Source organism: Saccostrea cucullata, unplaced genomic scaffold, assembly GCF_032062105.1.
Source record: "Saccostrea cucullata isolate Sc308-1 unplaced genomic scaffold, CSIRO_AGI_Scuc_v1 ctg1233, whole genome shotgun sequence".
Taxonomy (NCBI): domain Eukaryota; kingdom Metazoa; phylum Mollusca; class Bivalvia; order Ostreida; family Ostreidae; genus Saccostrea; species Saccostrea cuccullata.
The window spans coordinates 1-72,089 of NW_026921611.1; the positions used below are offsets into that span (position 1 = coordinate 1).

Consider the following 72,089-nt stretch of genomic DNA (forward strand, 5'->3'; position numbering starts at 1 on the left):
TCGGAAATTAAAGCATATTTTTAAACTCAATGATGGTAGTAAATCTTAATTTTCTGAGAATAAATAGATTGTATTGAACATTTGTATATCTTTAAATTATTAAACTTATTTTTTATATAATATATTTCATATAACTTTATTTCAGATTCAACGCTTATTTTGTCATTTAAAGGATATATAAGATAAAAGGCATTTTCTTTTGAATTGAGACATCAGATATACATATATAAAGCCCATGTCTCTTATGTAAGAACGTATAAACACATTCCTAATACTAAGATATGTACAGCAAAATTAAAAGTGCATCGTTTAGATTTTTTCAACTTATACATTTTACAATTGCCAATAATATCATATTTAAATATCTATGCAGACAATACATCAACAATCACACAAAATACACTAACCTGGTCCGGATATCGAAGGTCACCTTGTTGTCTATCATATAACACCATCACAAGTCTGTTACCCTGGTCCGTAGATCGAAGGTCACCTTGTTGTCTATCATATAACACCATCACAAGTCTGTTACCCTGGTCCGTAGATCGAAGGTCACCTTGTTGTCTATCATATAACACCATCACAAGTCTGTTACCCTGGTCCGTAGATCGAAGGTCACCTTGTTGTCTATCATATAACACCATCACAAGTCTGTTACCCTGGTCCGTAGATCGAAGGTCACCTTGTTGTCTATCATATAACACCATCACAAGTCTGTTACCCTGGTCCGTAGATCGAAGGTCACCTTGTTGTCTATCATATAACACCATCACAAGTCTCTTACCCTGGTCCGTAGATCGAAGGTCACCTTGTTGTCTATCATATCATCCTCTGTTACCCTGGTCCGTATATCGAAGGTCACATTGTTGTCTATCATATAACACCATCACAAGTCTGTTACCCTGGTCCGTAGATCGAAGGTCACCTTGTTGTCTATCATATAACAGCATCACAAGTCTGTTACCCTGGTCCGTAGATCGAAGGTCACCTTGTTGTCTATCATATAACACCATCACAAGTCTGTTACCCTGGTCCGTAGATCGAAGGTCACCTTGTTGTCTATCATATAACACCATCACAAGTCTGTTACCCTGGTCCGTAGATCGAAGGTCACTTGTTGTCTATCATATAACACCATCACAAGTCTGTTACCCTGGTCCGTAGATCGAAGGTCACCTTGTTGTCTATCATATAACACCATCACAAGTCTGTTACCCTGGTCCGTAGATCGAAGGTCACCTTGTTGTCTATCATATAACACCATCACAAGTCTGTTACCCTGGTCCGTAGATCGAAGGTCACCTTGTTGTCTATCATATAACACCATCACAAGTCTGTTACCCTGGTCCGTAGATCGAAGGTCACATTGTTGTCTATCATATAACACCATCACAAGTCTCTTACCCTGGTCCGTAGATCGAAGGTCACCTTGTTGTCTATCATATAACATCATCACAAGTCTGTTACCCTGGTCCGTAGATCGAAGGTCACCTTGTTGTCTATCATATAACACCATCACAAGTCTGTTACCCTGGTCCGTAGATCGAAGGTCACCTTGTTGTCTATCATATAACAGCATCACAAGTCTGTTACCCTGGTCCGTAGATCGAAGGTCACCTTGTTGTCTATCATATAACACCATCACAAGTCTGTTACCCTGGTCCGTAGATCGAAGGTCACCTTGTTGTCTATCATATAACACCATCACAAGTCTGTTACCCTGGTCCGTAGATCGAAGGTCACCTTGTTGTCTATCATATAACAGCATCACAAGTCTGTTACCCTGGTCCGTAGATCGAAGGTCACCTTGTTGTCTATCATATAACATCATCACAAGTCTGTTACCCTGGTCCGTAGATCGAAGGTCACCTTGTTGTCTATCATATAACACCATCACAAGTCTGTTACCCTGGTCCGTAGATCGAAGGTCACCTTGTTGTCTATCATATAACACCATCACAAGTCTGTTACCCTGGTCCGTAGATCGAAGGTCACCTTGTTGTCTATCATATAACACCATCACAAGTCTGTTACCCTGGTCCGTAGATCGAAGGTCACCTTGTTGTCTATCATATAACATCATCACAAGTCTGTTACCCTGGTCCGTAGATCGAAGGTCACCTTGTTGTCTATCATATAACACCATCACAAGTCTCTTACCCTGGTCCGTAGATCGAAGGTCACCTTGTTGTCTATCATATAACACCATCACAAGTCTGTTACCCTGGTCCGTAGATCGAAGGTCACCTTGTTGTCTATCATATAACACCATCACAAGTCTGTTACCCTGGTCCGTAGATCGAAGGTCACCTTGTTGTCTATCATATAACACCATCACAAGTCTGTTACCCTGGTCCGTAGATCGAAGGTCACCTTGTTGTCTATCATATAACACCATCACAAGTCTGTTACCCTGGTCCGTAGATCGAAGGTCACATTGTTGTCTATCATATAACACATCACAATCTGTTCGAAGGTCACTTGTTGTCTATCATATAACACCATCACAAGTCTGTTACCAAGGTCCGTAGATCGAAGGTCAACATGTTGTCTATCATATAACACCATCACAAGTCTCTTACCCTTGTCCGTAGATCGTAGGTCACCTTGTTGTCTATCATATAACACCATCACAAGTCTGTTACCCTGGTCCGTAGATCGAAGGTCACCTTGTTGTCTATCATATAACACCATCACAAGTCTGTTACCCTGGTCCGTAGATCGAAGGTCACCTTGTTGTCTATCATATAACACCATCACAAGTCTGCTACCCTGGTCCGTAGATCGAAGGTCACCTTGTTGTCTGGTCCGTAGATCGAAGGTCACATTGTTGTCTATCATATAACACCATCACAAGTCTGTTACCCTGGTCCGTAGTCTCACCTTGTTGTCTATCATATCGAAGGTCACCTTGTTGTCTATCATATAACACCATCACAAGTCTGTTACCCTGGTCCGTAGATCGAAGGTCACCTTGTTGTCTATCATATAACACCATCACAAGTCTCTACACCATCACAAGTTACCCTGGTCCGTAGATCGAAGGTCACCTTGTTGTCTATCATATAACACCATCACAAGTCTGTTACCCTGGTCCGTAGATCGAAGGTCACCTTGTTGTCTATCATATAACACCATCACAAGTCTGTTACCCTGGTCCGTAGATCGAAGGTCACTTGTTGTCTATCATATAACACCATCACATATAACACCATCACAAGTCTGTTACCCTGGTCCGTAGATCGAAGGTCACCTTGTTGTCTATCATATAACACCATCACAAGTCTGTTACCCTGGTCCGTAGATCGAAGGTCACCTTGTTGTCTATCATATAACACCATCACAAGTCTGTTACCCTGGTCCGTAGACGAAGGTCACCTTGTTGTCTATCATATAACACCATCACAAGTCTGTTACCCTGGTCCGTAGATCGAAGGTCACCTTGTTGTCTATCATATAACATCATCACAAGTCTGCTACCCTGGTCCGTAGATCGAAGGTCACCTTGTTGTCTATCATATAACACCATCACAAGTCTGTTACCCTGGTCCGTAGATCGAAGGTCACCTTGTTGTCTATCATATAACACCATCACAAGTCTGTTACCCTGGTCCGTAGATCGAAGGTCACCTTGTTGTCTATCATATAACACCATCACAAGTCTGTTACCCTGGTCCGTAGATCGAAGGTCACCTTGTTGTCTATCATATAACATCATCACAAGTCTGTTACCCTGGTCCGTAGATCGAAGGTCACTGTTGGGCGGCGATAGGAACTCTTTTGTGTGCAGTGTATACGGATTCCTTAAAGCTAGACCTCTTCCATGTAATTTCCTGTCAGTAGAATTTCACTGACTTTGCCATTATTTAAATAACATATTGGCAATTAATTTAAGATTATACATAAAATTATGCGTCCTTGACATTATCTTGTACATGTAAGATTCCTCTAGGTCCCTTGCCACACCAGAGAGATAATCTGACCACGCCTCCAGGATTCGCCATTAAATCTTCGTCCTTTCCGGGAGCGAGGATGGGCGCATGGGACCTTTGTTACGAAGTTCACGATCGTCGGTGTTTATTAAGGACTTATTCACACTGTAGACAAAAAAGATGATTTTTATTCATGGCAGGTAAAATTATATAGAGAATCAAATAAAATGAAAACAAAATGAAGTTGCATATTTTAGTTACATATTTCTAGTTCCCTGTCGGTGAAACAAGATGGACTAAAGGTTTCCACTGCTTTCGTCCCTCTCTGTCCGCCCTGATTTTCTATCCGACTAGCTTTTGTATATGTTGCTTGGCCTTGATTAGTTATAGATAAATTTTTATTTTTGATCCATTTCAATAATTTCTGATAAACTTTTCAGTTCTGAAGGGAACCGGATTGCACTTGCCGGTAGGGGACTGATATTGCTAATGCAACACTCTCACAACGTTTTTTTTTTTTCAGATTCTTTTAATCCCTAAATATTCATTACCTTAAAGTAATTTTGATCGATATGGATCTAATTGTCTTCAAGAATAAAATATTTAACATATTCTGAACTAAAATTCATTCTTAACCTTATAATCATATTGTTTTTAAAGGTAAATAAACAAGGGACCGATGAAACCTACAACATAGATGCAGAAGATCCGGCCTGTAGTAACTAGTTACGATTCGTAAATTCTCCCACCAAATATCAACAGGAAAATGCCGTTCCTATCACGTGCGAGAGCATCATCCTCTATATGACGTCACGTGACGTAGAGCCTGGTTAAGAGCTTCTGGTCTAGTATGGGGATGGATATGGGAGGTTTTTAGGCGTAAACCGCATACATCCGGGTAATTATAAACAACACGTTTTATGGTTAATTGTTTACGTCCGAATATTTAAACCATCTGCTTAATCACATCTCACATAACTTGACCATATACAATGTGGTCATTAAAACATTTTTATGCCCCCTTGAACGAAGTTTTCGGGTTTATAGTTTTTGTCCTGCCCGTCCCTCTGTCTGTCTGTCTGTCTGTCTGTCTGTCTGTCTCTCTCTCTCTCTTTGTGTGTCTCGCTGTCTGTTTGTCTGTGTGTACGCAAACACTTTAATACTGCCCATAGCTTTTGATTTAGTGGAGCTAATGTGTATTCTTTGTGACAAGACCTTTCTTACACTACTGGACGAAAAAAGTGCTGAGAATCCCAAATTTTACTGATAAAGTTTGATAATTACTGATACTGTGCTGTTGTTGCTGATAAATACTGATATTTACTGTTATTATTACTGTTGTTGCTGATATTTTTTGTTGTTTCTGATAAATACTGATAATTACTGTTGACTTTTACTGTTGAGTCTGATAAATACTGATAAATACTGTTTAGGTACTGTCGTTGCTGAGAATTGCTGATAATTACTGTTGAGGTACTGTCGATGCTGAGATTTACTGATAATTACTCTGGTCATTGTTTTTAACCTGGTAATTGGTTTAAAATAAAACAGCGGACTATAAAAACCTTTAATTATTACTTTCTTTTACTTGGATTATCAGGACGAAATTTTCATATTTCTTTAAATATTCTGCTTGTGACAAAATTACATGACTGTATGTATCTATGCTGATCTCAATTTCTACTATTACCTTTGTGAAAATTTTGACAATAATCAAATGAAATATTGATAGAATGAATATATAGAAATAGAATTAATAATAAAAAATTAACTGAAGAAAAAAAATGGCATTTTACTTTTGCATAAGATATTCTTGAAAAATAAACTGTAAATAAAAAGAAAAGTATGCTATCTTAAAAAAGATCCATCACTAGGTCAACTGGTCGAGTTTGGACAACATTTTGTTTTTTAAGGCCTTTTTTTCTCGAAAACAATAATATTTATCTTGTTAAATGTTCAGTTTTCTGGTCTCTTTTTGTCGAAATATTTGAAAATTTGCTCGAAAATTAGAAATTTTATCCCTTTTAAAAAGTAACTAAGAGGTGAAATCAGGTTTGAATATGTTCAATCTGTGGGCTCTGATTTTAATTAATAATTTATTTATTTATTCATTTATTTTAATGTTATGTAGACGTTTGTAGATCGTCCAAGAATTAAACTCCTCCACATGTACATATGTACAAGCACACACTGTATGCATGTGCAACCGGCAAATGGGGCGAGCTGATTAAAAATTAGTGGTTAAGAATCCCTAGTGCAAAGGTTCATGTGTTTAGTTTGTCTCTTAAAATTTAAATACAAAATCATTTTTTATTTAATCAGTTTTGAAATCTCGTTAATTTTTTTTATTTGATTTTATGGAATGGGAAATAAGAACTGAAATGAGACTTAATTTAATATGTTACTATTGGTATATGATCAAATTGATCGATTTTAATTTTGCATGGTAAAAAGTTGAAAGGAAAACATTTTTAATTGATTTCAATTGATCAGAAATCGGTGATCGACCTGTGATTTTACTGTATTGTGTACATGTCTTCAGCCCCGGGGTAGAACGGCCGGGGGTACAACTTGTATATTCCATGCAAATTGTAGTGGTCAGCGTAACAATGGGCACTAATTACCTATTGTTCTTCGTCTGCGGCTACTGGTGTTATCAATAAACAAACTACCTACACTGTACATGTACTCGCTACTTTGGAACAATCTCAAAGTTTATGGTCGCACGAAAAAAAAATCCGTAATATTGAATTTGATGACGAATAAAATTGATAGACAAAATATTTAGAATAGAACACTTTGGTACTATAATAAAAAAAAAGATATATACATGTATATCATGTACGTTGTACAGACTTATTTTAATTATTAATTCAATTCTCAAAGATCTATCTTTCTTCATTTTTTTTCCATTACGCATATTTCTTCAATGAATCAATCAATCATTTATTTGAATCTTTTTACCATTTTACATTAGTATACATAGACCATAAAAACATATAAAATGTAGGTGATTTTATACATAACATTAGGCATGCGTGAATAAAAAACTAAACAAAATTTTTTTGTAGGATGCTATAAATGCGAAGTAAGGGAATTTAGGCTGGGGAGTAACTATACCTTGTTTATCAGATAAAAGAATATCCTGGGGGAGGTGGTCACATGTATTTTCAATTCTGAATCTCTGCTAACGATGGTTTGGGACCGGTAAATACGTAGACGAGAAATTGACTTCAATATTTAATTTTAAAAAAAGTGTGCAAAATATACAAACATATAGATATAAAGAGAAAGATTGTTTAGTGAAGCACTTTTTTGAAATAATATTAGAATTAATTGTACACAATTCAGATGCAGGGAAACTCCACTTCGCTATATCCGAGAAAAATAAAACCTTAAATGTATGGATTTTGGATGTCAGAAACATAACGTTGTGTATCGCACTCATGAAATGTTATAATTACTTCAGCTCTGAATTTTGTATGGTTCATTGCAATTGATTCTCTAAAATAATTTTATTCATGCATAATTATAAAAAATTCGATAAGTATAATATCATAACTTACATGACTTTTAAAACACACAACTAAAGAACAGACCTTGCCCTATCGGCTATCACTTAATTGCAAACAGTGTTTCACCCCCTCCTTTTTGTGCTACAATCAAGTAAAATCATATAAATAAACACCAAGTCTGTAGTGTTCGTTTATACAAAGGTCTAGGACAAAAATGGAATTAAAAAAAAAATTATAATCTCTGCACAAAATTCTAATTTTACAAAAACGCAAGCCGTAACGATATCCCTATGGCAGAATGTACTAATAATTGACCCGATTCTAAAACGAAAGTAGAACGTTTACACGTGGTTGACATGTATGTTCCAGAACAACAAGCACAAAGTGTGCATTAATGGAAAAAGTTAATTCAAGTTATGATTTATTTTATTTTGTTTTTTAACTGACTGATCGCATATAACATGTTTAAGGAGTGGCGCATAATATTAGAAGCCATATGCCCATAGTCTTAAAACTGTATACAATGAAAAAAGAATTAGCCTAAAGAAAGAGATGTATATATTTCATTGACTGAAAATCACACTGCATAAAATTTATGTCATGTAGTGTACAATACTAAAGCCTTATCAAATAATTTAAAAGAGAGAGAGAGAGAGAGAGAGAGAGAAAGCTAGAAAGCGACATAATGATATAAAATTCGCATGGAGGACATCGGAGAACTAGAGCACGCTGTCTACATAATATATATAAAAAAATAATTAAAGATGTTTCAATTTAATTATTTAACCCTGTCACATTTTTCTATAAAATAAAAAAGTGTACGCTTAAGACTAGATTTTATGACAAATATTTAATACTGTCTTGTTAAAATGAGAGCTTAATTTAAAAGTAAATGGAAAGGGGGGGGGTGTTTTCAACTTAATGTGCTCATGCAGACACGTAGCATCGTTTTTGAAAGGGGGGGGGGGGTTGTGGTCGACTTTTTTCAAGGCCAACTTCCTTTCATTTCCGATTTTTTTCCCATATTTCCTTGCTATAGATATACTGTGGTAAAAAGTGTGAGGGGACCATCTTTTCCATGGACATTTTCTATAGTGAAGGTAATGTTGGGGAAAAAAGTGGGGGGGGGGCAGCCCCCCTGCCCCCCCCCCCCCCCCGGTTGCTACCTGCCTGTCATGCATTTTCAGTTCTCCACACGGTAAAATAAATTGATATTTACAAACATTGACTGTATTGAAGTATTAAAGATACCCACAAAAAGCTTTTGATGACAGTACATATACATGTGAGAAAAAATTTGAGATGAGATTTTTTTTTAACCTTTATGAACAAATATTAAACTAAAAAAAAAATAACTTGGGAAAAAAAACCACTGCAAATACAATATGAACATTTATGAAAGCTTATGTTAACATTATGGTCTAAAAATAATTATAATGAAATTAATAGCTGAAAACTGAAAACAAATTAATAAAACGTGACTTATTTATTTAGAATAATTTGTTTTGTAATTGACTGTAATGAATTTGTTAAAATACTTAAAAAAAAAACAAGAAATAATCATTTCTCAGGCTATTTTAATCCATTCCCAGGTTAGAAACATTGACCACAGTAATTATCAGTAAATCTCAGCATCGACAGTACCTCAACAGTAATTATCAGTAATTCTCAGCAGCGACAGTACCTCAACAGTATTTATCAGCATTTATCAGACTCCACAGTAAAAGACGACAGTAATTATCAGTATTTATCAGCAACAGCTAAAATTATCAGCAACAACAGTAAAAATAACAGTAAATATCAGTAATTATCAGCTAGAACAGCACCCTATCAGTAATTATAAAACATTATCAGTAAAATTTGGGATTCTCAGCACTTTTTTCGTCCAGTAGTGTTAGGGTACTACATAACTTGACATTTTGACCTTGACCTTGGAGTTTAACCCAGTTTTACACAAAAATTCCAAACGTTTATTTTGGTCATATCATTTGAATACTGGATACTAGTGTTGTTATAATTTATATATAATTCTCATATATATATTTTGTTCAGAGACCTTTCATTGGATACTAACAACTCTGACCTTGGAGATTTTAGTACTTGTGAAAAAAACTTTAACCTTGGCCATAACTTTTGAACGATAAGGCTTGGAGCTTTCATATTTCAACTAATTAATCCTTGTGACAAGACCTTTCATTTGATTTTAAAATCCTTGACCCTTTGACCTTGACCTTGGAGTTTGACACATTATTACACAAAAAATCCAAAGTTTTACTTCGGCCCTAATTTTTAAATGGTCGATACTAGGAATATCATATTTTAGATATCAATTCTTTGTGACAATAGCATTTTATTGAATCCAACTATTTAGACCTTTTGACCTTAGACATTACGTATTTACAAGAATACTTTAACTTTGGCCATAATTTTTGAATTGTAAGGTTTAGGTCTTTTAAACTTCGCTGATGTAGTCATTGTGAGAAAACCTTTCATTGGATATCAACACTTTTAACACTTTGACTTTGACCAGGTTTTTGACCTACTTTTTACAAAGAAATCGGAGTTTGTCCAACCATTAAAAACGCTAAACTTAGTCGTAACCTTTGCAGGTGGTGCAAGGGGTTTTTTTTTTATGTCAGATTTGTATTTTATGGAAAGGCCTCGCTTTAGGTACCGACGTATTTGATCTGCATTTGAGAAAGCTTAACCTTCGCTATGTTGCCATATGGCGGCATCAGTGTTTCACAAACACATCTTGTTATTACATGCTGTCGTTTCTTAGGAGGTTTTAAGGCGTAAACCCAATACACCTGGGTATATATGTAAACAATTTACTCATAACATGCCTTCATTTTTATCACATTCATACAATACCAAAAAGGATATTTTTGTCAAATTTCTCTAATTTGTATTTGATCAAAAAATTGCTACTCTTTCATCAAAAAATTATGTACATCATATTTAAATAAACTTCAAATAAAAAAGTGCACATTAATTCTGGAAAATATATTTCTGCAGTGTATCAAAATTGTTAATTTCTAATTTCATCCATAAACATTATGTTCATTTGTTATTCAAATTAAAATAAAGTCTGGCTTAGCTTTGCTAATGCTTGTTAAAAAATATTCTATTGGTACATTTACCACGACGCAAAAACGAGAAAGCAGTCTCTTCAAATTTCTGTTCAATTTGGGTGCCTTAGATCAAATTTTATATTTTTTTTTTCGAGCATGTAGGATGAAAAGCAACAACTCGGTGGTGTTTAAAATTTGAAGATGATATGATTTTTTTATTGTCCTTTTCTGCAGAAGTTGATCTCAACGGTTCATTTGCATTTCGTGCCAATGTTTTGACATTTAACGACAATGAAAGACTCATTTTTGGTAAATGGACACCAATTACGTATCAGAACTGAAATCCTAACGACGAGGGCGAGACAGCAGTTGATCCAATCTTTGGCCTCCTTTTGACTTATCATAACGACGGCAGGTAGCGCTTTGTGACTGAGAGAAACTACACGTACTATACAGGAGAAGACGATTAAAACTTCCCTTTATTTGTGAGGATTTTCCATTTTATTTGGAGCCAGAAGAGTGTTCTGTAAATTAATCTTTTATTTTCTTTAAATTAAAATAAACATTTGCAACCTTTATCTTTTTATATATAATTTCATTAAATATGGTGTAAAGAGTTCTATGTTAAAGTTAAAGTTAAATGCAATTTTCTTAAGTTTACTTCGGGTCGATTATTCATCTCCTCGGAGGAGATCTAGATTTATCCTCGGATCGTATATTCGACTCCTCGAAAGACATCTAGATTTATCCTCGGATCGTATATTCGTCTCCTCGGAAGACATCTAGATTTATCCTTATGTCTTAAATAAACTATGAATAGCGTGTACACAAAGACAGACTGTGCATTATAGTGTTTCCTTATTTTCCCAAGGGAACTTACGCCGGTATCTCTTCACACCATACGTACAAACATTTTAGCAAAGTGTAATTTTTTTTCATTAATTTCTATCCATAATCCAAAAAATAAGGGACAAATATATTTTGCTGTGACGATCGGTCCATCTGTCTGTTTGTTTGTGATTTTTTTTTTGATTTATCTGTAATTGGGGAAATCAATTAGCCCTGACTGCAGCCTTTAATTGGTTTGAGCTATAGATTTCATACTCAACAGATGGATATAATATAAAAGAACCTATCCTTGGGTTTAATTTTTTTTCTTTATTTTGACTTTCATATGAGAATTTAAGCCTCGATCAATGAGATATGGTTTTTATATTTCACTGGTGTATTCCACGTGTAAAAACTTTTCCTAGGGTACAAGTATTTTAGATTTTGATCTTTATGTTTGACTCACTTTTAGAAAAATTTTCAAAATTTTAATCTTAGCGTAGCTATTACACGGTTAAATCAAGTGATATCATACACCTCACGCTCAGAATTTGATAAGACCTTCTCTTGAGTACAAGCAGTAATGACCTTTAACCTTGAACTTATGGATTTGACCTACTTTTAAAAAACGTTAACTTTGGACGCTTTTACTGAATATTTAGTGCTAGGGGTTAACTATTTGACCGGTTCATTTCTTGTGGTAAGAACTTCTCTTGAATACCAATATTTTCTTTTTATTCTATATCCTTTTATTTGGACATCAGACTTTGACTTCTTTTGAAAAACTTTGGTTATAACTTTTGAATGTTTGATTCCGTGACTTTTATATTTCACCTGTGTATTCTTTCTGAAATTCTTTTGGGCATCATTAATATTGACTCCTTGACCTTGTCCAGTTTGACCTACTTATGAAAATCTCTAATTTTGGTCTAAAGTATTGAACTGTTGCTGCTTTTATTGTTTTTTTAGAAGGTAGACTCAATGTGAGAAACGTTTCTTTTGGTACCAAAACTAGTTTTATATTGACCTTGGTCTTTGACCTGCAAACGACTACATTAATCATAAGCCTCTTTGTGTCACAAACTTATCTTGGTTTTTCATCATTAGCTCCGAAGACTTTTCCTATTGATTTAATAACAAATTTCAAGTTGTAGTCTTTCACAGTTTTGGATATATATAAACAATAGTCTACACACTGTATAATAGAGAAGACCTGTCACACATATTGAATCATTTTGTTTAAAAGATGTAGTCTCATAATTGCAAAGGTATTTGCAAACATACTGATTTATGTTAGCTCGCTATGTTTTATTTGCAAAGACAGTTGCAGTTACAAGATAACATCTTTCAAAAAATAATGAATCAGTGCTTATATTTTTCTAACTCCTTGTCTTGTTTTGCAAATTTGATATTTTTTTCTAACTTACTTGAATTATCTCTAACCTAAATAACAATAAATTTAAATGATATCAAATTTTGCTTTTAACGTTTGTGACGTCAGAACAAAATGCATATTACACATGTTACCTTTTGACCCCCAATCTGCGTTAGGGTGTTTTGAAATAAAAAAAATACAAATAAAAAAATTACAGTATCGATATAAGTCTGCTATTACGTATATTGTGCATTCAAGAGCAGAAATTTTTCTTCAATGATTTTCTGTAGCAATAGAAGATACCACTCTTCAGAAAATGTGATTTCGTCTTACTTTAAGCTTATGATCTAGTATCATTGAGAATCTAGTATCATTGTGCTTCTTGTCACACCTAAAATTCAAGCTATCTAAATATTTATGGTATAATTAGATTTGTGGAAAGAAATGTTCAGTATGCCTCACTTCAACATTTTAGCTTATTTTCTCCATGATATTAAAATAACGATAATTTCAATTTAAGCGGTTTCAAGTAGATTAATGGATAATTAAATGCTCATCCATTAAAAATTAAAAATACTGCATGGATGGAAAAAGATGGGGATATGTTTTTAGAGAAGTATAATCTTAGATGCATTGTACCTCAAAACATGACCATCAAATATACCTATGAATTTTTTTTAAATACGTACATCTAAACATCTTTATTACAATGAAACTTGTCTTATCCGACATGCACGGGGAACAGATATTAAATATATTTGTCGGAATAAACAAAGTAAGTATTGTCGCGTGTAAAAATCATTGAGATATGTATAAATGACAAATGAAATTAAATAGCTGGAAATCACTGAAAAGAGTATTGCATGTGTCGGATTAAACAGGTTCCACTGTAATAGGTTTAACAATAAAGTAATCGTCATCCCAATTCTCCGCCCAGTTATCTCCATTTATCAGTGTTTGGAAAAAAACAACGAATTTTTTCTATTTTCAAATTTATTACAACACATATAAAGTACATCTTTTACTGAATATATTCAGTATCGCTTTACAGAGCAGTTCAACACCCTTCTTTTACTGTTTGTTACTTGATGTTAAATATTTAAAAAAAAAGAACTCAGCAATAAAAATTGATTTAAAACCGTCTCTTGAAGGTTTCCATAATCCATGGATGATCTTTCGTCTGTTAAAAAAAATTAAATTAATACTTCACAGATAAATTTAGGATAGCATATTTTTTCTATTAAAAACAACTTTTATAGCTGAAATTTTCAGAGTAATACAAACATAAAAAAATTGACATTAAAATGTAATGATGTTTACCTAGTTCCGTCTGATCATCATGGTGGCCCCCCTCACTGATGTCCCACTCGTTACTGTGGGATTTCATGGATACATCCAAGACCCCGGGGACAATTGACCGTTGAGGAAGGCGTGGTGACAGCGGTTAAACCACCAGCCTCCTCTAATGTCACTGTGAGCAGCACAGTTAGCACTGCTCCGCCTGTCATTGTCTCTGTCTTGGGTGGAGAATGACATCCCAGACAGGTCAAAGTTAGAAGAACCCGTGTCAAACATACTGTCTCCTGTAAAGTTAAACAAAGGAATCACAGAGATAATTGATTTATATATATTCTATCTAACTGTCATTAATAATACTGAGGTAATTCTAAGATAGACAGCTTTAGGTGATGGAAAGAGTGATAATATTTATTTAGTTCAGTCATTGAATCCCGGGTGTCTTAATACTGGCACCTGCAGATTTAGAAAAACAATACATAACAGAGATAATAATTATTAATTCATATCACATTGATTTTGATATTTAAGTAAATCTGAGATACGCAGTTTAAAGTGTTGTTTCCTGGAAAGAGAGATAAAAATAATACAAAACAACAAAACACTGCGTAATTCACATAACATCCTTTCTAGTGTAACAATAAACAACAGACGTGTTACACTTGTTAGCAGATAATTCTTCAAATCTGCACATTTTTTAAATTGAATATCCTAGAACTTTAGCCTCACAACTTTTACTCGGAGATATGTTCCGTTATGATATAACTGAAATATCTAATATTAATTTGGATACATATTCTTAGAACACGTTTTACACCTTCCTTCAACAAAATTTGCCAAAAATGAAGATATGTCTAATAAGTCAAGATAAAATTTACAGCATTTTTCACCTGAAAATCACATATTTTGACTAATATTTCAAATTTAACATCACTGACCCCAACTTTCTCTTTCATTATTTTGAAGTTCTCGATTCTTGTGACTAATCAGCACAAAAGTGGAAAAAATATTCATTTAAGAAAATGTTTTATTGGCTTTTAATTATTTTCATACACCAAAAATGTTACTTTTTTGGTGCAAAAAGGTCACACAATAATTTACGCGCACTAATTTGCAAGTTTTGTTCAATGATAGATATTATTCAAACTTTTTTACGTAAAAAAAAAAAATTAAATTTATTGCCTTGGTTACATCTGGTTCAATATGATAAAAGTTAACTCAATTTTTCAAAATTTAGAGTTTGAGTGAAAAAAGGTCAACTTAATTGTATCGTAGATCAATAGGATGCACACTGACACACTATTTTTCCTGCAATTTTGAGTCACACTATATGAGAACTTATCTAAAATATACTTCTAAAAAATCCTTGATCTCACAAATTTCACGTGCGACATACCTTTAGGAATTAACGTAGATACACTTACCCAAGGTTCCCGTGGCAGGTCCTGCAAGAAAGAGTTGATATTTTCCTGCTTCGTCGGAGACAGAGAATCCGTCGTACATTTCATACAGCGTTGTACTATTCTGTAGAGTTATGGTCACATACAGGGATGAGGTACCTTCTTTGGTTAATTGATGGATAACGTCATTTCCTGAATTAAGATAATGATTTTCTTATTTTCTTTTTACTCTTTACTAGGTATATCAGTCTTACATGATATGTAAATATCGGAGAACACATATTACCAAGTATAAAGCTCAGATCTTTATTATGCTTCAATCTATTACCTGACACACGTATTTTTTTTTAAATTTTGAAGGAATAAAAGTTCCTATTTGCAAGCAATTTACACTTACCAACCCAGACATCCTGTTCTGAGGCGCCGAAACCATTTTTGTATTCCGTCCAGGTCCTGTCAAAGTCCAGGGATCCATTAATTCGCTTTTGGATTGCCTTTAAAGTTAACACGTATAGCAAATCATTGTTTTTAACATTTGAGGGATCAATATGTTATGATATAAGCTAAGAATATTTTTCAGTCCATATTCTGTTAAACAACAAAACAACAAAACATTGAGTGTGAAATAAATTGTATAATATGCCTTATATTAAAATAAACAACAAACCGTCCATCCCCCGCCCATTGTAGTCATATCGCAGTATGCCGGGACAGGACTGGTAATGGTAACATAGGGGTAGATTTCGTACACCCCTGAATTAAAGTATCCATCTGATTGAAGATCGTTACAGTCTATGGGAATGACTAGAGTAGAAAAAAATTACAATTCATAAAAGATAATTAAAAAATAATACAGAAATCATACTGTGTAAATACAATCCACAGAAATATCTCATAAAAAGTGGCCCCGGGGCCACAGCGCGCCCCTGTGCACATCGGGGTTGTATTCCCCCCCCCCCCCCCCCTTCCAGGCATTCATCATTTGAACAAATTAGAATCTACACTACCTGAGGATGATTCCATATAAATATCACTAATTATAGCTTTGACGTACTTGAAAAGAGGATTTTAAAAGGTTTCCCTATATATTTCTATGTAAAACTTAGGTCGGCCATTTTGGCCCCACCCTAGCCCCGGGGGTCATGATTTGAATTAACTTGAATCTACACTACCTGAGGATGATTCCACATGAGTTTCATCTTTCCTGGCCCAGTGGTTCTGGAGAAGAAGATTTTTAAAGATTTTTCTTATATATTCCTATGTAAAACTAGGGTCGGCCATTTTGGCCCCACCCTTGCCCCGGGAGCCATGATTTGAATAAACTTGAATCAACACTACCTGAGGATGATTCCACATGAGTTTCATTTTTCCTGGCCCAGTGGTTCTTGAGAAGAAGATTTTTAAAGATTTTTCCTATATATTCCTATGTAATACTTGGGTCGGCCATTTTGGCCCCACCCTTGCCCCGGGGGTCATGATTTGAACAAACTTGAATCTACACTACCTGAGGATGATTCCACATGAGTTTCATCTTTCCTGGCCCAGTGGTTCTGGAGGAGAAGATTTTTAAAGATTTTTCCTATATATTCCTATGTAAAACTTGGGTCGGCCATTTTGGTCCAACCCTTGCCCCGGGGGTCATGATTTGAACAAACTTGAATCTACACTACCTGAGGATGCTTCCACATGAGTTTCATCTTTCCTGGCCCAGCGGTTCTTGAGAAGAAGATTTTTTAAAAATGTCATTAATTTTTAACAAATTCATGATTATCTCCCTTTGGAAAAGGGCGTTGCCCTTCATTCGAACAAACTTGAATCCCCTTCACCAAAGGATACTCTGTGCCAAGTTTGGTTGAAAATGGCCCTGTGGTTCTTGAGAAGAAGATGAAAATGTGAAAAGTTTATGACAACAACAACAACGACGACGACGACGACGACGACGACAGACAACGGACAAATTTTGATCAGAAAAGCTCACTTGAGCCTTCGGCTCAGGTGAGCTGAAAATGGTACTGGAATCATTGAATGTATATATAATCCATAGAAAGAACTAATAGAAAAATATACCTCCTTAATGCTGGTATTCTTATTACAGAAATTGAAGTGATAAGAAATAATAAAAAAAAACTATTACTTAGTCATGCTGAGCGATAAAAATCATGATATTAATCTGATTTGTGGCAATTAAATTAAATAAAGAAAATAAACAGATATACCTACAGTTATGTGAGAAGTATCTTCAGCCACCCTCATTAGACATCCCCGACTTAAAAATCTTCGTGTGGGTACGACATTTCTTCGTCTGAGGATTAAACCCATAGAAACTACACTCTCTTTGGCAACACGCTGCACACTCTATAACTGATGTAGAGTTGTGCTCTCCTAAAAGGTCTTTATTTGAATTCTTATCATCAATTTCCAGTTGTGCGGTGTATTTCCTCGAAATAATGGTAGATTGGCTCACCGCAAAAAAAGACCAAAACTAAAATTATTACACAGAGGACGCCAATGTTGTAACTTGTACTTAGAACTACTGGCTGCGTTGTGGGGTATCTGTAGAAATTTGCTATGTAGTATACAGAACGCCAAATATAAATATCAAAATATACATCAATTACTATAGGATATGGGGCAGTTAGGTGGGCAATGCTTCTATGGGACTTGGAGTGACAATTGGAAAAAAATGTAATATTACTCTCTTGGAATTTTACCCAATAGTGTTACCTCTTAAAGTTTGGAGTCATATTTTTAATAACAAATGCATTTATTTTTACACAGACAATTATGCCCTTGTGCATATCATTAACAAGCAATCGTACAAGGATAAAAGTATAATGTATTTGGTAAGAGAGTGTCACAATTTTTATTAAATTTGCTCATGTCGGTTATGGCGTACCATAATTTCAATTCTCACCGTATACTCGTTACGGATAGTTGGTCACGGCTGTCAGACCAGTTTGTAAAATTGTCGACGTGTGAGTTCAGAGCAGGCCGTAGAAGGGAGAAGGTGTGTCCTTCCGTAGTGAAAATGTATAACCTGTGTGGTCTCCAGATAAAAAAGCTGTGTGCATTTGGCCTGAATGTTTGGTGTGTTTGAGAAGTTTTCCTGTGTGGAAAGTGTAGTATTTTTAGTACATTGGCATCGGTGAGTTTGAAATGTTTATTTTCTTAGCTAGGTTATTCTGTTTGTTTGGTTTTCTTTTTATAAAGTTATTACTTTGTTCAGTTTTATTTTTGATAGATAATATACTCGACATATCCATTTATTCCTTATTAATGCGTTATTACCGACTATGGAAACCCAGACCTTGAAATACTGTGTTATTATAGGTGACCAGCTCGACCAGCTGTGAATACAAGTAACGTAAGTGTGACGTTATAGGGTGTCGTTACTACAGCGTTGGAGGAAATCCTACGTACTAAGACGTTGACGGGTTTATGTGGACTTTGTCACAACGATAACTGGAACTTAAACCAACGACTGTGTGTTTAAAGAACGAACAATACGGTAACGTCTTGGGGTCACATTTGTAGCAAGATATCTACGGATTTGTGCACGTGTCGAGGAAACATTCGTCTGGTCGGGTTTGACAAGATTTTAGTCGGTATATAGACACTATTATTATTTTTTTTTTTTTTTTTGTTTATTATATTTTTTTTTTTTTAGGTTTTTTTGGTATTTGTGTGAGTGTTGTGTGTATGCGTGTTCGGAGTGTGTATATATTGTTTTGAGCACTATAATAAACTTTTGTTTGCACATACTCTTTGTTCTTTTTCAAAGCTTGGTTGCAGCGAGGGTTTATTTCCATGCCATTTATCACAAATTGTGACAATTGGGGGCTCGTCCGGGATGGAAATATTTTATATCAAAATATCCTTACGCTGTTTAACTGAACTTTGAAAATGGAGAAAGAGTTAGAGAAATTAGTGGAGATTGGGCAAAAGTTAGGTCTGCACGGAGATCAGTTGTTGGAATATGTTAGAGAAAAAGAAAGATCAGAAAGAAAAGTTGAAGAAGATAAATTATTGAGAGAAGAGAGAGCAAAGGAAAGAGAGGCAAAGAGAGAAGAGAAAGAACTAGATTTGCAGATAGTACAATGTGAGCAAGAGTCTAGGAGAAAAGAAAAAGAGTTGAGCATGGAGATGCAAATGAAAGAATCAAGCAATCATTTGGCATTGTTAGAAAAACAAATTCAGTTAGAGAGAGTTAAAGCAGAGGCATTGACATTAGAAGTTAGTGCTAAGCATCAGAGTGCCCCCATGTCCCCTGAGGTGTCTGTTCAAAATCGTGCCAAGATGCCCAAACTTCCTCCCTTTAATGATCAAAGAGACTGTATTGACGCTTATCTACAAAGGTTTGAAAGGTTTGCAGAAAATGCTAAGTGGTCTAAGGATACATGGTCAATAAATCTTAGTGCTTTGCTTACAGGTACTGCTCTTGAGGTTTACTCTCGTTTATCTCCAGGTGATGCATTTGATTATGATAAGCTCAAGTGTTCATTGCTTCAGAGATTTAGAATGTCCGAAGAAGGTTTCCGCGAGAAATTCAGAGGTTGTAAACCAGAAAAAGGTGAGATCCCTCCTCAGTTTTTCGCGCGTTTAGACAATTATCTGAAAAGATGAATGGAACTCGCGAAATCCCCATTAACGTTTGATGGCTTAAGAGATCTTATGCTGCGTGAACAATTTATTTCAAGTTGTAGTAAGACTTTAGCTACTTTCTTACGAGAACTTCATCCGAAAGATGTTAAAGAAATGACGCGGTTAGCAGAGCAATTTATTGAAGCGCACGGCACTTCTTCATTTTCTCACGATCGCACAAATTATCAAGTAGCGACCAATGATGTGAGGTCAAGGTCAACAACGTTTCAAAAGAAACCTTTCTCAAGTTCAGGTAAGAATGATAGAAAGTGTTACGAGTGTGGTAGATCTGGCCACATCGCTAAAGATTGTTTTGACAGGTTGAAGAAAGGAAATCGTTCTCAGACTTACAAAAGCGCAGCGATGCTAAGCTCTGGTTCTTCATCAAAGGCTACTTCCCGATCTGCAAAATCACAGCACCAGAAAGTTGATGTTGAGAGTGAGCATCAACAAGGAAACCAATCTACTGATTCAGGTAAACATGTAGGTTCTTTGTGTATTTTGGCAGATAAATTGAAAGACTGTTGCATACAAGACAATCAAGTTACGTTACGTTGTGGGCATATGTTACCGGTCATTGGTGGAGCTTGTCGTGTTTGTCATAATATGCCAGTTTCAGATGGGTATGTAGGTAATCATCCTTTGGAGGTTCTGCGAGACAGTGGATGCACAGGAGTTGTGGTAAAAACCAGTCTCGTACCTAAATACCAACTGACAGGGCGGAGTGTGGAATGTGTACTCATCGACGGGACTGTCCGGAAAGTTCCCGAGGCTTACATCAATATACATACACCGTTCATAACAGGTAAGGTCAAAGCTGTATGTATGAACAACCCAGTCTATGGTTTAATCATAGGTAACATAAAAGGTGCAAGAGATCCCTCTGACCCTGATCCAAAATGGGACACTGGAAGAAATAATGAAGTTGAGGAAAACGATACACATGACTTGGTGGAAGGCTCAGCTGTACAGACAAGAGGTCAAGTACAGAAGGAAAAGGAAAAGTACAAAACGTTAAAGGTAACTACTATCACAGACAATTTCACTTCAGTAGATGATATGATAGTTGCACAAAATGAGGACGCTACACTGGATAAATATCGGGAATACGCAAAGACAGGTGTAAGGAAGTTTACAGGACAACAGAATGTATCTTGGTTTGTCATTGAAGATGGTCTTTTGTTCCGATATTTTCAGTCTCCGAAGGTTAGTAGCAATAACATTTTCAAACAGTTTGTTGTTCCTTCACCACACCGTATTACAGTTATGAAACTCGCACATGATTGTGTACTGTCTGGTCACTTAGGAATAAGAAAGACAACAGATAGGGTATTGTTTAACTTTTATTGGCCAGGTGTACAAGGTGATGTAGGAAGATATTGTAGATCATGTGACGTTTGTCAGCGAACCGTACCCAAAGGTAAGATCTTCCCAATTCCATTAGAGTCATTCAATTCCATTGAAACTCCTTTTGAACGAGTTGCTGTAGATTTGATTGGTCCAATTTTCCCAGCAACAGATCGTGGGAACAGGTATGTACTCACTATGGTAGATTACAGTACAAGATACCCCGAAGCCGTTGCACTCAAAGGCATTGAGACGGAACGTGTTGCTGAGGCATTGTTTGAATTCTTCACTAGACTTGGAATTCCTATGGAAATTTTATCAGATATGGGAACCCAGTTTACGTCCAACCTTATGAAAGAGGTAGGTCGTTTACTTTCCATTGCACAACTTACAACTACTCCGTACCATCCTGCCTGCAATGGTTTGGTTGAAAAGTTCAATGGAACACTTAAACAAATGCTCAGACGTATGGCTGCTGAAAGACCCAAGGATTGGGACAGGTATATAGCACCTTTATTATTCGCATACCGTGAAGTTCCTCAAGAGAGCATGGGTTTTTAACCATTTGAATTATTATATGGTAGATCAGTCCGAGGACAGATGACAGTTCTACGAGAGATGTGGACGAAAGAATTAAAAGACCCAGAAGTCAAGAGTACTTATCAGTATGTCATCGACTTGAAAGAGCGTTTAGAAGAGACATGTGAATTAGCTAGGAAGTCCTTACAAAAGTCCAGTCAGCGCTACAAGAAATATTACGATCGGAAAACAAGGTCACGTTCATTCAACGTTCAGGATAAGGTATTAATCCTCCTTCCGACGGACAACAACAAGCTACTCATGCAATGGAAGGGTCCATTTACCATTATTTCCAAATGTGGAATGGCTGACTACAGGGTGAATGTACAGGGCAAAATCAAAACTTTCCATGCTAACCTTTTGAAGAAGTATGTTGAAAGAGAGGTAAGTACACCGGAAGTTCTTAGTTCTTGTTCTATCATAGAAGAAGAAATACCTCAAGATGGTGAGACTTCAGAAGGTGAGAGTGATTTCCCTCTAGAGATACCGCCTTCCGAAGCTAAGGAGACATTTCAAGATGTGAATGTTGACACAGATCTAATTGAGCAGCAACAAGATGACGTCAAAAAGATTTTGTCGGAATTCAAAGATGTTTTGTCTGATTTACCAAATTTTACTCATTTGGCTCAACATGAGATACATCTGACAACTACGGATCCTATTCACAACAAACCGTATCAAATTCCATTTGCTCTACGTGATTCCGTTAGGGAAGAAATCAAGAAAATGATTGAGATGGACATCATAGAGCCGTCCGAATCTCCTTATGCCAGCTCTATCGTTGTTGCAAAGAAAGCTGATGGTTCTAAGAGAATATGCATCGACTTAAGAAAGCTAAACAAGGTGACAGTGTTTGATGCCGAACCAATGCCCGATCCCGAGGAAATTTTTGCTAGAATTGGACAAAGTAAGTATTTTACTAAAGTAGATCTTTGCAAGGGATATTGGCAAATTCCTATGAGGGACGAGGACAAAGACCTGACATCATTCGTCACTCCTGATGGTTTGTTTAGATTCAAAGTAATTCCGTTTGGTCTATCAAACGCGGCGGCGACGTTTAATCGCATGATGCGCATTTGTTGAAAGATTTGAAAGATACCGATAGTTTCATTGACGATATCTTGATTCATTCAGAAACGTGGGAAGAACATTTGGTGTCTATTAGGTGTTTATTACAAAGACTACGGTCGGGAAAACTGAATGCAAAACCATCTAAATGTTTTGTAGGTTTTAGCTCACTTGAATTTTTAGGTCACTCAGTTGGAAATGGTATAATGCGACCTAATAATGACAAACTTGAAGCAATTAAGAAAGCCCCTCGCCCTGAAACCAAGAAACAGGTACGTTCTTTCTTGGGACTGATTGGTTATTACCACAGGTTTGTTCCCAACTTTGCGGCAGTTGCTTGTCCTTTGACAGATTTGACTAAGAAAGGTACCCCAAATAAAGTCGAGTGGTCTGATGAACACGAGAGATCATTTATGAATCTAAAGTCATTGCTTTTACACGCCCCAATACTTAGACTCCCTGACTTTAACAAAGACTTCTTTCTCAGAACCGATGCTTCCGACTACGGAATAGGTGCTGTTTTGTTGCAGAAGCATGAGAAAATGTTCCCTGTCGCATATGCCAGTAGAAAGTTGAATGAAAGAGAGAGGAATTATTCTGTGATTGAGAAAGAGTGTTTAGCTATTGTATGGGCTATGAGAAAATTTCAGGCATACTTGTATGGTAGGACATTTGTTCTGCAGACAGACCATCAACCATTGGTCTATCTGAACAGATCAAAAGTGTCAAATGGTAGGTTGATGCGTTGGGCAATCTTTTTGCAATCCTACAATTTTGTAGTTCATGCTATCAAAGGTGTTGATAACGTAGGCGCAGACTTTTTGAGTCGTCATGTTTTGTAAATATTGTTGATTTGAATTTACTTTCAAAACATGTTTCCAATTTTGAAGCTGAAAACGGGAGGTATTGTCACAATTTTTATTAAATTTGCTCATGTCGGTGATGGCGTACCATAATTTCAATTCTCACCGTATACTCGTTACGGATAGTTGGTCACGGCTGTCAGACCAGTTTGTAAAATTGTCGACGTGTGAGTTCAGAGCAGGCCGTAGAAGGGAGAAGGTGTGTCCTTCCGTAGTGAAAATGTATAACCTGTGTGGTCTCCAGATAAAAAAGCTGTGTGCATTTGGCCTGAATGTTTGGTGTGTTTGAGAAGTTTTCCTGTGTGGAAAGCGTAGTATTTTTAGTACATTGGCATCGGTGAGTTTGAAATGTTTATTTTCTTAGCTAGGTTATTTTGTTTGTTTGGTTTTCTTTTCATAAAGTTATTACTTTGTTCAGTTTTATTTGTGATAGATAATATACCCGACATATCCATTTATTCCTTATTAATGCGTTATTACCGACTATGGAAACCCAGACTTTGAAATACTGTGTTATTATAGGTGACCAGCTCGACCAGCTGTGAATACAAGTAACGTAAGTGTGACGTTATAGGGTGTCGTTACTACAGCGTTGGAGGAAATCCTACGTACTAAGACGTTGACGGGTTTATGTGGACTTTGTCACAACGATAACTGGAAATTAAACCAACGACTGTGTGTTTAAAGAACGAACAATACGGTAACGTCTTGGGGTCACATTTGTAGCAAGATATCTACGGATTTGTGCACGTGTCGAGGAAATATTCGTCTGGTCGGGTTTGACAAGATTTTAGTCGGTATATAGACACTATTATTATTTTTTTTTGTTTTTTGTTTATTATATTTTTTTTTGTTTAGGTTTTTTTGGGTATTTGTGTGAGTGTTGTGTGTGTGCGTGTTCGGAGTGTGTATATATTGTTTTGAGCACTATAATAAACTTTTGTTTGCACATACTCTTTGTTCTTTTTCAAAGCTTGGTTGCAGCGAGGGTTTATTTCCATGCCATTTATCACAAATTGTGACAGAGAGTTAGTGCTAATTTGTTTGCAGTCTTACATTTTGTTCAAAGCTAGGCATCTTAGTACTAAGGAAAATATTCTATGTGGTTGCTTATCTCGTTTGAAGGTGCAGCAGTTGCATCAACTTGCTCTTTGGGTGGACAAAGAACAAACGGTGATTCCCAATCTGCCAACATAACCTCCTTAGAAGCAGTTTTGAGGAACCTGTTGACTTCAACATTGGCACCAGCTTCCACTCCAGCATATAAACGGGCATGGTCTATTTATAGAGATTTTTGCAAACAAATTTGTTTTGAGTAATGATCTTCCGTTGCTTTGGCTTTGTTTATTTCTTATTTACTTGCTGAAGGTTATGCAGCTTCCTCTATCGTGTCATTTATTTCAGCAATAGCATATATGCATAAAAATTAACAATTTGCCTGACAATACATCATGCTTTCTCATTCAGAAACTGTTAAGTTCCCGTCGCAAATCAAGACCTTCAATGGATATTCGTTTACCAATAGCCATAGTAGTTCTGCATAAAATTTGTGATGCGTTAGAACATACAGTATCGAACATATATAAAAGGGCATTATTTCAAACATTGATTTTATTGGCTTTTCACGGCTTCCTCGGAATAGGAGATATAACATCAGTTTGCACTGCTAATAAGGTTTTACAAGTTTCACATATTACTTTTCAGAAAAGTAAAGTCTTGATTCACTTTCAAAATTATAAACATTTTGATACTAAAGTTTTTACTCTTACAATTAAATCTTTCAACGTAATTCAACTTTTTAAAATATTGTCCAATGAAGGCATTAGAACATTACATTAAGATGAGAGGGAGGACCGATGGGCCCCTTTTTTGCTACCCCCGAAATACTGCAGTCACAAGGCAAGAATTTTCAAACATATTAAAGCAAAGCCCCAAGTTTTGTAATTTGGATGTCAATAGATTCAAAGGACATTCCCTTCGAATTGGAATGGCCTCTTACTGTGCATTACAAGGGATGAGCGATAGTCCGATTAGATTCCTGGGTAGATGGAAATCTGATGCATTTAAATATTAAATAAGACACGTGACACCATGTTGATATATGCTTGAAGGGAAGTGGATCCTTGGAGCAGTTTTGTTTCGTTATTTGTTTAGGATCTTGACTTTGAAGTGATTTTCAGGAATATTAACTTATGGGGACATATGTCTATCCCTCATCCAGAACAATAGTGCCTATAAGTCATTTGTTAATACTTAGGCTGGTAGGTGACAAGATTGTGTGCATATAAACTTTTAAAACAGTAGAAGCTTACAGTGTGAGATATTTTTTCAATCTGGGGGCATATGTCTATCCCTCATCTACAACATTGCTTGAGGTAGTCCTTACGTGAAGACCACACACATGTGAACTTTTTAAAAAAAAAGGTGATGCTCTGCGAATATAAGGGCATATGTTTATCCCTTATCGAACATTCTACGGAGTCATTCGTTAATACTTAGGACCCGCAGGCAGCATACACTTGGAATAGTAACCTCATTTGGTTGTGATGGGGGCATTTGTTAATCCCCCATAAGACACTTGTGAATTCAAATATTTTATCATTATTGAATTGTAAAAGACTAATAGAAACAGTATCTTTTCAGATATATTTCATGAGAAAGTTGTTTTGTTACATCACGGGACATATGTTTATTCCCATTTTTGAAATGTACAGAACAGTAATGTACATTTTACTCACTTTTGGTATGATTTATGTTTGAGGTGTTTTGCCCTTTATTTTTCCTTTTTGGGTCTGAACTTTCCCTAGTTTGGTCAAGTCAGTGGCGTTTTCAGGCCAATTTTCATTATTTTTATGTTAAATATAAAAGGTAATTACTGTAAATTTGGATTATCTCCATTTACAAAACTGGTTTATTTTTCATCTTGATATCTTGTGTCTACTAAAAATTATATATATGTCATTGTTAATATTACTTTTGAGAATTGCAAACACATTATTAATCGTCACAAAGGTGGCAACACACGACAAACTGTTTTACAAACGTTCTACTCATTGAAGGAGGATACAATAAGGTGTTCTAGCGTTGAAATGATTGGGGAAAGAAATTAGCCAGTTGATGGGTAACCGGCGTATCAAAATACTTATTGCAATAAAAAAAAAAATAAGTTTGCTTATTTTTTTTTATTGTAATCCATAAGTGTCCGTCTTGAATGTGAAAGTCTAAAATATTATATAGCTGTGCTTTGTAATCGTAATTTAGCTTCATGGCTTACCGAGGTAGGAGAGGCAGAGATTGACCAATCAAAATCTGACCAATAAAAATCTAACAAGTGAAATTCTGACCACGCGGTGGGTTACTCTGACTCTTCTCCCATATACATCCTTGGAGGACGGACGTTTTTTTTTAAATTTTCTTATTTAACTCCTTCCGCCCCTCCTCCGCCAATTTTGTTTGTTTTCAGACCAATTTTCATGATTTCTCTGTTAAATCTAAGTGGTAATTACTGTAAATTTGGATTATCTCCATTTACAAAATTGGTTTATTTCTCATCTTGATATCTTGTGTCTGCTAAAACTTATATGTCATTGTTTATAATACTTTTGAGAATTTCAAACCTATTATTAATCATCACAAAGGTGGCAACACACGACAAACTGTTTTACAAACTTTTTACTCATTGAAGGAGAATACGATAAGGTGTTCTAGCGTTGAAAGGATGTTGGAAAGAAATTAGCCAGTTGATGGGTAAGTGGGGTATCAAAATGCTTATTGCATTAAAATAAATATATATGTGGTATAATTAGATTTGTGGAAGAAATATTCAGTATGCCTCACTTCAACTTTTTCGTGTATTTTCTCCATGATATTAAAAATAACAATAATTTCAATTTAAGCAGTTTCATGTAGATTAAAGAATAATTAAATTCTCATCTATTAAAATACTGCATGGATAGAAAAAGATGGGGATATGTTTTAGAGAAGTATAATCTCAGAAAACATGACCATCAAATATACCTATGGGTTTTTTTAAAACATTTTAACATCTTTATTACAATGATTTTTGTCTTATCAGACATGCATCGGGAACACATTAAAAATATATGTGTTGGAATAAACAAGGTGTAGTATTTCAGCGTGTAAAGATCATTGAGATAATTATAAATCGCAAATGAAATTAAATTGCTGAAATCACAGTAAAGAGTATTGCATGTGTCGGATTAAACAGGTTCCACTGTAATAGGTTAAACAATAAAGTCATCTTCATCCTAATTCTCCGTCCCATTATCTCCATTTATCAGTGTTTGGAAAAAAGAACGAAATATTTCTATTTTCAAATTTATTACAACACAAATCAAGTACATCTTTTACTGAATACATTCAGTATCGCTTTACAGAGCAGTTCAACCCCCCTTGTTTTACTGTTTGTTACTTGATGTTAAATATTTAAAAAAAGAATTCAGCGATAAAAATTATTTTATAATCGTCACTTGAGGGTTTCCATAATCCATGGATGATTTTTCATCTGTTAAAAAAAAATTAAACAAATTAAATCTTCACAGATACATGTATAATAGCATACTTTTGTATTTAAAAAAACAAAACTTTTATAACTGAAATTTTCACAATAATACAAAAACAAAAAACCCTGGTAATTAAGATTAAATGATATTTACCTAGTGACGTCTGATCATCATGGTGGTCCCCTTCACTGATGTCCCACTCTGTACTGTGGGATACCACGGGTAGGACCAGGACTGCGGGGACCAGGGACCGTTAAGGAAGGCGGAGTGACAGGAGCGGAACCACCAGCCTCCACTAGTGGTCCTGTAAACAACACAGTTTTTATCACCCCACCCGTCATTGTCTCTGTCTGGGGTACTGAAGTACATCCCAGACAGATCATTGATAGAAGAACCTGTGTCTAACATAGAGTCTCCTGTAAAATCAAAAAAGAGAAATCACAGAGATAATTGATTTATATATCTTCAATTTAATTCTCAATAATAATACTGAGATACATCTAAGAAAGACGACTTTACGTGCTGAAAAGAGCGATAACATTTATTTTGTTCAGTTTTAGAATCCCCGATGTCTAAATACTGGCACCTGCAGATTTAGAAAAACGATATAAAACAGAGATAATAATTACTAATTTACATCACATTGATTTTAATACTGAAGTACGTCTGATATACGCAGTTTAACGTGTTGTTTCCTGGAAAAAAGAGATAAAAATAATACAAGAGAACAAAACATTACACAATTCACATAGCATCCTTTCTAGTGTAACAATAAACAACAGACCTGTTACATTTTTTAAGCATGGTATTATTGGGGGTGGGGGGTGGGTAAAGGTCACTGGAAATTTTAGAAAACATCACAAAATGAAATTTTAAAATTTGTCCAGACTGTGCATTTAAACATGTATAACATGCAATACTTATTAAATCATTAATAACGAGATACGATATGGTGTATCTGTGAATGTTTTAGGATGGTATATTTCCTATTAAATAAATGGAAATGTGAAACGAGTATAGGTCTTAAAAATTTGGATTTTAAGTATTTTAATTTCAATATTTATCCGATCAAAAAATTTTTATCATCAAATTTTCGTAAACCTTTCGACATTTTAGATTAATAACGCACTGTTAACTTCCAATTCCGTAGAGTAAAAAATGTAATTCATTGAAAATCAAACTAACATGGTGTGTAAATTTTTTCCGTATCAGTTAAAATGTGAATTATCAAAAATCAGGAAACCCAAGCTGAATAACAATGTTGAACAAATGTGATTATTGATTTATTTGTTTAAAAAAATTACATAAGTTTCCTTTTACATAAAATTTTATCTGCTTAACAATAACAAATTCATTTTCTGCTGAACACGTCAATGGTACCTGCAAGTGAAATGCTTAAATATTAAACATGTTTAATTAGCGTGGAATCAAAAACGTATACAGAATATCAGATAAAACACATCTTTTTATTTTTTTTCAACAACTTTATAACCTGTCAATACAGAAAAGTATTATTATAATGATATACGTAATCTGAACCTAATTTAAAGAACTTAACGTGAATACACTTACCTAAAGTTCCCGTGGCAGGTCCTGTAAGAAAGAGTTGATATTTTCCAGCTTCGTTGGAGATAGAGAATCGGTCGTACATTTCATACAGAGTTGTACCATTCGGTAGAGTAATGGACACATACAGGGATGAGGTGTTTTCTTTTGTCAATTGGTGGATTACGTCATTTCCTGTATAAAGATATATTTGAAATTATCTGAAAAGTTCATCGAATACAATTATTATTTTAAAAATCTATATGAATCTACCGTAATGAAAAATCAAATTATTTTCCATAGCTGTAGACAATATCGCTAAATTTGGTCTCATTAAAATATGCCGCTAAATGATATTCTTCTTCTCTATTTTTTTTTTTATCATTTGAGATATCAATTAAGCACGATATGTGAATATCATAGAACACACATTACTTAGTCTTAAAATTAGATCTTTATTACGCATTATAGTTTTTTACTTGCCTTAAGAATCTTTTTTATCTCCAAACTTTGAAGGAATAAAACGTTCTTATTTGAAATCAATTTACACTTACCAATCCAGACATTCTGTTCTGATGAACCAAAACCATTCTTATAATCCGTCCAGTTCCTGTCAAAGATCACGGATCCGTCTATGCGTTTCTGAATTGCCTTTGACAATTAACATGTAATACAATTCAATTTATTTCTTCGAACATTCATAGGATCCATATGTTTTGATATAAACTAGAATACAATCCAACAACCCTTAAAATAACCAAAATAATGTGAGTTATATTAAGTACTTTTAATTCTAAAATAAACGACCTACCGTCCACCCCCCACCCATTGTAGTCATATCGCAATACACACTGACCGGTATTGTTAGTGTTTCGTAGGGGTATATATCATACACCCCTGTGATGGTTTGTCCGTTTTCTAGAAGATCCTTGCAATCTTGGGGCATGCTAGGAAAGTCTAAAAAAACATTACCAGATTCATACAATGTATATGTACAAGAAGTAGGAAGATATATAATGCCTGTATGATATATAATTGTTAATTGTTGAAGCTAAAATGTTAACTAAATGTATAATGCGTATTATGTTAAACTGTTCCTCATTATCTACAATCATTCTTGTTTTCTATTTGATACATATCTTTGCTTAAGGACGTGATTAAAAGTATTTTAAAATTAAATATAAGTATGTTCAATACTCTGTTGATTGAAAGAAATGTAAAAGAGGAATACATTTGTAGATAAGATGACACACAATTTAGACACTGAAACATATGTTGAAAAATGTAGTAAAATCATGATATATTTTATGCATGATGCAATGTATGTGAAATTGAACTATTCATAGATTCTTAGGTGGATACAATGACCATGTTTTCCAACACCTTCTATCGTATCAAACTTCAACAGATTGTAAGGCGAAAAAAAATGTAAGAGAAAAAGAATTGTGTCCTCGCAAGAAGGACCTAAAAACACAAAGAAGCAAACACAAAAAATAACAAAATATACATACCGTCATCCGAGTAGTATCTCCAACCGGCCTCATCAGACAGTCCGGATGTAAGACTTTTCTTGTGGGTTCGACATTTCTTCATTTGACTGTTGAATCCAAAGAAAACGCACTCCCTTTGACACACCGCGGCGCACTAAGTTAACGAATGAGCATAATGCTCCCCTAAAAGTTCATAGTTTGACTTCTTATCATTAAGTTCGAGTTTCGCTATATATTTCTGAGAAATAATGGTAGCTTAAGATAAAGCTAAGAAGCCTACAATTAAAGTGATAACACACTGATTGCTCATTTTTTGTTGCGCAAAAAACTGCCGCGTTCTCGTGAATCTGTAAAATTCTACTAAATGGTCTTTCAACAGCAGAATATATAATATATCGTACCATAATCACAGTCTGAAATGTGATTGGCTAACTGTACGTATTCTATATTTCACTGTTTTAAGTATCGATTTTATCGAAGTTCATATGAATTTTCATGAATTGTCATAAACGCTTATTTTGAAATTGCAATTTAGATATAACAATGAAAGTTGTGCTGTTTTTAATTTAGTTAATGCCTGTTATGTTATGATGTTGTACAGTGTTTTTTTCTTTTTTATTAGCTATCTTTAAAATATGGAAATTTGATATCTCTTCTCCTTCATCCACTCAAACTGAATGAAATTAGAAATCAGCAATATTGAAATAAAATTCAAAGTAAAATAATCTGATTCTAAAACATTCTAATTAAGAATATATTGAATATATATTGATTTTTCAACTTTGATACATTAGCCAATAAATGTTAATGTAACACAATACATGTACATCATCATTGGTTTATTTACTTTTGAGTCTTAGAGAGACATACATTTGTAAAATACAATTATAATAGAATTTTATAAGACTTCTTTTAAGCCCGTTAAAAACTTTTTTTAAAATGAAAAGTACTAACGGTAGATGTTTAAAATATAGAATCGTAATACGTAATGCCTCGAGCCCGGGAGGGTTGCTTAGCCATTATATAGACAGTGAAAGTTGAGATTTACCTTTTTGATAAGCCCCTCCCCCTCCCCCACCCCCACATATTGGGTGCATGAAAGCATGACGTCAATCCATGACCTAGTATATAACAAAGATATGTAGGATTAAACATTCTCATCCAACGGTCATTCCTACCGTGTGTCCCATGTTATGATCGAGCAAATCCAAAAAAAAAAAAAAAATTGACAATTCAGTGTTATACAATCATAATGACGAATTGTATATAAAATGTGAGTTTACTTTGGTCTTAATCATGGACTATATCTTATATGACTGGGTCATTGTATCAAACACAAAACTTACGAAATCCTCACTTAAAGCTAACTATTGATTCAATTGATTTACCACATATTTTTACCAGTTAGTCTAGGTTTTGAAACTGCGAAAAACAGGTCTCCTAGGAATGGATCTTTAAGCCTTCACTAAACAATGTCGTGTGTAATGTTCTTTAAAAAAATTATGAAAATAAAAATGAAACGTTCTGAAATAGTTTTTATAATACGAGTATCACTAGGTTAGCAAATACGCGAAATATACATGTGCTATTTTAAAAGCAGTTACAGTATAAAACTTTAAAAACCGCGATTTTTGTTCGTTCAATAAATTTAAGAAAAGGGTTACTTAAAAAAAAGAATCACAAAACCTATGTTTGATATCATTGCCCCAATTTGAGCATTGGACATCAACATAATAAGTGATGTTGTAATGAAGTCTATAAGAAATTGTGGTTGTAATGAGCCTCTTCAAATTCTATGTGCAGTTGAATAATGGATAGGAAATCAGAGGTAAAACAATAGTGGTAGTCAATATATATGTAATATACTGTAAACCAACTTTTATTCGCGACGACTTAATTTCGCGATTTACCGAGAGTAAACTAGTTCGCGGGGATTTATTTTCGCGATCAAGCCTTTTTGGAACAGTTTTAGTGGAAAAACTTTAGTGAAGAGACTTTAAGAACGCGTTCGCGGTGAGAAATATTTGCGATGACGAGGCTCTCGCGAACCTCACGAAAATTTCTCGCACGCGAATAAAAATGATTTACAGTATTTTAGCTTCGGTTTCTTTGATTTTGATTAAAAGCTTAAACAGAGGCAAGATGTCGCGGAAGTGTAAGTATTTCCAAACTCTTTCTTTTTTTTTTTTTTTTTTTTTTGGAAATTCGCAAAATTTTAGATGGTTTTCACTTCTCAAAAAATAGAGCACAAGCTTATTTTTCTTTGACTTTTATATATAAGATGCTTCGGATTCAAGCGCTGTTCGGAAAGTTCGTGGACTACTGTCATAAAATCAAGATCGCCTAAGATACATGTATATCAATGAATTATCCAGCGTTTAATTAGCATAAACTTTTCTATTTATATATTAAACAATGCATCATGACTTATTATACCCGCACTTTCTAAAGAAAGTTCGGGTATATTGTTGTTACTCATGTCCGTCCGTCCGTCCGTCTGTCACACTTTTCTTCCCTGAACTCCTCCTACATTTTACACAGTAGCTTAATCATCTTTTAAGAGATGGTTGGTGGTGTCATGTAGATGTGCAGTAAGGTTTCGGAATTTTTATTTTGCCCCGGGGGGTCAAATGGGGGTCGAAAAATGACGTTTTTTGTGCAAAAAGTCCCTTCTTCCCTGAACTCCTTCTACATTTTACTCAGCAGCCAAATCACCTTTTGGGGGATGATTGGTGGTGTCATGTAGATGTGCAGTAAGGTTTCGGAATTTTGATTTTGCCCCGGGGGATCAAATGGGGGTCGAAAAATGACGTTTTTTATGCAAAAAGCCCCATCTTCCCTGAACTCCTCTTACATTTTACTTAGCAGCCTAATCATCTTTTGTGGGATGATTAGTGGTGTCATGTAGATGTGCAGTAAGGTTTTGGAATTTTGATTTAGCCCCAGGGGGTCAAATGGGGGTCGAAAAATGACGTTTTTTGTGCAAAAAGTCCCGTCTTCCCTGAACTCCTTCTACATTTTACTCAGCAGCCAAATCACCTTTTGGGGGATGATTGGTGGTGTCATGAACATGTGCAGTAAGGTTTGGGAATTTTGATTTTGCCCCTGGGGATCAAATGGGGGTCGAAAAATGGCACTTTTTATGCAAAAAGCCCCTTTTTCCCTGAACTCCTCTTACATTTTACTTAGCAGCCTAATCATCTTTTGTGGGATGATTAGTGGTGTCATGTAGATGTGCAGTAAGGTTTCGGAATTTTGTTTTTGCCCCGGGGGGTCAAATGGGGGTCGAAAAATGACGTTTTTTGTGCAAAAAGTCCCGTCTTCCCTGAACTCCTTCTACATTTTACTCAGCAGCCAAATCACCTTTTGGGGGATGGTTGGTGGTGTCATGTAGATGTGCAGTAAGGTTTCGGAATTTTGATTTTGCCCCAGGGGATCAAATGGGGGTCGAAAAATAACGTTTTTTATACAAAAAGCCCTGTTTTCCCTGAACTTCTCTTACATTTTACTCAGCAGCCTAATCATCTTTAAGAAGATGGTTGGTGGGGTCATGTAGATGTGCAGTAAGGTTTCGGAATTTTGATTTTGTCCCGGGGGTCAAATGGGGGTCGAAAATTGATGTTTTTTATGCTAAAAGACCTGTCTTCTCTGAACTCCTCCTACATTTTACTTAGCAGCCTAATCATCTTTTGGGGGATGATAAGTGGTGTCATGTAGATGTGCAGTAAGGTTTTGGAATTTTGATTTTGCGCCAGGGGGTCAAAGGGGGGTCGAAAAATAACGTTTTTTATACAAAAAGCCCTGTTTTCCCTGAACTTCTCTTACATTTTACTCAGTAGCCTAATCATCTTTAAAAAGATGGTTGGTGGGGTCATGTAGATGTGCAGTAAGGTTTTGGAATTTAGATTTTGCCCCGGGAAGTCAAATGTGGGTCGAAAAACGACGTTTTTTGTGCAAAAAGCCCTTTCTTCCTTGAAGTCTTCCTTAAATGTTACTCAGAAGTCTAAACATCTTTTAGGAGAGTTAAATATTTTGAAAATTATGTAAAACATCAACGTCAAGGGGTAACAAGATGTGTTTGTGAAACACTATGCGCCCGGCGTCAACAAAGTTCGAAAAAGCTATTTTTAGCATATAGGTCACAGTCAAGGTCACAAGGTCATTGCGCTTGATGTTGTTTGTAAGAACTTAATTAGTGGGGTATGCATACTAAATATGAAGTCCCTATCTCCTATGGTTCAAAAGTTATGGCAAAAAGTGGAAAAAGCTATTTTTATCATATAGGTCACAGTTAAGGTCACATGGTCATTGACCTTGGTGTTGTTTGAAAGAACTTTATTAGTGCAGTATGCATACCAAATATGAAGTCCCTATCTCCTAAGGTTCAAAGGTTATGGCAAAAAGTGGAAAAAGCTATTTTTAGTATAAAGGACACAGTCAAGGTCACATGGTCATTGACCTTGGTGTTGTTTGAAAGAACCTTTTTAGTGGAGTATGGATACGAAATATGAAGTCCCTATCTCCTATGGTTCAAAAGTTATAACAAACAGTTGAAAAACCTATTTTTAGCATATAATAGGTCACAGTCAAGGTCACGAGGTCATTGACCCTGATGTCATTTGAAAGAACTTTATTAGAGGAGTATGCATACTAATTATGAAGTCTCTATTTCTTATGGTTCAAAAGTTATGACAAACAGTTGAAAAACCTATTTTTAGCATATACTGTACACCAACTTTTATTCGCGACGACTTTATTTCGCGATTTACCGAGAGTAAACTAGTTCGCGTCGCTTTATTTTCGCGATCAAGCTTTTATGGAACTGTTTTTAATAGAAAAAGAGACTTTAAGGACCCTTTCACGGCGAGAAATATTCGCGATGATGAGGCTCTCGCGAACCTCGCGAAAATTTCTCGCACGCGAATAAAAGTTGGTTTACAGTAGGTCACAGTCAAGGTCACAAGGTCATTGACCTTGATGTCATTTGAAAGAACTTTATTTAAGGAGTATGCATACCAAATATGAAGTCTCTATCTCTTACGGTTCAAAAGTTTTGGCCAAGGTTTAAGTTGACAACAGACAAACAGATAAACAGACAAACAGACAGGACAAAAACAATATGCGCCCTGAAAAAATTCGGGCGCATAAGAAAACATTGCATGCTGGGAAACACCTTGAATTCTAATGAGTAATTTATGTACATGTCAAATGTGAGAGTCATATCTCATCTCAATCAAAAGTTATAAGCAAATGCAACATTTTTGAAAAGTAGGTTAGGCTTGATCACTTCAAGGTCAAGGTCACAGTGTTAAAGTCATGATTTATTTGGAAAGGTCTTATCACAGGTAATAATATACATGCATTATGATATGAATGCCCTAACTTTTCTCTTTCAAAATGATGAATTTATAACCATTTTATTTTTTTTGCAAGTTGGTCAAACTTCTAGGTCACATGTAAAAAAAAACATGCCATTCTCACAGGTAAATATACTAATACATAAGTTTAATATGAATATCTCTTCTCATTCACTAGATATGACCGTGATAACCAAGGTTAAATTTATTGAGACAGATGGACTGAGTCTGACATACAAATGTACATATTTCTATATGAATTGAGTAAAATTGGCCCAGTGGTTCTAGAGAAGTTAAAAATGTAAAAAGTTTTCAGACAAACAGATGGACAACACGTCACGACAGACATTATATGCTAAGGAAACCAAAAAAGCTCAAATGAGTGTTTTGAAAGGGTTACAATATGGTTGGAGTATTTGAAAAGCTGTTTTTTTCCTGCAGAGATATGCATGACCAACATATTCATGTTTTATATTTTCTTTAGTGATTTGTTTGTTTGTTGTGAATACATCTTCCCTCTTATGGAGACTCCACCAAATAATAATGAAGATAAGATGTGTTTGTGAAACACTGATGTCCCAGTATGGAAGCCTATGGCGAAGGTTGAAGTTTCTCAAATATATATCAAAATCAAAGGTCAAGGTCAAAGGGTTCAAATTGTTAGTATCAGAAGAAAGTCTTGTCACAAGGAATGCACATGTGAAATAAAGAAATCCCTAGTAATTCCTGTTCAAAAGTTAATTGCCAAGGTTAATTTTTTTGTTTAAGTGGTTCAAACTCTAGGGTCAAGGTCAAACATATTTATACCTGTTGACAGTTCACAATGAATACAATATGTCATGATAAGTATGAAAGCCCTAGCACCTACTGATCAAAATTTAGGCATAGTTTAAAGTTTGGTATTTTTCTTGTAAAAATGTGTATCCCATGTCAAGCGATCAGAGGTAAAAATTAATGGTACCCAAATAAAAGGTCTTATTAAATTGTCACAAGAAATAAACCTATAAAATGTGGAAGCTATTTGTATAGCCAATCCCACTTAAAACTTATGGGCAAGCTGGCTAGGATTTAATTTCTGCAGACTTATAGACAGACATACTATAAACACAAGAAACAAAATATGTATAATAATTAGTCAAATGGAAAAAAATATACTATTTAACTGGAATCACAAAATACATTGTTATTTCAGGGACAGGAAGTGGGTAGGAAGATTAGAATCCCCCCACCCCCCCTATGGCATTTGCTTTGTTTAAACAAGACTATATACTGTAGCAAGTAAAAAATGACTCTTGACATCCTCTCCCTATAAACTTAGAAAACATTGACCTCACTATCATTGTTTTTTTATTTGTTTATTTGTTTTCATTTTTTTTCTCCGGCTTGTCACGAAATTCTGACGTGATGTGATGAAGAAATTTACATGTTCACATGTATAGTACAAGAACAAATTTTAAATTAATACATAACAAACGATATTAAATTTTAACAAACCTTTTCCATCTAGCCTATTCCAAAAAGTATGTGCTGTGTGATTGTGGTGTCGGGGGGGGGGGGGGGTTAGTAAATTTAAAAAGGTCCTATTATGAGCAAAACATATATCAAAATCTAATTTCAGACGCGGATCCAGAAATTTTTTCCGGGTGGGGGGGGGGGGGGGTCCACCTCAGTAGAAAAAAAAATCCTATCCCAGAAATTGACAATCAAAAAAAAAAAACTAAAGTAAATCTCACCCAAACGTCAAAAACCAATATCGTGGGGGGTGGGGTGGGGGTAGTGGTGACTTTTATTGCCGCAAATGTTTAACTTTTCATACCTATTTTACACATATTCGTGTTTACCAGGGGGGGGGGGGATCTGCATTTTCCAAGGGGGGTCCATTGTAACTTTTTCCTTGTTTTAGTATATACATTTTTTAACCTTGTAAATTCCAGGGGGGGGGGGGGGGGTCCTGACCCCCCCCCCCCCCCCCCCGACAGATCCGTGCATGAATTTACATCATTAATAAAATTCAGACTGGTATATAATGAATTAAGCATGTATAAAATAAATATAAGAGGTTCTTGATTATAGGTCACAGGGTCTGAGAATTTCATGCTCAATTTGATGAATACATGTAAATTATAGAATTATTTTGACTATTTCTTTGGAAAGTCGCCCAATATGTAGGAGCGTGTATTTAGAGGCAAACACCTTAGTGCGGGTATTACTGTCTCAAGACAGCATTTAGTTTTTGTTTAATACATTGTTGATGTTTTTGGCAATGCTTTGTCCTGGCGGGCCAAACACGAAGATTGTGTTTTTTTCTAACCTAAATGTAACAATTATTTTTTATATGAAAACCTGTAATTTAAAAAAAAAAGAACGATAATTCCCTCATGTGATAATACAAAATTATACCTCAAATACTGCAATTTTAGCACCATTTTGTAAGTCTATGAAGTTGCATAGTAATTTTATTAAAATAAATCTCCAAACAATTTGTGAGAGGTATTAACGTCAGAGAAGAAGATGGGTTTCTTTTTTCTAGCATGCTATAAAGTTTCATCCCCCTGGAAAAAAACTTGCATAGACGTAAGAACTATTTAAGTAGCACATTGAATAATAAAATGCATTCAAATTACTTGTTTTTAAATACCCAAAAATATTAGAGAGACGAGAAAAGTGAAACGCAGGGGGGATAAGGAAGCATACAAAATATTCTACCTTGACTAAATTAGTGCTACATTATGACGTCATAGTAGGCAAGATGACGTCAATACTAGAACACAAGTTTTCGTAATATTGTTATTTAGAGATGTAATTTAACTCAAGAAAACAAATAGAAACGTGTAAATATTAACAACAATGAAATGTTCCTACTTAGTTATGCTGTATTTTGGCATTTTGATTAAAATCTACCACCGATGTCGTCGTATGTGTACATCAAGTAACTTTGGAATTGATTATGTCATGTAAAGAGAATTTGGCTTAGACAGCATGTACAAAGATACGTAAAATGGAGTTTAAGAAGCAAATATCGTGAATATCTTGTAAAATTCAGATGGAGTTCAGTTAATAAATCAGGTATGCTTATTTATTTTCATTGATTATAGTCTCTTTCGAAGACAGTCAGCTATACAGTGGACCCTCATTTATCCGGACGCTTTGGTTCCCAGTCAATTTGTCCAGATATGTGAAGCATCCGGATATCTGAATCACCAGTTAAACAAGACATGATAACATTTTAAAATTTCGTTCCGATGAAAAATCGTCCGGATACTGAAGGATCCGGATATCTGGCGTCCGGATATCTGAAGGTCCACTGTATACGTATCCCATTCGGCCTTTCCTTTGTCATTTGTGAAAAAATAATGCATTAGAACAACAATAAGCCGCATATTTCAAAACATAAAATTTGTACATATAGAAAGTTTGCCTCCTAAAATACTTGGAAAGTGCTGCTAGAATCCCGAGTTAAACATGGTTTTACGAAAAATCTCGGTTCATATGTAAAAAATTCAAAACATCGGGTAAGGTTTTTGGCAATGTATGGAATATTTTTTTACTGACTGGACAGTGGGATTCTAGCAGCACTTTTTAGGCAAAATAGATGTTTTTGAACTACATCATTTACTCAAAGAAGTTATTAAACTCCGGGGTATTGTTGTTCTGTTAGCTTTTTTATTAAGGAAAAATTCGCTATTAATAGAAGTCACGTGATGCCGTGGTGTTGGTGCACGTGGTAGCGTTTTTATCTTTATGCAATAGATAATAATAGTTTACGTTTATCAGCGGTTTTGGTAAATTATCAAACTTAATTTTCTTTAAAAAGTCTTAATTTCCCGGAAAAAGACTTGTATGCTTCCTTAACATACCCGCGAAGTTAATGCCGATTTCTAGTGGTGTCCAAAGTGTGTCATGTAGAAAAGTTATGTTGATCATATATGATTGACGTGGAACGCCAACAATCAAATATGCTGTTTTAATTAAGTTAGAATCTTTCACGATGTATAAATCTATTTGAAATAACATTCATTTAAATCAGGTATTCTTGACATCTTTAAATTTATATAAACAAGACAAGGTTAAATCTTTCCTTGCCTCCAAGGAATCTCATAAAGATAAGTGTATTAGGTAGAGAATGAGAAAATTGAGAAACAATAACGTCATGGAACAAAATGCTGACTGCGCCGGGTGAAAAAAAATGTCTTTTTAATTTATGATAATTCGCCGGGTGAAAAAAAATCTTAATTTATGATAATTTTCGGGGAAAAAATGAAGGTATCAAGCTAAATTTTCAACATTTTTCTAACTTTTGTTGTTTTCTATTCCTTAAAAATATTTTAAGTATAAACTAACTTCATAGTATTAATGTTATCGCATCTGCCTTTAAATTTTTTGAACAACTTTTGCATAAGTGTATGATTGAGTGACTGATTGTATATTATTTAATTTTTATTTATTTACGATAAATGACGTTATCAGCATATCAATAAGTCAAATGCTGACTGACAGTTTTTGTACTAATTTAAAACTATTATTTACACACTGTATTGTCGATAGAATTTTGTATTTTCTCGTTATAGTCCGATTATGACATCGAGTGTGAGCGTTCGGCAGAGGGTGCTCACTCCTATAGGCTCCAACGTCTAAGATTTCAGAGGTCTGTGTTTGCTTTGCTCCAAAATTTGTAATTTTATGTGGTCTTTTACGAATTTTTGTATTGTTTGTTATCTCAATATTTTTCATCCAACTAGAAACACCTTTTGATTTTAAGATGGTTTTAAGCTGGAAAGATGCAATATTTAAACGAACTTCATTTTTAAAATCGGCTGATACCGATACCACGCCTGCTAAAACATGCTGCACCAGTCATACACAAATAAGGATATGGAAATAACGAACAGTATTCAATCTCAACGTCCATTAAACAAATATACAAAACAAGAGCAGAGCAAACACGGACCTCCGAAACATCAGAGGTGGGATCAGGTGCCATGGAGGAGTGAGCATCCCCTGCTGACCGGTCCCACCCGCCGTGTGCTCATTGTCATAATCAGGAAATAACGGAAAAAATCCGTAGTCAATTCAGTGTATAAATAATGGACTAACAATTGGTATGAAAAACGTCAGTCAGCATTTCATTCAATGATAAATTGTATTTGCTGACAAGGTCATTGTATTGACCATAGAATTTACGAAATGATGACTTTAAACGAGACTGTTGATATTCTTGTTTCATCAACTTGCTTGTCAATAATTCACCTCGTTTAAGAAATTGTTCATACGTAGAGCATGCTCTTGCGTATCGAATCAACTGAGATATAAATACTCCGTATGCAGGTGATGAAGGTATATTGCTGCATAAGTAAGGGAAGTTGACGATAGAAAAGTTAAAGTCATCACGTTTATCATATAGCTTGGTTGTTAGATTACCATTTGTGTCTTTTTCAAGTAAAATATCCAAGTATGAAGCAGATGTGTTGGACTCTGTGGTATCTTTTATCTCAAGCTCACCAGGATATATCGTGTCGACGTAGGAATGGAAATTATCATTATTAATTGACAATACGTCGTCGATATATCTAAATGTCGAGTTGAAGGCCACAGCAAGTGTTTTTTTCTTTTCACGCAAAAGATTTTGCATAAATTCTGCTTCATATGAATATAAAAATAAGTCTGCTAATAACGGAGCGCAATTTGTACCCATGGGAATTCCAATAGATTGTTGGAATACCTGGTCTCCAAAAACCACATAGATATTGTCAATCAGAAACTCAAGCATCTTCTTGATGTCAACTTCAGAGTACTTATGTGTACAATCAGAATCTGTTTTAACAAAATAATTTTTCAAATGACCAATGATGAGGTAAGTAAACTTACGAGTTCCATTTTTGTTGAAGAAGCAGCTGTCAATGATATCAAAAAGCCTGGATTTTAATTTGTCGTGCGGAATTGTTGTGTATAAAGTTGAAAAGTCGTAAGTTTTTATGCTGTTGATTTTTGTAAAGTCTTGTGATTTCAAATTGTCTAAAAGTTCTTTAGAATCTATCTCTTATTTCATCAATGTCAACATTTCTACAGGAATATTTCCAAATCAATTAAACATTTTTAAAGGTAACGCCCAAATACAGAAAAGGAGAAAAACTTGATTCTGGTAATTCTAGGACAATATCTTTCTTCCCGTATTTGTCGAAACTAATTGAAAAACATGTTGGTAATCACATCCCTAAATTCTTATGAGACTTTTATTTACTATGGAAATCACAATCAGGTTTCAAAGAATCACAATCATGCCAAGCTGTTCTTCTTAAATTAATTGATAAATGCTTTCAAGCAACGGATACTGGTGACCTTGTCGGTGTAACCTTTCTTGATTTCAGTAAGGCTTTTGATTTTGTGAATCATAATATTTTGATTAAAATCTTAAACATAAAAATGGATGTCTCAATTTTAAACTGTGGATTTCAGAGTGTTCAACTTGGAAACATAAAATTTGAAAAACAGTTAGTCTCAGCAAGAGTGTCACAGGGATCAATTTCAGATGCACTTCTTTTTTTTTAAATCAATGATCTCCATTATTCATTGAAAACTCATATATTAAATATTAATTTGCTGATGACGCTACCCTTCTCTTTTCCGACAGCAATGTTTCCTCCATTCAAATTATGTTATCCTCGGACATAAGTAATATATAGAAACATCCTGTTCTCGGACTCATATGATTTTGAACACTAGTTAAACAAAATGCATGTTGTTAGGTACACATCAGAGATTATCAAAACTGACAAACCAAAATCTGAATTTACAATACAATATTCAAATCAATTCTTGAGAGTGTCACGCATGAAAAATTACTTGGAATTCATATTGATAATTTACTCAATGTTACTACACATATCGATGTTGTTTGTAAATCTGTATCTGGATAGATATATGTACGCAGGATTAAGAAATATCTTACATTTAATACGAAAAAAAAGTTATTCTAAAATGCTTATATAATGCAATCAATTGAATACAGTTTCACAATTTGAGGTAATGCATCAGTATCTAACATCCAGAGAATTCACAAATTACAGAAAAAGACAGGGCGCTGTGTCCTAGATGATGCCTTCATAACACTAATTTAAAAAAAAAATGTTTGTCAGTACATGAAGAATTGACTATAAATAAGTTAGTATTATTGAAAAAAAGCTTTATGATTGAAGTCCAAACTACCTGTCTGATATGCTCAATTTCCGATCATCCATTCCTACCATATAAGACATATTTCTAATTTTGACTTGTGTGTTTCAAAGCCAAAAATATTGAAATGTCTCAAAATTCTTGTAGTATTGTAGAATGACGTACAACACACTTAGGGAGATAACTCTTGCGATTTCAATTGAACGTTTGACGTAACGTCAAATTTAGCGTTGGAAATAAATTATGATGACAAATACTACGATCACTGTGTATCAAACATAAAAGAAAATGGAACATGGGACTTGATTGTGATTATGAGTACCACAATCAATCCATTGTTTTTTTTTTTTAATTAAACTGATTTACACCCGTGAAAAATAAGACACAAAATATCATCCCTTGATATTTATTTCATTTCAGACACAATAAATTGTGTTCTTAATCAAAGTATAGCATTTTCTTTTCCTTAATATTTTATTTTAGCCTACATTGCATAAATTCTCGTTATGTACAATTGGCTACGTAATAACGTTCCGATAAATTGTGTATATTATAATTTGCACATACACGATATAAATATTGTTTTGTTCTTCTTTAATTAAAAAACAACAACACCAATAAGCAAACAAAAACTTTTTACAACAACGATGTCGTTTTCAGAGCCTTACTTATCAAAGAGGAAAAACTCTAAAAATGTGGGTTTGTTTTCCTCCCTTTATTCACTGTTTTCCGCATACATGTATAGAATCAGCATCAATTAATAGAATCAGATACATTTACAGCAAGACCTGATAAATCCGAGAATTGGATAATAAAGACCTAATACACACGATGTAAGTATAGGAATTGGAAAGAATTGTTCACTAGTACTGCAATTATCTGGATTTATGAATATGCAGCAAATCGTTTGACTTTCTATCATTGTCAACAATGTCGTTTCGGATTTCCTCGATTCAAAACAAAATGTAAAGAATATCAATGAAGGCATGAATTAATATCAATTAAAGTAGATGAAGGATTTAACAGTTTGATATATTGAAGTTAATGTGGACAAATACAGATTTTTTTTTTTACTTTAGAAGCATGCATACAATATATATTGTGAGGGGTGTGCATGCATATGACATTATTCAAAACAGAACGTAAAGAATATCAATGTAGGCATGAATTATTATACAGGTAAACTTCGGTATCTCGACATCGGATATGTCTACAACCTGGGATATGTCGAGATATACGGAGTCATCGATGCGTGACAAGCAACCAGCTGACAAACAATTAGGTCAAGTAGACATATACAAGGTAAGTTTTGCTCTTGGGACTGTGAAATACGTCGAGATAATCAGGTTGTGGACATATCCGGTGTCGGGATACCGAAGTTTACCTGTAAATCAAAATTGATGAAGAATTTAACACTTTGATATATTGAAGTTAATGTGGACGAATACGGAATTTTATTTTTTTTATCTTTAGAAGCATGCATACAAAATATATTTTGAAGGGTGTACATGCATATGACATGTTTTGATGTATCCCCATGGCCATGCACTGAATTGCTTAAAATAATGATGTCGCAGGCGGGCCGATAGGTCGTCACACAAAAAAGAATATAACGACTAAGTTCTTTAAATATATCACATTTATTTGGTTAATACATAATTAAAAGTTCTGGATCGGAATGTTGTTCGGTCGGAATGGCTTCCTGGACCTATTTGGGATCTACAAAATCATTGTAAATTCACATATTATAACAATTGTAAATACTAACTTGATTTGGGCTAATGCATATCATAACATACAATATATACTTTGCATTTTACTGCATACTGCATTTTACTGCACATGCTAAAGCATTTTACTGCATACTGCATTTTACTGCATATACTAAAGCATTTTACTGCAAAACTCCATAAAATATTTATACGAAATATTTGTGTATAATAAACACCTACTTCACACCATACATTGTAGTTACTTCATACTATAATAAGACTATAATACACTCGTATACTATAAGCATACTACTAGTACTTGAAATGATAGCAATGCACACATTACTCAATCATGTAATTTACAACAAAGTTTAGAACTAAGGTCCATGGCCATTTCAGGAAACTGTATAAGATAATAAAACCTTTAAGTTAATAAAACAAACTTACCTCAGAAGAGATGTAAAGGCTGGTCAAAATACTTTATGAAGAATACTACTAAGTTGTGAATACTAGAGCAAGTGAAGTGCGTCCGCTCTACTCAATTGCTACACCCAAACTGACCACTTAATAGCACGGGATTTAAAACCCACCAAGTAAATTCTACTGAACAGATAAAATATTATGGAACACAGTTATGGCATTTAAATAAATTATTTACATAGCGAAAAGGTGTATGTTAAAATACATGGAACAATGTTTGGACGTTAATTGTGACACACCTCCCCTATTCAAATAAGTACGAAGTACTTTTACAGCTCAACAATTAACGTATGAAGTAAAAAGAATTTCCCTTTATACTATATACATTTTTTTTACTTTTTGCATTAAGATAGAATAATAAAAACACTGTTCTTATAGTACACTCATTACTAACTGTCACTGATTTACTCCTGTCGACTCAAATAATCAGCTCCAACGTTTTCCTTTCCCCTTATTGCGATAATACGGAATCTATAGGGCTGAAGAAGTAGTGCCCACCTCATAAGTCTGGAATTTACAAGTTTAGTCCGGTTAAGATACACCAATGGATGGTGATCGGTCTCCAACACGAACTCCTTACCATAGAGATATCGGTGGAATTTCTGGACCGCCCATACAATACCTAGACATTCCTTCTCAATGGTAGCATAGTGTTCCTCACTCGGTTTCAACTTCCGGCTTGCATAAGCTACGGGTAACTTGATGTCATCTTCCTCCTGTAACAGAACTGCACCTAATCCTTTGTCAGAGGCATCCGTCTGAAGAATAAAAACTTTTGAAATATCTGGTAATTTCAGTATAGGTGACTTTGTCAAGGCTGATTTTAAATGTTGAAATGCAATTTCCTGTGAATTAGCAGTAAGGTTTGCTGCACGTAGACGCTGAAACACTTCGGAAAGCACAAGAACATGTTTATCAAACGTGTCAGTGAATATAAGAATATCTTCAATGAAATTATCAACGTTTGAAACATTGTGCAAAACCTCCCGCATAAGTCGACAAAATGTCGCTGGTGCGGTAACTAAACCGAATGGCATTTTAGTAAACTGAAAAAAAGCCCTAAAGGAGTTTGAAAAGCAGTTAAAGGACGAGCAGACTGAGTAAGTGGCACCTGCCAATAACCCTTAGAAAGATCTAGACGTGAACAGAACTTGTGACCTGACAATTTTGCAAATATTGCATCCATATCTGGCATTGGCTCTGCGTCAAACACATTAATTCGATTAAGTCCCCTGAAATCTACACAAAACCGATAAGTTTTGTCTTTCTTCACAACCAAAACAATAGGTGACGAATGAGGACTTTCTGATTCTTCTATGACCCCCATCTCTAACATTTTACTTACCTCCTCCTTAACCGTTTCTATCATTGCAAATGGAATTTGCCTAGGACTTACTCTAATGGGTTTGTCTGTAGTTGTCCGTATGTCGTGTTCCAATACATGGGTGTGACCTGGTTTGTCACTCAAAACGTCACTAAAACTATGCAGAAGTTCCATCAAAGTCTCCTTCTCCTGCTTACTCAGGTCTGGGTTCAAATCTACATCCTTGTATGTTTCTACCTTACATGAATCTACATACCCTTCTTGTTCATCTCCGTACTCCGACTCATCAATTTTTATCTGAACTGACAACAGACATTGCAGAACTTACCAATGGAACTGAACGTTCAATATAACTTTTCAACAAATTAGCATGATAGGTTTTGAGTTTTCCAGTCATGTCTAATTGGTAGTCAACATTACCTATCTTCTTGACAATTTGGAATGGCCCTTTCCACTGCAATACAATGTAAGAGCTTATTACTGTCAGTAGGTAGTAAAACTAAAACTTTCTCACCTGGCTTCATGTTACGACTTCTTGCTTTCTTATTGAAGTAAGCTCTGTGTCTCCTAGATGCTTTCTCCAGATTCTGATGGGCCAGTTCACAGGTTGACTCTAACCGGTCTCTGAGATCATATACATATTGATATGTGGACTTTACCTGTGGATCCTGTATTTCTCTTGTCCAAAGGTCTTTGAGAATCGTCATAGGACCTCTAACAGTGCGACCATACACTAGCTCAAATGGAGAGAAGCCTAAGCTTTCTTGTGGTACTTCACGATATGCAAAGAGGACGGCTGGTAGGTACTTGTCCCAATCCTTTGGTCGATCGATACACATCCTCTTTAACATCTGTTTCAACGTACCGTTAAACCTTTCCACTAGTCCGTTACACATGGGGTGGTACAGTGTTGTCGTCAGCTGTTTCACTGAAATTAGTCTGCTTACCTCCATCATAAGTCCAGATGTAAATTGTGTACCCATGTCTGCAAGAACCTCCTCTGGTACCCCAATACGCGAAAACATTTCTAACAAAGCCTCTGCAACCCGTTCAGTATCTATACCTGGGAGCGCTATAGCCTCTGGATATCTCGTTGCGTAATCTACTAAGGTTAATATAAATCGGTTACCTTTATCTGTCGCCGGATGCAATGGACCGATTATATCTACTGCCACTCTCTTAAATGGTACATCTATCAGAGGCATTCTGTCCAGCGGGACTTTGCTCACCTTACCTTTTGAAACAGTTCTCTGGCACGTATCACATGACTGACAGAACCGCTTAATTTCAGACTGCATACCAGGCCAAAAGAATTCTGACAAAATTCTGGATATAGTCCTACCTGTTGCTAGATGACCTGACATAACTGATTCGTGTGCTAGCTTCATAACAATCGTTCGAAATTTAGAAGGTACTATGAGCTGTGAAAAAGCCTTACCTCCTTCCTTTTCCGATGCTTGATACTCCCTGTACAAAAGTCCTCTTTTCTCTAACCATCCTACCTTCCCATTACGCGATATGCGACCTTCTTTTGCATTCCGATGTGATGTTTCAAGGGATGGATCTGCCTGTTGTTCACGCTGTATATCCTCAGGTTTGATATCATCCTTGACTATATCTGGAACTCTAAGAGCTGGGTAAGGTTTCTTCTTTTCTCTTGCTTGCTGTCGAGTCTCCCCTGCTAAGACAGTCTTTGGTCTCCACTCTGGGTCGGGATCATGGGGTTTCCATGCGTCGTGTACCTCCCCAATGACCAAATCAAAAACAGGGTTTTCCATACACCAAACCTCAAATTCACCTGTCACATATGGAGAATCTATACATACCTTTGCAAGTGGCACAACTCTTTTGGTATTATCTGCTAAAATACAAGTCTCACTTTTACCTGTTTGTCACAATTTTTATTAAATTTTCTTATGTCGGTTATGGCGTACCATAATTTCAATTCTCACCGTATAGTCGTTACGAATAGCTGGTCACGGCTGTAAGACCGGTTTGTAAAATTGTCGACGTGTGAGTTCAGAACAGGCAGTAGAAGTGGGAAGGTGTGTCCTTCATAAGACTAAGTGAAAATGGTGTATGACCTGTGTGGTCTCCAGACAAAAAGCTGTGTGCATTTGGCCTGAATGTTTGGTGTGTTTGAGAAGTTTTCCTGTGTGGAAAGTGTAGTATTTTTAGTACATTGGCAGCGGTGAGTTTGAAATGTTTATTTTCTTAGCTAGGTTATTTTGTTTGTTTGTTTTTCTTTTCCTTAAGTTATTACTTTGTTCAGTTTAATTTGTGATAGATTATATACCCGACATATCCATTTATTCCTTATTAATGCGTTATTACCGACTATGGAAACCCAGACTTTGAAATAATATGTTATTATAGGTGACCAGCTCGACCAGCTGTGTATACAAGTAACGCACGGTACGTGTGACGTTATAGGATGATGTTACTACAGCGTTGGAGGAAATCCTACGTACTAAGACGTTGACGGTCGATGTGGACTGTGTACCAACGATAACATAAACCAACGACTTTGTCATTGTGTATATATACGAACAATACGGTAACGTCTTGGGGTCACATTTATAGAAAGATCTACGGATTTGTGCACGTGTCGAGGATATATTCGTCTGGTCGGTTTTGTCAATATTTAAGTCGGTGTATAGACACTATTATTATTTTTTTTTTGTTTATTATTATATTTTTTTTTGTTCAGTTTTTTTTTTTTTTTGTTTTTGTGTGAGTGTTGTGTGTGTGCGTGTTCGGAGTGTGTATATATTGTTTTGAGCACTTTAACAAACTTTTGTTTGCACGTACTCTTTGTTCTTTTTCAAAGCTTGGTTGCAGCGAGGATTTATATACATGCCATTTATCACAAATTGTGACACTGTTAAACTTTCATCTTTCACCAAGCTTCTCCTTACCACAATATTTTGACAACCAGAATCTCGAAGAAGTGTGACTGGTTGACCATCTACATATCCAGCCGAAAGTGGCATTGGTTTCCTAGTGCTGTGACATGCTGAAGTTAAAATAGTTGATTTGTCACATACCTGCGAGTACAGAACCGAGTTCTCACTGCAAACAAATGCAGAACAATTCTCTGGTGTTTTGTCAACGTCTCTGCGCTCATCTTTATGCACTAGCGCACCTTAAATATTACCTTTAGATTTGTGGTACTGTGGAGCTATATGACCCTGCTTACCACAAATGGAACATTTTCTCTCTGTCACTGGAACGAACGAAGAATTCTGGTTTTGGGGTCGTTGCTGTAGATCTTTAGGTTTTACTTGCGTCTTACTTACTTGTACTTCCGTAGGTTTCTTCATAACCTTCGAACATAGATTTGAAGCGCTTGTGTTTCTCGCCTCTCTAAATTGGTCTGCTAGAATGCATAATTCATCTGCCGTCTTTGGGACGTTCTGTTTAAGAAACACCAGCAAATCATAATTGCACACATGTAAGAACTGATCGCGAAGTATAAGATCAAAGAGAGCTTCAAAAGTCATAGAGATCTAAGACATTTCTATCCAACGAGTAAGGTAAGAACCTAATCTGACAGTAAACTGAGAAAATGTTTCACCATTTTCGGAACGACAAGAACGAAACTTTCTTTTGAAACTTTCTTCCGTCATATCATATCTCCGGAGTAACGCTGCTTTGAGCTCATCATAATCATCTGCTTTTGACTTTGACATTAAAGCATAAACCTCTAAAGCACGACCTTAAAGTAAAGCACTCAAAAGAGTTGACCAAAGAGATTTTTCCCATTTCATAGCTGTTGCATACCTTTCAAATCTTCGCAGATAACTATCCATCTCATCTCTGTTCTCTTCAAATGATGGAATTTTAGGGGTACTTGGTTTGACTGAGTTAATACTCACCTCATTCACTGATATGTTACCCTTCGTTGCCATTTCCATCTCCTGTTCATCAACCATCTGTTTCAGCTTTAGGTCATTGTACATACGTTCCAATTGTAGTTGGTACTCACGTTCATCTTTCTCCTTTTGACGAACTGCCGCTTTTTCTTCACGCTGCAAAGCTTGTTGATCGCTCACATATTTGCGTAAACTACCGTCTTTATAGCCTAGTCTTTCTCCAGCAGAAATCAACTCCTCTAAAGTCTCCATTCTTAACAAAAATGTCAAATGTACACAACAAAGTGTATTTACTAACTCACTTCTCTGTAAACATGTTTGACATACTACTACTACTATACACAATACTGATGTGTTGAGTTTGGGTGACACAATTTTTAATAAATTTAACTGATTTACTACATTACCATGACCAGTCTCCACAACACACTCTGAAGTAGCTTGGCAATCAGCTTTTAAGGAAGACTTCTGGATCCAAAATAGCCAATGATCTTGTCCTACAATTACAGCAATCACAATGAAACAATTGATACTATGCAACATGGAAAAGCACGAATGATCATCTGTTCAAAAAGATGATAAATAAAATGCAGTTTACTTTAAACAGAATAAATACTTCTGAAAATACAATCTGTTTCAGATAAATAGAGTTTCAGTTATTCAGTTTTACTTATGATTTAACACTTCAAGAATTCCTGATTTAGTCAGTTATAATTTTTTTTTCTGTCTGTATCCTGTTTGCCCTATCCTATAACAGGTCTGGACGATTTCTAAATATGGAAGTCAAGAACTATAACTGAAAGTTGCTATAAATGTACATCATGTACACGTAATTATTTTTCTGTCCAATCAGACAACAGCATTTTTACACACCCCAAAACATATTTTAAAAGAACAAAAAGATAACACGTGTTTTTGTTTTTTCCTCAAAAAGATTTTTTTAATAAAAAATCTGTAGAAGTAAGAGGAAAACTTTTGAAGAATAGGGTATTCCCCACATTTTTACCGCGAACAACCTTGACATTTTTATCTCGGTAAAGAAAAAAAATAATGCACGATAGAATGTAATCGTTTACAGGGGTATAGATCGCACCAGCAAGTTTTTATCAAGTTTCATTATAACATTTACCAGAATATATTATATAATGGTAAATATAATTTTGCTTAGCCGTCCTATTTTCATCGATAATGCTTAAATTCCATGTGTTTAGATCAACTCACACAAGTGTTTATCGTATGGAGTATACACATATAGTTTTGCATTATCACGGGTTTCATGAGCGCCGAATACTCAGCTATGCAGACTTTAAATGGGCATAAGGAAAGGCGTATAACGTGGAGAAAAGAGAATCCTGTAATTATATATAAATGCGTTTTAATTATCCCAATACCGGTATCTTACCTCACATATCAGAAACTGCATGGACTATACAAGTATTACGTAATAAACACTCAAAAATAATAAAGACTGTTATCTTTTCGATAAAATTTTTATGTCAGGCCCTAAAAACTGAAAATTTACCGTATTTATATCAATTTTTTTAAAGTTAGTAAACTTTTGGGATTGCTAACTCCTATAGACAGATTCTTTTTATCCCACTGAAAACGTATTCCAAGCTTTCAAGTCGTGTTTGTTCACGGTAGAATTGTCATAAATATTATATTATTCCCGAATGCGCATAAAGTTTACAAAAAGTTTGTTCTAAAAAAATCTTTTGAGCAAAAAACTTAAAAACCACGTGTTTTACTTATTCTCTCGTGGGTTTGTCTAAATGCTGTTATCTGATTGGTCAGAAGGATTAGCGCCTTGTTTATTCTGTGTATTAATACCAATTCACGGTTATCGTTCTTGACTTCCTTATTTAGAAATCGTCCAGACCTGTATAAACGGATCTGTATCCATGGATTGTCACGTGGACGTCTCCTGTTGATAAGTTCCGCAATAAGACAAGTTGTTGAATCTACATCATCGATACAACACATTCTCACTGGAATCCTGGGATCTGTATTAATGGTGATAGTCTATGGATCCCTGGAGCAAAATTCCTGGATCTCCCTAGGTTGGTCCCTGGGCAGATCGCCTTGGGTGGATCATCCTGGGCGTATCCCACTTCTGACACAAAATGTCGTGGCCGATAGGTCGTCACACAAAAAGGAATATAACGACTAAGTTCTTTAAATATATCACATTTATTTGGTTAATACATAATTAAAAGTTCTGGATCGGAATGTTGTTCGGGAGGAATGGCTTCCTGGACCAATTTGGGATCTACAAAATCATTGTAAATTCACATATTATAACAATTGTAAATACTAACTTGATTCGGGCTAATGCATATCATAACATACAATATATACTTTGCATTTTACTGCATACTGCATTTTACTGCATATACTAAAGCATTTTACAATATATACTTTGCATTTTACTGCATACTGCATTTTACTGCACATACTAAAGCATTTTACTGCATACTGCATTTTACTGCATATACTAAAGCATTTTACTGCAAAACTCCCTAAAATATTTATACGAAATATTTGTGTATAATAAACACCTACTTCGCACCATACATTGTAGTTACTTCATACTATAATAAGACTATAATACACTCGTATACTATAAGAATACTACTAGTACTTGAAATGATAGCAATGCACACATTACTCAATCGTGTAATTTACAATAAAGTTTAGAACTAAGGTCCTTGGCCATTTCAGGAAACTGTATAAGATAATAAAACCTTTAAATTAATAAAACAAACTTACCTCAGAAGAGATGTAAAGGCTGGTCAAAATACTTTATGAAGAATACTACTAAGTTGTGAATACTCGAGCAAGTGAAGTGCGTCCGCTCTACTCAATTGCTACACCCAAACTGACCACTTAATAGCACGGGATTTAAAACCCGCCAAGTAAATTCTACTGAACAGATAAAATATTATGGAACACAGGTATGGCATTTAAATAAGTTATTTACATAGCGAAAAGGTGTATGTTAAGATATATGGAACAATGTTTGGACGTTAATTGTGACAAATGACATGTTATAAACTATAATTATACCATTTTTATCACAAGAGATGTGAACATACACAGTTGTCCTTTTTAAATAGATAAAATGAGAATAGAAAAAAAAGTAAAATTCAACATGTTCAACATAATTTGAATTCCTGTCAAGTTATTATGTGATATTGAATGCATAACACGTACATATATGGACTAAACACTTGGACATAAAATCCTTTAGTAGATTTTTCTTGATTACATAAGAAAAGTAGTGAATATGTATTCTGCATTCATGAATTAACAAACTAGTGTGTACTTCAGGGATTAATATGACGAAATATATATCTGCACTGTAACCGACGTTTTGTCAAACACTAGATCTAATGGTCTTCGACGCAAAAATAGGAAGGGGTAGGGTGAAGGATGTATTAAAAAATTGCCGAAAAATCAACATTTGAGTACGCTGTACATATGAGAATTCTGATATATGTAAGCAAAAGCAAAATTCCAATTTAGATTTTTAAACATGCGTATTAGTATATTCATAGCGTAGTTATCGACCCAAGTCTGAAAGATGCGCGGGAACGTCATTAAGGGAAACGGGGGGGGGGGTGAATTTTCCGCTTGATTTAAACATATTTTATTGAACACAATCAATGGGATTGGACACAAGTTATTCCAACTTAGATTGTCCTCTCCAACACAAACAAAAATAACAAGAATATATACACGTGATGTACAAGCAAACAAAAAAAATACAATAATATAAAAAAGAGGAAGAAGAAGAAAAGTGGTGCAGAGAGATAAGAAAGGAAGGGAATGGGAGTGCATGGAAGAAGAAATAAAGGGGGGATTATAAAGGATACAAAATGGTTACGCTGGTTATTCATAAAATCTTTTTGATTAACTTATTTAAATGCCATACCTGTGTTCCATAATATTTTATCTGTTCAGTAGAATTTACTTGGCGGGTTTTAAATCCCGTGCTATTAAGTGGTCAGTTTGGGTGTAGCAATTGAGTAGAGCGGACGCACTTCACTTGCTCTAGTATTCACAACTTAGTAGTATTCTTCATAAAGTATTTTGACCAGCCTTTACATCTCTTCTGAGGTAAGTTTGTTTTATTAATTTAAAGGTTTTATTATCTTATACAGTTTCCTGAAATGGCCAAGGACCTTAGTTCTAAACTTTATTGTAAATTACACGATTGAGTAATGTGTGCATTGCTATCATTTCAAGTACTAGTAGTATTCTTATAGTATACGAGTGTATTATAGTCTTATTATAGTATGAAGTAACTACAATGTATGGTGTGAAGTAGGTGTTTATTATACACAAATATTTCGTATAAATATTTTAGGGAGTTTTGCAGTAAAATGCTTTAGTATATGCAGTGAAATGCAGTATGCAGTAAAATGCTTTAGTATGTGCAGTAAAATGCAGTATGCAGTAAAATGCAAAGTATATATTGTATGTTATGATATGCATTAGCCCGAATCAAGTTAGTATTTACAATTGTTATAATATGTGAATTTACAATGATTTTGTAGATCCCAAATTGGTCCAGGAAGCCATTCCTCCCGAACAACATTCCGATCCAGAACTTTTAATTATGTATTAACCAAATAAATGTGATATATTTAAAGAACTTAGTCGTTATATTCCTTTTTGTGTGACGACCTATCGGCCGCGACATTTTGTGTCAGAAGTGGGATACGCCCAGGATGATCCACCCAAGGCGATCTGCCCAGGGATCAACCTAGGGAGATCCAGGAATTTTGTTCCAGGGATCCATAGACTATCACCATTAATACAGATCCCAGGATTCCAGTGAGAGTGTGTTGTATCGATGATGTAGATTCAACAACTTGTCTTATTGCGGAACTTATCAACAGGAGAAGTCCACGTGACAATCCATGGATACAGATCCGTTTATACAGGTCTGGACGATTTCTAAATAAGGAAGTCAAGAACGATAACCGTGAATTGCTATTAATACACAGAATAAACAAGGCGCTAATCCTTCTGACCAATCAGATAACAGCATTTAGACAAACCCACGAGAGAATAAATAAAACACGTGGTTTTTAAGTTTTTTGCTCAAAAGATTTTTTTAGAACAAACTTTTTGTAAACTTTATGCGCATTCGGGAATAATATAATATTTATGACAATTCTACCGTGAACAAACACGACTTGAAAGCTTGGAATACGTTTTCAGTGGGATAAAAAGAATCTGTCTATAGGAGTTAGCAATCCCAAAAGTTTACTAACTTTAAAAAAATTGATATAAATACGGTAAATTTTCAGTTTTTAGGGCCTGACATAAAAATTTTATCGAAAAGATAACAGTCTTTATTATTTTTGAGTGTTTATTACATAATACTAGTATAGTCCATGCAGTTTCTGATATGTGAGGTAAGATACCGGTATTGGGATAATTAAAACGCATTTATATATAATTACAGGATTCTCTTTTCTCCGCGTTAAACGCCTTTCCTTATGCCCATTTAAAGTCTGCATAGCCATAAGTATTCGGCGCTCATGAAACCCGTGATAATGCAAAACTATATGTGTATACTCCATACGATAAACACTTGTGTGAGTTGATCTAAACACATGGAATTTAAGCATTATCGATGAAAATAGGACGGCTAAGCAAAATTATATTTACCATTATATAATATATTCTGGTAAATGTTATAATGAAACTTGATAAAAACTTGCTGGTGCGATCTATACCTCTGTAAACGATTACATTCTATCGTGCATTATTTTTTTTCTTTACCGAGATAAAAATGTCAAGGTTGTTCGCGGTAAAAATGTGGGGAATACCCTATTCTTCAAAAGCTTTCCTCTTACTTCTACAGATTTTTTATTAAAAAAATCTTTTTGAGGAAAAAAACAAAAGCACGTGTTATCTTTTTGTTCTTTTAAAATATGTTTTGGGGTGTGTAAAAATGCTGTTGTCTGATTGGACAGAAAAATAATTACGTGTACATGATGTACATTTATAGCAACTTTCAGTTATCATTCTTGACTTCCATATTTAGAAATCGTCCAGACCTGTTATAGGATAGGGCAAACAGGATACAGACAGAAAAAAAAATTATAACTGACTAAATCAGGAATTCTTGAAGTGTTAAATCATAAGTAAAACTGAATAACTGAAACTCTATTTATCTGAAACAGATTGTATTTTCAGAAGTATTTATTCTGTTTAAAGTAAACTGCATTTTATTTATCATCTTTTTGAACAGATGATCATTCGTGCTTTTCCATGTTGCATAGTATCAATTGTTTCATTGTGATTGCTGTAATTGTAGGACAAGATCATTGGCTATTTTGGATCCAGAAGTCTTCCTTAAAAGCTGATTGCCAAGCTACTTCAGAGTGTGTTGTGGAGACTGGTCATGGTAATGTAGTAAATCAGTTAAATTTATTAAAAATTGTGTCACCCAAACTCAACACATCAGTATTGTGTATAGTAGTAGTAGTATGTCAAACATGTTTACAGAGAAGTGAGTTAGTAAATACACTTTGTTGTGTACATTTGACATTTTTGTTAAGAATGGAGACTTTAGAGGAGTTGATTTCTGCTGGAGAAAGACTAGGCTATAAAGACGGTAGTTTACGCAAATATGTGAGCGATCAACAAGCTTTGCAGCGTGAAGAAAAAGCGGCAGTTCGTCAAAAGGAGAAAGATGAACGTGAGTACCAACTACAATTGGAACGTATGTACAATGACCTAAAGCTGAAACAGATGGCTGATGAACAGGAGATGGAAATGGCAACGAAGGGTAACATATCAGTGAATGAGGTGAGTATTAACTCAGTCAAACCAAGTACCCCTAAAATTCCATCATTTGAAGAGAACAGAGATGAGATGGATAGTTATCTGCGAAGATTTGAAAGGTATGCAACAGCTATGAAATGGGAAAAATCTCTTTGGTCAACTCTTTTGAGTGCTTTACTTTAAGGTCGTGCTTTAGAGGTTTATGCTTTAATGTCAAAGTCAAAAGCAGATGATTATGATGAGCTCAAAGCAGCGTTACTCCGGAGATATGATATGACGGAAGAAAGTTTCAAAAGAAAGTTTCGTTCTTGTCGTTCCGAAAATGGTGAAACATTTTCTCAGTTTACTGTCAGATTAGGTTCTTACCTTACTCGTTGGATAGAAATGTCTAAGATCTCTATGACTTTTGAAGCTCTCTTTGATCTTATACTTCGCGATCAGTTCTTACATGTGTGCAATTATGATTTGCTGGTGTTTCTTAAACAGAACGTCCCAAAGACGGCAGATGAATTATGCATTCTAGCAGACCAATTTAGAGAGGCGAGAAACACAAGCGCTTCAAATCTATGTTCGAAGGTTATGAAGAAACCTACGGAAGTACAAGTAAGTAAGACGCAAGTAAAACCTAAAGATCTACAGCAACGACCCCAAAACCAGAATTCTTCGTTCGTTCCAGTGACAGAGAGAAAATGTTCCATTTGTGGTAAGCAGGGTCATATAGCTCCACAGTGCCACAAATCTAAAGGTAATATTTAAGGTGCGCTAGTGCATAAAGATGAGCGCAGAGACGTTGACAAAACACCAGAGAATTGTTCTGCATTTGTTTGCAGTGAGAACTCGGTTCTGTACTCGCAGGTATGTGACAAATCAACTATTTTAACTTCAGCATGTCACAGCACTAGGAAACCAATGCCACTTTCGGCTGGATATGTAGATGGTCAACCAGTCACACTTCTTCGAGATTCTGGTTGTCAAAATATTGTGGTAAGGAGAAGCTTGGTGAAAGATGAAAGTTGTATGGGAATATGTTTTTAGAGAAGTATAATCTTAGATGTATTGTACCACAAAATATGACCATCAAATATACCTATGAATTTTTAAATACATCTTAACATCTTTATTACAATGAAACTTGTCTTATCCGACATGCACGAGGAAAAGATTACAAACATATTTGTCGGAATAAACAAGGTGTAGATTGCAGCTTGTAAAGATCATTGAGATAAGTATAAATGACAAATGAAATTAAATGACTGAAATCCCAGTTAAGAGTATTGCCTGTGTCGGATTAAAAAGGTTCCACTGTAATAGGTTTAACAATAAAGTAATCTTCATCCTAATTCTCCGTCCAGTTATCTCCATTTATCAGTGTTTGGAAAAAAGGAACGAAATATTTCTAATTTCAAATTTATTACAACACATATAAAGTACATCTTTTACTGAATACATTCAGTATCGCTTTACAGAGCAGTTCAACCCCCCTTCTTTTACTGTTTGTTACTTGATGTTAAATATTGAGAAAAAAAGAACTCAGCGATAAAAATTAATCTAAAATTGTCTCTTAATGGTTTCCATTATCCATGGATGATCTTTCGTCTGTTAAAAAAATGAAAACTTCACAGATACATGTATAATAGCATATTTATGTATTAAAAAAACAACTTTTATAACTGAGATTTTCACAGTAATACAAAAAAACTGTTTTACTAAGATTTAATGAGGTTTACCTAGTGACGTCTGATCATCATGCTGGTCCCCTTCACTGACGTCCCGTTCTTTACTGTGGGATACCACGGGTTGGACCAGGAAACCGAGGACCATGGACCGTTAAGGAAGGCTCGGCGGCAGCTGTTAAACCACCAGCCTCCTCTCCATGTAGCAGCACAGTTACCACTAGGCCACCCGTCGTTATCCCTGTCTGGGGTGGAGAAGTACATCCCAGTCAGATCAGCCCAGGAAGGACCAGTGTCTATCATGGAGTCTCCTGTAAAATCAAACAAAAAGAATCACAGAGATAATGGATTTATATTGTTTTTATCTAATTGTTAATTATGATACTGAAATATTTCTAAGAGTAAGATAGACCGTTTTAGGTGCTGTGAAGGGCAATAATATTTATTTAGTTCACTCCTAGAATCCCCGGTGTCTATCATACTGGCACCTGAAGAATAAGGGAAAATATAGAACAAAGATGATAAGTATTAATCATTAATTTTCATCCCATTAATCTTAATACTGAAGTACGTCTGAGATACACAGTTTAAAGAGAGATAAAGAATACAAGTCAACAAAACACTGCGCAAATCACATAGCATCATGTCTTGTGTAACAATAAACCACACGTCTGTTACACTTTTAAAGCATGGTAATATTGTGTGTGGGGGGGGTGTATTTAATGCATGGTAATATTGTGGGGGGCGGTGTACTTAAAGCATGGTAATATTGTGGGGAGGGTGTATTTAAAGCATGGTAATATTGTGGGGGGTATTTAAAGCATGGTTATACTGTGGGGGTGTATTTAAAGCATGGTAATATTGTTGGGGGGTGTATTTACAGCATAGAAATATTGTGGGTGGTGTATTCAAAGCATGGTAATATTGTGGGGGGTGTATTTAAAGCATGGTAATATTGTGGGGGAGGGTGTATTTAAAGCACGGATATATTGGGGGGGGGGTGTATTTAAAGCATGGTAATGTTGTGGGGAGGGATAAAGTTCACGAGAAATTGTAGAAAACATCACAAAATGAATTTTTAATATTTGTCCTAGACCGTGGAATACTAAGTAAATCATTAATAACGAGATAAGATGGTAGGTTTCCTATTAAATAAATGGAAATGTGAAACGGGTTTAGGTCTTTAAAATTTAGCTTTTAAGCTTTTTAAAATGAATATTTATCCGATCAAATTATTTTATCAATAAATTTTCGTAAACCTGTCGACATTTAAGATTAATGAGGCACTGTAAACTTCATATTCCGTAGTAGTAAAAAATGTGAATCATTGAAAATCAGACTATCATGCTCTGTAAAATTTTTCCGTATTAGTTAAAATATGAATTATCAAAAATTATCTGGAAACCCAAGCTAAATAACAATGTTGAATACCTGTAATTATTGGATTTTTTGTTTAAAAAAATTAACATAATTTCAATTGCACATAAAATGTATAAATAGAAATTTTATCTACTTGACAATAATAAATCCAATATCTTCTGAATTTGTGAATTGTACCTGCAAATGATATTTTGAAATATTAAACATGTTTAATTAGCATGGAATCAAAAACGTATGCAGAATATAAGAAAAAACACATCTTTTTCTTGTTTCAAGAACTTTATTATGTGTCAATACAGAAAAGAATAATTGTTAAGATTTAAGTAATACGTAATATACGTAATTTGAACATAATTTTAAGAACTTACGTGTTACATAACTACATTTACCTAAGGTCCCCGTGGCAGGTCCTGCAAGAGAGAGTTGATATTTCCCTGCCTCGTTGGAGACAAAGAATTGGTCATACATTTCATACAGTGTTGTGCCATTCTGGATAGTGATGGACACATAAAGGGATAAGGTGTTGTCTTTTGTTAATTTATGGATTACCTCATTTCCTGTATTAAGATACATTTTAAATCAATTTAAAAGTTCATCGAATATAATTAATTCTTTTAAAATTATGAATCTACCGTAATGAAAAATCAAATTTCCATAACTGTAGACAATATTGCTACATATGGTCTCATTAGAATATGCCGCTTGATGTTAGTCTTCTTTTCTATTTTTAAAAGCATTATTTGAGATAACAATTGAACACCATATCTGAATATCGTAGAACACACATTATCTAATCTTAAATTAAGATACGCTTGATAATATTTTATCTACCATAAGATTTTTTTTTATCTTCAAACTTTGAAGAAATAAAAAGTTCTTATTTGAAAGCGATTTACACTTACCAACCCAGAAATTTCGTTCAGGTGAACCAAAACCATTCTTATAATCCGCCCAGTTCCTGTGAAAGTTCACGGATCCGTCTACGCGTTTCTGAATGACCTTTGAAAATTAAAATGCATTACAATTCAATTTATTGCTTCGAACATTCATAGGATCCAAAGGTTTGATATAAACTACAAAACAATCCTACAATCCTTAAAACAACAAAAACAATGTGAGTTCTATTATGTATTTTCAATCTTAAAATAAACTACATACCGTCCATCCCCCGCCCATTGTCGTCATATCGCAGTATACACTGATTGGATTGGTTGATGTACTGTAGGGGTATACATCATACACCCCTGTACTGGTGTGTCCTTCTTCACAAAGATCTTTACAATCTTTAGGCATGGCAGAAAAAACACAATCTAAAAAAATACCAGGATCATATTATGCATATGTACCAGAAGTGAGAGGATACATAATGCCTGCATTATATAAAAATGTTAATTGTGGAAACAAAAATGTAACATGTACAATGTGTATTACGTTAAACTGTTCCTCTTTATCTGATACCATTCTTGTTTTCCAATTGATGCAAATTTTCCATTTATGACTAAAAGTATTTAAAATTAAACACAATAGTTTTCAATACTCTGTTGACTGAAAGATATGTGAAAGAGGAATTGATTGTAGGTAAGATGATAAGCAATTTTGACACAAAAATAGATGTTGAAAATGTAGTAAAATTATAATATAGTTTTGATGTATGATATAATGTCTGACCGATCGACAGGGGATGATTTCTCCTCCATGGCACAGGATTCACATCTCAGCTTTCATAACAGCTGTTTTTAAGGTGGCAATTTCGAGATACGAGCTAAGTGAGCTTTTTTCGTTTATTTAGTTAATAACAAGCAATAATTTTTAAATGGTTTGGACTGATCATTGTAACAAAGCTTAAATTTATATTACTAAATACTCACGGTGTAGAAATTTTATCTCAAGTTTTCCATTACATGCTCAGAGATATTAAGAAAAGCGAAAATAGAGAAAATCACAAAATATAATTCAATCAATCTCAAATTAAAAAAAAATAATTCAAAATAAAAAAAAATCAAAAAAAGAAAATAACAAAAAGATATGAATTTCATTAGAATTAATTATGTTGAAAATACAATTATTTATGCTACATAAAAAGAAGCGTCAAAAGAAAAAAAATCGTGTCTCTTCGAGAGGAGCCTTATACAAAGAAGCAAACAGAAAAAAAATAACAAGTGTACATACCGTTATGAGAGTAGTATCTCCAACCGGCCTCATCAGACAGCTCAGACGTGAATAGTTTCTTGTGGGTACGACATTTCTTCATTTGACTGTTGAATCCAAAGAAAACGCACTCCCTTTGACACATCGCAGCGCACTCGGTCATTGAATGAGCATTTTTTTCGCCTATAAGTTCATGATTTGATTTTTTATCATTAAATACAAGTTCTGTGGTATATTTCTGGGAAATAATGGTCGCTTCAGATAAAGCCAAGACCCCAACAATTAAGGAGATAACACACTGACTGCTCATTTTTTTTCTAAAGAAAAGACTGCTGCGTTCTTGTAAATCTGTGAAATTCTGCCAATTGTACCTGCAACAGCCAGATATATATATGTCGTACCTTAATCAATGCCTGAACCCCATTGGAAAACTGTGATGTACTCTATATCTTACAGTTGCTTAAGAATCGATTTTATTGAAGTTAGTATGAATTGTCATATATCTTTATTTTGAAATTGTTATTTAAACTATAACAATGAAAAGTTCGCTGTTTTTTCACTTAGTTAATGCCTGTTATGTGTGATGTTACATGGTGTTTTTTTTTTAATTTATTGCTTTCTTTAAAATATGGAATTATGATTTAAATATATATATTTTATCCTGAATGAAAAAAAAAATCAGCTATTTCGAAATAATAATAATAAAAAAAATTCTGATGAAATTATTATGGTTCTCAGAAATTATTAGGAATATATTGATTTTTTAAACTTTGACACATTAGTCTCCAAATGTTAATGTCACACAATACATCATAATTGCATTATTTATTTTTTAATTAATTTCTTCGGACAACAACGTAGACAGCACCGAACAAAATTTCGAGGAACGTATGCAGCACCTAGTACATCTTAGGAAGGCGAAGTTAGCACCGGACACATCTTAGAAGGATGTAGACAGCAACGTGCACATCTGAGAAGGACGTAGATAGCACAAAGCCCATTGTAGAAGGATGAAGACAACACCCAGCACATCTGAGAAGAACTTAAACAGCACTGAGAACATCTTATAGGAATGAAGGCAACGGTGAGCACATATAAGAAAGGGAATAGACTGCACCAAACACATTTGGTGCGGGACGTAGACTGCACCGAGCATCTTCGAAGAAGGTAGACATCACAGAGCACATCTAAGAGGAATGAATGCAGCACCGGGCAAATCTTAGAAGAAGCTAGACAGCACATAGCACATCTAAGAGGAATGTAGACAGCACCGAGCACATCTTATAAGAATGTATACAGCACAGAGCACATCTAAAAGGAATGTAAACAGCACCGAGCACATTAAGGAAGGATGTAAACAGCACCAAGCACATCTTAGAAGGACGTAGACAGCACCAAGCACATCTTAGAAGGACTTAGTCAACAACGAGCACATCTTAAAGGAGCTGCATTGTTTTAGTGTTTAGGCAATGCAACTGTTAGCAAAAGAACAGTTAGAAAAACAACTGCATTTGACCAGAAGCTATAAAAATCCACTCGGGAACTATCATAACCCATCAGCAAAGGGCATAGAAAAATCTTACTTATCAATATACATAAATTATATCTAAAGTAGGTGAAATAACATTAAAATAAGTAATAAATTACTTGTAAGATATATTTAACTGCCTTGTTACACAAGTACATTGTAACGATATGACCTTATTGTTACACAAGTACATTGTAACGATATGACCTAATTGTTACACAAGTACCACTGGATGAAAAATACAGTTTCCGCATTGCTGAAACAACTGAAACTCTGCGGAAACTTAAGCTTACTAATAGTTTCTGCAAAGTTTCAGTGCGGAGACTTCAAACTTCATCAACACAAAAATATTGCTTCATTGTTTCTCTTTATCGTACGCATGCGCTGAAAAATTGAGGAATTATCCATGCATGTTTCATAGATACAAATAAAGGACCCGTGACCTTGACTAAAAACTTCGCGATAGAAACATTTGTTTTTCAGTAACTTAAATTTGCACCTCTATTCTTGCTTCACAATGTATTTATAACTTTCATAATTATATTTTACATAAATCTTTTGCTTTTCCTAAAAAGAAACACGTGATTTTGACTCACGTTTGCGCAATATTCGTCATATGTATATTTATGTTCTTTATAAATGTATTATTTAAAAATATTTGATCACTTAATGGACCAAATTGTAAAGTAAAGTTTAATTACATTTCATAAAATATATACTCTAAGTACATGTGTATATAACTTTAAATCTATTTGTAAAAGTCTGGACAGTCCTTTCCAACAATTACCATAATCATAATAAGGGACCTAAAAGACGGTTTTATACCACCCTTCGATTCCATGATCAATTTTATTTTATCATTCAAAACTGTTCATTCTGTAATTGCCATGTGTGCAACGACGTTTGCAATATAAACTTAAAATAAATATTGCCAGGAGAGAAATGCAAAAACTAAGGTGAATTTTCCGTAAAGGCTGACATTCAATTACTAGGTGACGTATCGCAATATAACGCTTCTCTCTCATTGGTTAGATTTACAATAGAAGAAAGAAGGACAAAATGGCGAAGAAAACACTGAGAAAAGCAAACCAAACTACAGATTAAATACAGGTAGTTATTTCTTACAGTTCAGAGCACATTTATTTTTGTGTTTATTGTCTGAAATTGTAAGAATAAAGTTGGGCTAAAATGGCGCCTTCCAGAAATTGAAAATGACCATTGTACAGCTGTAATTAGAGAGGTTTAGTTACAAGTAACGTCACAAACGTGTACGTGTGACGTTGACGTACACGTAATATTTTAACGTCAACGTCATATTACGCTTTTGTTACACGTAAGGAACGTATGCCTATGAAAAATGGAAGATTCTTGGTAAGACGCTTTTAATTCAAATTTCTGATGAGAAAAATAGATTAAATGTATTGCTATATATATGCGAACAATATTTCATACAATTAATAATCTTCCTTTAGTTCTGAAATGTTTATGTGCGTTGTAAATTTAGTTGATATAATTTGTTGGAAAAACGAAGATGGGGGAGGGGGCTACCTTTTCTTGATTAGTTTTAAAGTATCTTTTAAGTATGAAAGCACATAAAAATCTCAACCCCCACCCTTCCCATAATGGGAATAAGAGTTTTTTTTTCCTGAATTCGTTTTTTATTACTTTGCCTATATAATATTACTAGCATATGATTTTATGAAGTGCCCACTTTTAAACTAGCGCTATTTGCCAGAAAAAAACTTCGTTTTTCTTATCAGCTCCTGTAATTTATAAGGTCTACAATGAAATAAATCAACTTTATATGAATAAATAAATTTTTTTGAGGAACGACACATTGATTTTGTTTGATCAAAAGTACATCAATGATGAAGAATTACTATTGTTTTGAACCCCTGAAAAACAGAAACGGAAACTTTATGTTAAGGGTCCTCGACTGAATTTTGAAGAACTGGACGAAATGGAGACCATTTCGCTTTTCAGGTGTGTTTATGATTTGCATGAAATTAACAGAAATAAATATTTCTGTCTATCAATAGAAATTGCTGTAGGAAGATTTTTTCCAGTCCTTAATTATTACCGATCTACAATAGCTCTTCTAAATTTTATATCTTGATTTCTTAATTTAGGGGGAAAAGATATTATTGTAGTAATAAAATCTAAGGAATTCTTTTTTAAGATTCGAAAAAATGATGTTCTCAGACTCAGGCAGGCTCTGAAGATTCCAGAGAAAGTAGTGTGTGAAAACACCACTATAGCAACCGGCTTAGAAAGCCTATGCATTACTTTAAGAAGACTTTCATGTCCAAATAGACTGGCATATAATATGGAATCTAGTTAAAATGAGATTTTCCATTCGTTCCAAGGGTATTGTTTCACAAAAACAGACTTTTTACATTTATGAGTCTTCTTCGTGCGAATAAACATTTGGGTAACAAATGGAAGATTTAATTTTAATAAGATTGACATAACATGCTGCAAATATTGGGAACCATGACATCAAGTTTTCAGGGCATGCTTTCTTGTAATTTTTTTATGCTGTAAACCCGCGGTTTACGAATTAGATTAACGTCTGTTAAACGAATAAAATGTGTTCATGAGAACGGATTATGTAGATATTAAATCAATTTAATTATAAAAATAACCAGTAACTATTGTACTATATAAAAAATTATCTATGTCGAACACTGAATAGTAAAAAAAGGCTTCCTAGTTAGTATGTGTTGTTAACAAATTAAATTATTGAAATGATATCCATTAAGGAATATAGGTACATGTATAAGGATTATAAATGCAAACCTTGGTATCTCAGATAATGTATCTGTATTTCATGCACCATGAAGACACATTATAATTTTCATTTTAAACAAATTAACATTAAACGTAATAGTAAACAGAGGAGCCCCCATATAACCCTTGATTTTTTCTAACACGGAAGTAATATTTTAATGATGTATGCTATGAAAAGAATCAATTCCCCAGGGGAGTCTCGAGTTGGGTAATGTAGAAAACCCTTATGAGAGGAATCGATTTTGTTTAAAATGATCTTTTTTTTTTTATTCCAGCACAATATGAAATAAACAATTTATTTAATGTGAAGCAAGGATCTTGTATATAGTGCTTGTCATTGATATCAAGATCAGTATGTGTAAGCTTACACAGAGCAGGCACATCTCAAAATCTGAATATGAACTATTAGATATTTAAAAATAAAATCATTTTTAAAAATGTATAGGTAACTAAAAATATATGAGTTGATTTTTCTACCCTTTAAAAAGATGAGAGAAAAGGTTTCAGTTCGGTTTTGAGCATGCAGAAACTATATGGAATGGAAATCAATAGTAAAAAGATCATATGAGTTGATTTTTCTACCCTTCTGAAAAAAAAAATAAATAATAGAAAAAGTTTCAGTTTGGTTTCAGCATGCAGAAACCATATGGAATCGATATCAATAGTTTCCGGAAACTGAAACCTACTGGAACTACTGTAACTTTTACATTGGTTTCCGTTTTACGGAAATTTTTTGGAAAAAAACATAATAGTTTCAGTATACGGAAACCTTAAAGAAACTTGCTGAAACTTTAATAGCGAGCGCAGCGAGCGTCGCGAAGCGACGCTCGTCACTGCGAGCTCTTAAAGCAACGCCTGTGCGAAGAGAAAATTCGGACTACTGCACATTCATTCGATAGAATTTTTTGATGCCGTATTTTCGACCCACAATGCATCACTTGTTTAAGCTACGTTAAAGCTTCGTTCTCGTGAGAATAGTTGCAAAAGTACTAAAAAGTATATATGCCCTAATTTAACATGTTTAATGGATAAATAATGAAGATAAAAAGCAAACAAAACGTTCTTCATTCATATTTTCAGCACTGTTCAGGTTTTTTAGGGGAAATGTAACTTACATACGACGTCAAGTGACGTCAGAGTCTAGACGCATCAAATGTCACGTGTAGTTCGACGTACGAGCCCGGTTTAAATTCTAACAAAATAAACATCTGCGCTCGCCACAACGGTCGCACCGTCAACATATTATATTTTCCACATTGCAGAAACCATACAGGAAACTTCAACGCCAAGTTTCAGCAAGGTTTCCGTATATTTTCAGTTTTGCGGAAACTGGACTTTTCACCCAGTGTACATTGTAGCGGTATGACCTTATTGTGGCACAAGTACATTGTTACGATATGACCTTATTGTTACACAAGTAAATTGTAACGAAATGACCTTATTGTGACATTAGTACATTGTAACTAGATGATCTTATAGTGATACAAGTACATTGTAACGATATGACCTTAGTGTTACACAAGTACATTGTAACGATATTAATTTTTTTGTTACACAACTACATTGTAACGATATGACCTTATTGTTACACAAGTACATTGTAACGATATGATCTTATTGTTACACAAGTACATTGTAAAGATATGACATTATTGTTACACAAGTACATTGTAACGATATGACCTTATTGTGACAAAAGTACATTGTAACGATATGACCTTATTGTTACACAAGTACATTGTAACGATATGACCTCATTGTTACACAAGTGCATTGTAACGATATGACCTTATTGTTACACAAGTACATTGTAACGATATGACCCTATTGTGACACAAGTACATTGTATCGATATGCCCTTATTGTTACACAAGTACATTGTAACGATTTGACCTTATTGAGACACAAGTACGTTGAAACGATATGACCTTATTGTGACACAAGTACAATGTAACGATATTACCTCATTGTTACACAAGTACATTGTAACGATTTGACCTTATTGTGACACAAGTACGTTATAACGATATGACCTTATTGTTACACAAGTACGTTGAAACGATATGACCTTATTGTGACACAAGTACATTGTAACGATATGACCTCATTGTTACACAAGTACGTATCCTTTGTAGCGATATGACCTTATTGTGACACAAGTACATTGTAACGATATGACCTTAATTTGTGTGAAAAACCATATGAGCTTAAAAAGGGCCCTTACTGTATATAAGTATATTCATATTCGTTTTCACGACGTCATATTATTGTGTATTGTTTTCTAATTGTGTTGAAATATGTCTAAATATTTATGTTATTATAACACACATGAATTAGACACTTCAAATTGTTTTGTTAGCACATATTTTTTTTGTCTCATTATTAGTTTATCCTTCACATTTCAGTTGTTAAAATTTCACTTAATATTAACTCCACAGTTCCGGCATACGAATATAAGGCCAAAAAAAAAAAGATTTATAAAACATTTCATATAGGACACAAGACCATTTGATGTACTAGGCAAAAATATTCATATAAATTACACATTTTTCATTATGCAATAATAAAGACGAAATGATTTTTGTAGAACTCAGATAATGTTTGCTATAAATTTTCTATTGATGCTCAATCTTATGATGTTGATATGTCTAAACTTGTTTATTACTCGGAGATAAGTGAAATGTAGATTGAAAACACACAATGATGCATATTTCTTTAGACAAGTAAACACTTTACAATCACATTAATAACATTTTTTTTTACATTAAAATTCCCCACTGCAGTATTTGTCAGTTACTGAGAAAAGTCACGCTTCCCTAAACTTATGCTCCTATATATGGATTAGCCTCTACAATATCGAGGGCTTTAAAAAAACGTAGAAAAAATATAATCTTGAACTATATTAGGCAATTTAAGATTTAGATCTAATAACATTTTTTCTGTAACGTCAGCAGGAGTTGTGATATATGCACATATACAATAGACGTACGGAAAAAGTTGAAATTTAATAAGGGCTGTTTTCTGGAATTTATTTCATGCATAGAGCTTGGTAATTAGTTTACCATTAAACGTCTTTTTTTTTAAATAAAGTCATAATTTCCTAAAGTATATAGTCAATAAATGACTTTGTCAGCAAATAAAATCTATCAATAAGTTAAATGATGACTGAAAGTTTCTGTACAAATTTGAAACTAAATTTACACACTGTATTGTAGATGGAATTTCTGTTTTTTTTTCTCGTTGTTGTCCGATTATAACAAAAAGCACACATCGAGTGTGAGCGTTCGGCAAAGGTTACTCACTCCTCTATGATCATACTTCTTATATTTTAAGGTCCGTGTTTGCTCTACTCCAAAATTTTTCGATTGAATACCGTTCGTCATCTCTTTTTTTACATCCAACTAGAAACTCCTTTTGCTTTTAACTGGAAAGATGCAATCATTAAAGGAACTTCATGTTTAAAATCGCCTGGTACCGATAACATAGGTCCACGCTTGCTAAAATACGCTGCGCCAGTCATACACAAATCTATCTCTTATTTTACAATGTCAGTATTTCTACAGGAATATTCCCAGATGAATTTAAATTTTCAAAGGTAACACCCATATACAGAAAAAGACATAGACTTAATCCTGGTAATTATTGGACAATATTTTTCCTCTCGTATTTGTCGAAATCAATTGAAAAACATGCTGATAATCTTATACCTAAATTCTTATAAGACTTTTATTTACTTTGGAAATCACAATCAGGTTTCAAAAAATCACACTCATGCCAACAGCTCTTACTAATTTAATTGATAAATGCTTTCAAGCAACGGATATTGGTGAACTTCGGTGTAACCTTTCTTTATTTTAGTAAGACTTTTTATTTTGTGAATCATAATATTTTGATTAAAATCTTGACTCTTGAGCAGAAAAATTGGTTGCCTCAATTTAAAACTGTACATTTCAGAATGTTCAAATTGGAAATATAAAATCTGTTAAACAGTAAGTCACAGCGAGAGTGTGGCAGGGATCAATTTCAGGTGCACTTCTTTTCTTATTTCAAATCAATGACCTCCATTAATCATTAAAAAAATCATATATTGATTAATTTGCTGATGACACTACTCTTCTCTTTTCCGACAGCAATGTTTCCTCAATTCAAATTATGTTATCCTCGGACAGGGCGCTGTGTCCTAGATGATGCCTATGACAAGCCTTCATAACATTACTTAAAAAAATAATTATTTGTCAGTACATGAACTATTGACTATAAATAAGTTAGTATTTTTGGAAAAAGCTGTACGATTGAAGTCCAAACAACCTGTCTGATATGATCAATATCCAATCATCCAATTCCTACCATATAAGATCTATTTATAATTTTG

General features: G+C 34.5%; 4 protein-coding genes across 4 annotated transcripts; all 4 read right to left on the minus strand.

Annotated features, from left to right (window-relative positions):
- Positions 1-1,075: 1,075 nt before the first annotated feature.
- Positions 1,076-2,398, minus strand: LOC134260426 (uncharacterized). The gene has a single exon (XM_062742987.1). The coding sequence runs from the start codon at positions 2,396-2,398 to the stop codon at positions 1,076-1,078; it is 1,323 nt and encodes a 440-aa protein (XP_062598971.1).
- An 11,709-nt stretch (positions 2,399-14,107) lies between these two features.
- Positions 14,108-17,739, minus strand: LOC134260427 (ficolin-2-like). The gene is made up of 5 exons (XM_062742988.1): positions 17,637-17,739; positions 16,088-16,224; positions 15,818-15,914; positions 15,445-15,612; positions 14,108-14,307 (listed from the first exon to the last, which is right to left on the minus strand). The coding sequence occupies exons 1-5, from the start codon at positions 17,737-17,739 to the stop codon at positions 14,108-14,110; spliced, it is 705 nt and encodes a 234-aa protein (XP_062598972.1).
- A 10,855-nt stretch (positions 17,740-28,594) lies between these two features.
- Positions 28,595-31,579, minus strand: LOC134260429 (fibroleukin-like). Its single transcript, XM_062742990.1, has 5 exons — positions 31,498-31,579; positions 30,798-30,943; positions 30,541-30,637; positions 30,014-30,181; positions 28,595-28,857 (listed from the first exon to the last, which is right to left on the minus strand). The coding sequence occupies exons 1-5, from the start codon at positions 31,577-31,579 to the stop codon at positions 28,595-28,597; spliced, it is 756 nt and encodes a 251-aa protein (XP_062598974.1).
- Positions 31,580-59,925: 28,346 nt separating this feature from the next.
- LOC134260428 (fibroleukin-like) lies at positions 59,926-63,544 on the minus strand. Its single transcript, XM_062742989.1, has 5 exons — positions 63,421-63,544; positions 62,410-62,561; positions 62,154-62,250; positions 61,641-61,808; positions 59,926-60,182 (listed from the first exon to the last, which is right to left on the minus strand). Exons 1-5 carry the CDS (start codon positions 63,542-63,544, stop codon positions 59,926-59,928), a joined length of 798 nt encoding a protein of 265 aa, XP_062598973.1.
- Between the last annotated feature and the right edge of the window lie 8,545 nt (positions 63,545-72,089).

Bases quoted from the DNA above. Each gene is read 5' to 3' on its own strand.
- LOC134260426 (XM_062742987.1), bottom strand. From the start codon at position 2,398: ATGGTGTTATATGATAGACAACAAGGTGACCTTCGATCTACGGACCAG.
- LOC134260427 (XM_062742988.1), bottom strand. From the start codon at position 17,739: ATGGGTTTAATCCTCAGACGAAGAAATGTCGTACCCACACGAAGATTT. The intron at 16,225-17,636 runs GTATATCTGTTT...TTTCTACTCTAG, and splicing joins TACTTCTCACATAACTGTAG to TCATTCCCATAGACTGTAAC. The intron at 15,613-15,817 runs GTAAGTGTAAAT...ATCTTAATTCAG, and splicing joins AGAACAGGATGTCTGGGTTG to GAAATGACGTTATCCATCAA.
- LOC134260429 (XM_062742990.1), bottom strand. From the start codon at position 31,579: ATGAAGAAATGTCGAACCCACAAGAAAAGTCTTACATCCGGACTGTCT. The intron at 30,944-31,497 runs GTATGTATATTT...ATGTTTTTTTAG, and splicing joins GAGATACTACTCGGATGACG to ACTTTCCTAGCATGCCCCAA. The intron at 30,638-30,797 runs GTAGGTCGTTTA...TAATTGTCAAAG, and splicing joins CAATGGGTGGGGGGTGGACG to GCAATTCAGAAACGCATAGA.
- LOC134260428 (XM_062742989.1), bottom strand. From the start codon at position 63,544: ATGTGTCAAAGGGAGTGCGTTTTCTTTGGATTCAACAGTCAAATGAAG. The intron at 62,251-62,409 runs GTATGTAGTTTA...TAATTTTCAAAG, and splicing joins CAATGGGCGGGGGATGGACG to GTCATTCAGAAACGCGTAGA. The intron at 61,809-62,153 runs GTAAGTGTAAAT...ATCTTAATACAG, and splicing joins TGAACGAAATTTCTGGGTTG to GAAATGAGGTAATCCATAAA.